This window comes from Panicum virgatum, chromosome 8N (genome assembly GCF_016808335.1).
Source record: "Panicum virgatum strain AP13 chromosome 8N, P.virgatum_v5, whole genome shotgun sequence".
NCBI lineage: Eukaryota > Viridiplantae > Streptophyta > Magnoliopsida > Poales > Poaceae > Panicum > Panicum virgatum.
The window spans coordinates 34,463,373-34,527,043 of record NC_053152.1 but is presented as its reverse complement, the minus strand read 5'-3'; the positions used below and the strand labels follow the sequence as shown (position 1 = coordinate 34,527,043).

At 47.4% G+C, this 63,671-nt stretch overlaps 1 protein-coding gene across 4 annotated transcripts; it reads left to right on the top strand.

Annotated features, from left to right (window-relative positions):
* The first annotated feature begins 35,418 nt into the window (after nucleotides 1–35,418).
* On the top strand, nucleotides 35,419–61,133 carry LOC120685312 (putative disease resistance protein RGA3). 4 transcript variants are annotated; one of them, XM_039967153.1, is made up of 7 exons: nucleotides 35,419–35,627; nucleotides 36,164–36,274; nucleotides 51,913–51,973; nucleotides 52,072–52,163; nucleotides 52,333–53,418; nucleotides 58,351–60,460; nucleotides 60,667–61,133. In XM_039967153.1, exons 5-6 carry the CDS (start codon nucleotides 52,354–52,356, stop codon nucleotides 60,439–60,441), a joined length of 3,156 nt encoding a protein of 1,051 aa, XP_039823087.1. In that variant the 5' UTR covers nucleotides 35,419–35,627; nucleotides 36,164–36,274; nucleotides 51,913–51,973; nucleotides 52,072–52,163; nucleotides 52,333–52,353; the 3' UTR covers nucleotides 60,442–60,460; nucleotides 60,667–61,133. The 4 variants fall into 4 exon arrangements, with proteins under 4 accessions (XP_039823087.1, XP_039823084.1, XP_039823086.1 ...); XM_039967150.1 differs by having other exon boundaries at nucleotides 58,351–60,466; nucleotides 60,597–61,133; XM_039967152.1 differs by lacking the exon at nucleotides 36,164–36,274 and having other exon boundaries at nucleotides 58,351–60,466; nucleotides 60,597–61,133.
* The last annotated feature ends 2,538 nt before the right edge of the window (nucleotides 61,134–63,671 follow it).

Here is a 63,671-nt window from a genome sequence, read left to right as displayed (position 1 = left end):
AGTGTTTCTGGTTACAAATACTATTTGGTTATTCTTGATGACTTCTCTCACTACTTATGGACGTTTCCCCTACGTCTCAAGTCCGACACGTATGACACTCTCGCTAATTTCTTCTCTTATGTGACAACACAGTTCGGTGCCACTGTCAAAGCTGTGCAGTGCGACAACGGGCGCAAGTTCGATAACTCCAATGCCCGAACCTTCTTTCTCACCCGCGGCACACACTTGCGCATGTCATGCCCCTACACTTTGCCTCAGAATATCCTGAACCTCCTGTTCCAGGCAAGTCTGCCGCCCTCCTACTGGGTCGAGGCCCTGTCCACCGCCACATATCTCCTAAACCTCCTACCAACCAAGATGCTGGGCATGACTACGCCCCACATGGCCCCGTATGGCTCGCACCTCCTATGACCATCTCCGCGTCTTCGGTTGCCGGTGCTACCCAAACATGACTGCCACTGCCACTGCCAGTCATAAGCTAGAGCCCGCTTTCTCCCTTGTGTCTTCCTTGGGTACTTAGCTCATCATAAAGGGTACCACTGCCTTGACACCTCGTCCAACCATGTCATCATATCAAGGCATGTTGTGTTCGACGAGTCCGTTTTCCCATTCGCTGAGCTGGCATCGCCCCCCCCCCCCCCCCCCCGCACACCTCTCAGGCACATGATTTTTTGGAGGATCCTACTGACTATGTGTCGGCTCCAATAGGACCGTCACAAACCCCTTTCTCTACAGGACCTCCACCTCAGGTGCCGACCTCCTTGGCACCAGGATCTATCGGGGCGCCGTCCTCCGCACTGCTATGTACGGCCCCCAGAGCGCCTGCCCCCGCACTGCCACGTGCGGCCCCCGGAGCGCCCGCCCCCGCACAGCCACGTGCGGCCCACGGAGCGCCCTCTCCCACACGGCCACGTGCGGCCCCGACGGTCCCGCCAGGCTTCTCCCCGCTGAGCCCGGCCACCCTAGCCCGTGCTTCGCCTGCACCGGGCTTGGACCCTGCCTCTCGCAAGGCAACGCGTCCCCTCCCGACGGTGCAGCCGTACCGAAGGGAGCCGTGCCGGTGGTCCCCGTCGTCAATGAGCACCGCATGGTCACACGTGCGAAGCTCAGCTTCAGGCAGCCTACTCTCTTCACCGCGGAGTCGCTGTCCCCGGTTCCGAAGACCTTCCGTAGCGCCTTCGCTGACCCCAATTGGCGGGCGTCTATGGAATAAGAGCATGCTGCCCTCCTGAGGAATCACACCTGAGTTCCTTGACCGCCGCGTGCTAATGTGGTCACCAGGAAGTGGATCTTCTAGCACAAACTCCATGCTGATGGTTCACTAGAACGGTACAAGGCTCGCTGGGTCCTGCGTCGGTTCACTCAGCGACTGGGTGTGGATTTTGATGAGACATTCAGCCCTGTGGTGAAGCCCGTGACCGTTTGCACTGTTCTATCTCTGACGCTCTCTCGACAGTGGCCTATTCACCAGCTTGATGTGAAGAAATCCTTCCTTCATGGCACGCTCTCGGAGACGGTCTACTGTGCTCAGCCATCTGGTTTTGAGGACCCTACTCATCCTGATTTTGTCTATTAGCTCAACAGATCTTGCTTGCATATGCATGACCCGCGCGAGCCACACCTTGCTGCTTTGAATTGTATCCTGCGCTACATCAGAGGGACACTTCACCTGGGACTTCTTCTTTGACCGTCTTCACAGAGTGAGCTGACTGTGTACTCCGATGCTGACTGGGCAGGCTGTCCGGATACCTGCAAATCCACATCGAGTTATGCGGTCTTTCTTGGGGACAACCTGGTTTCTTGGTCTTTGAAGTGGGCAGGCTGTCCGGATACCTGCAAATCCACATCGAGTTATGCGGTCTTTCTTGGGGACAACCTGGTTTCTTGGTCTTTGAAGTGGCAGAATACAGTCTCCAGGTCCAGTGCTAAAGCTGAGTACCGCGTAGTGGCCAATGGCGTTGCAGAGGCCGCTTGGCTGCGCCAGCTTCTCGTTGAACTCCACGCACCTCCTCGGCACGCTTCGTTGGTCTACTGCGACAACATCAGCGCCGTCTACATGTCCTCCAACCCGATTCAGCATCAACGCACCAAGCATATTGAGATCGATCTTCACTTCGTGCGGGAGCGTGTTGCTGTTGGTGATGTCCGCGTCATGCATGTTCCTACATCATCTCAGTACGCCGACATCTTCACCAAGGGACTTTCGTCATCGGTGTTCTCGGAGTTCAGGTCCAGTCTGAACATCCGGGCTACCGACGGTCAGACTGCGGGGGCGTGTTAGAGAGTTGTATAGGCTGGCCCATGGGCCCTGGTTGTGCCAGCCATATTGGCCTTTAGGGTTGGGGCGCCCACACTATCTTGGTGCGCCCCCCCTGGGATTTCCCTCTGTTGGTTAGGATAGGCAAGGATCCCCTGATAGGATATTTCCATATACCTCGGCATCCTTGCCTATATGTACATGTACTCGTGCTTTGCACCCTAACCAATCTAATCTAATTCCCAGCCATACCTTTCTTCATTGCCCCTCCCCCTCCCCCCCTATTTGATATCTCAAATCTTTGTTCATTTTCAGAAACAGCATTTTACAATATTTTGGGTTGTGGATAATAATACTAAATCAAATAGAACATTAAAAAATTTACAAACCTTTATTTATTTTGTTGATAATTTAAATAGAGAAAAATGTTTATCCTTTTTAAAAAGATAAATTTGATGGGATATGTAGCGTTCATGCTGCCTTGTATGGTATTGTATTTGAAAAGTAAGTTTCAAAATTCGAATAGATTTTGTTCTTTTTTAAAAAAAAAACAAATTTCAAGTAGTTTGCAAAAGAGTACATCAAATATGCAAAGGGATAAAATAATATATGATAATAATAACATATGTGCTATTCTAGGCCAGACTACTAATCGACCATCCCACCTGACTCCGCACGCCCATTTGACCAATCTTAGTTGGGAGTGTCATCACACACTTACCAAGACTGTAAACTAGGTAACTGAGCTGGAGGAGTGTCATGGTGATGACACTCCTCTCTCTTCTGCCATGTCAGCAAATTTAATACTCATAATACTTCTGAACTCCTGTTGAAGCCCCCCTCTCTACAGCACACTCCCCACTCCTCGATCTCTCTCAGTCAACCCTTGAAGTTGAAGCCCCCCCTCTCTACAGCACACTCCCCACTCCTCGATCTCTCTCAGTGTCAGGCGCAGGGCCGTCAAATGGGCAGTGCAGCCGGCGTAACAGCACCGGGCCGTCCATTTTGAGGGGCCACTAAAATTAAGCCCAGTAACTACTAATATACATGTTAATTTTATTAACCTAAAGCCCAAATGGCCAAGGCAAGTAATGTAAGATGCAAATCAACTAATCAAGGGACGCCGCGATGATTTGTCTTCCCTCGAACGCGATGCCGCTGCCTGCTGCCATGCCGCGATTTGTCTGCTGTTAACTTGGTCAGCAAACAATTACAAGCAAAGGATATACTTATTGATATTGCAACCTACCTGCCAACGGAGACCTTTAGTCTTTTCTCGATCAGTTTCACTCGCAAGCCTTAATTCTATATAGTTTCGGACCTTCAACTTACCATATAGTCTGTTCTTTTTTATTTAAGTTCGATCTTTTTTTAATACATGGATCACTACCGCCATGGGACCTAATACCAAGTAAACGGTCCTCTTTTTAAAACTAATTGTATTGCAAAATGCGCATACATTGCTACGTTAAAATGCTTACTACGATATATTATTTTGAATCTCACAATGTTTATTTTATTTTCCATTATATAATTCGTGGATCTCTATATGTTCTCCATATTTTCTTCTATCCATGTACTCCTTACAGCTCTAATATTTTTTTTATTTTGGTAAGAGACTACCTATATACAGAGACAAAAATACTTATAACCATCCACCATAGAACGCATCCTGAAATATCAGAACCAAGACCAAGACTACAAGAGGTCAAATATGATGCGCGCACATGCAAGTAGACATAAATGTAGAAGATGAATCATAAATAAAATTAAATGAAAAAAGATGTAAAGGTATACTGGGCTGCCATATGCAGAGCCCATCCAGCTCACTGTCCATTTCATCCTAGCTTGCCTTTTTTTTTTTGAGATTCATCCTAGCTTGCTTATCTTACGAGCCATGTCTAATTCACGCCACTATATTTCTTTCCTCCTCGCTATTCTATTCCAGGTAACTTTGCACTGTTGCTCACAAATCAATAGCGGTCACCTAATAGCTTGCGCACCATATGGTCTAGAAAAACTGAAATCCTACGTGTTGGGGTCTTAGCACCCGAAGGTTTCTAGGATCCCAAACAGACAAAGGAAACGAACAAGCAGAATACTCGAAGACCTTCGGATGACTCAAGGTGAGCTTTTCCAATGATCAAAAAGTTGTTGCAGTGTAGAAAACCGGGGGTATTTATACCCCCAACCTCCGCGGTACATTTACGTTTTTGCCCATTCGTTTGGACCTTATATCGGCACTTTCGAGGCCCTATTCTAGTCTTTTCATGCTCCGTGGTTGAAGAGTCGTTCACGTCACGCAAGTTTTCTCCGAGTCGTAATCGACACGCTTCTCCCGGTACTCCGAAGGTTCTCGAAGGCTTCGGGAATGCTCCGCCTTCCGAACCTCGACTCGGCAACCCGGGTCCAGAGATCTTTGGCGACCCCGACCCTCTCTTGCAGGTACTGCAGTATCCTCTGGGCGAACCCTTGCGGGGAGCGGCCTCCTTGGAAGGGATCTTTTGACCTGCACATCAGTGGAAAGAGCAGTGGACCACCCGATGGTTATGAAAGAGGGATAGTAGCAGCCGCCTTTGCATCGGTATCCTCCGAATACGTGTCCTCCAGAGATCCCCAATAGTAGCCCCTTGCCGGGAAGGTGCGGCCATCGGCCGCCCCGGCCGGCGACCAAGATTCGCGTAACACTCTCCGGAGAAAACGTCTCCCCCTCGCACGTCAATGCTTTGCTTAAGTTTCGGAGGTTATGAGTGTGGGGAGCATTGATGTATCGATGTTTAATTGGGTGGCGTTTCAACTTCTTCTTGAGTTCAGCGCCAAGTCACTGTGCAGTTTTACCGCGCCTATAAAAGGCGAAGGTGGGGGGGGGGGGGTGAAAGGGATGCGCCTTCCGACTTTTGCCAACCTTCGCTTGCTTTCCAGTCTGTGACACGTGTCATTGCTTTATTCATCTAGCTTTTCGCGTTCTTCGGCGAAGGTTTCCATTTGTTCGAGTGGAGGACTTGCTTTCTGATTTTATCTCGAAGGTTTGTCTTGTCGCAAGTATGGCTCGTATTAGGCAAACCGCAAGCCTTATTGAAGCTTCGCGCTTTCTTACTCTTTGATTTTGCTCTTCTTTCAGCCATGGTTAACATCATGCGGTCACTCGGAGTGCAGATCGCGAAGCTGACACTTCTGCAAGTCGGCTTGAGAGTGGAGTGCCTGAGACGGTGCAGGCTATCTCTGGGGCAACGAGTACGATGTCTCGACAAGCATTTCCGACATGGTTGCACCGGAGAAGAATAAGACTCTAGTCCTTGAACCCTCGGTAGTTTCGAAAAATACTATCGAGTTTTATATTTCAAAGGGGTTCTTTAAAGAAGGAGATTGCAGGCCCCCGGAAGGGGAGATCACACCTGCCCCGAAGGAAGGGGAGGTTGTTGTCTTTAGGGATTTTTTTACCGCTGGCTTGAGGCTGCTTGCGGACCCTGTTCTCCCCTCCCTCCCGGCGCCCTTCAACGTGAAACTTCACCACCTCACCCCTAACGCCATGGTACAGCTGTCAAAGTTCCTGTGGGCAGTTAGGACCTTCGGGGGAGAAGTGTCGGCGGATGGCTTTTGCAGGCTATTTGAACTCCATTGTCAAGGCCGCAAGATCCTCGAGGAGGGTGAGACCGAGCCCAGCGAGGCACAGAATGCTTGCTGAATGTTTGTGCCTCGGAAGAATAATAAGAAAGCTAAATTGATTCGAGTCGAGCTCTCTACTGCCCACAAGAACAAGTGGGAGGATGACTGGGTTAAGTATTGGTTTTATGCGAAGATCGAGTTTCCGAAGCCTGGTTCCCCCTTGGAGGTTTTTTATCCATTGGCTTCGGATATTGAAGTCTTTGAGCATACTTATCAGCCTGGGTTCAACAAGCTTGCTCCGGGGTTCAGTTCTTGTGTGGGGGCGTTTACTGCTGCCAGCCGGGTGTGCGGAGGTCAAGACATAGTGGAGGAGTTTGTTGCGGCCAAGGTCTGGCCACTGTCTCATGGCTGGTGCCCCTTGGAGCTGAGGAGGGTGCCCTTTGATATTTTGGCTTGTAAGATAGAATGCCCGGTGTTTGGGCTTATGAAGCCCGAGGGTCTTAGTGACCACACCATTGTTTCGGAGGTGGAGAGGGATGCTTGCAATTTGATTGGGCCCTGGAACCGAAAGGAATATGACTCTCTCATGGCCATCTGCAAGCATGGGAGGCGCCCAAACCGCTGCTTCGAAGAGATGAAGGTGACCAACGAGGCTCGAGCGGTACCTCCGCCCCCTATTCGCCGTGGGCAGGGTGCCGGAAATGTTGGTTCAGAGTTTCCCGCGAAGGGGAAAGGGAAAGGGAAAGCGAGGGGTGAGCACTCTAAGGCTGGCCCGACGAAGCCATTAGAGGGCAAAGGCACTTCGAAGCCGCCAGCGTCGACTTCCTCGAGCCATTCGTCTACAAAGGCTGTTGTGGCCCGGGATGAAAAGGGGAAGAGGGCTGAAGACGCGAGAGTTGATCTCGCCGGCGCCGATGACTCTGGTACGGTTTCTTTTATGATGGATTTGCGAAAAATCGAGGGCGGAGTAGGTTGTTGTGGCGAGGGTGCTGTGTGGTCAATCGACGATCTGTATCATGAATATGGTACTATGCGCGCAGGTTCGGGCACCGTCTTGGGCATCGCGAATGCTACTATGAGACTCCATCTGAAGGAGATGTCCAAGACGAAGCGGCGTCGTCTGGCGAACATCATGGGTGTCTAGTCCGAGGATGAGGACGAGGGGGAGAAGAGCCCTACCGCCAAGATTCTGAGTGTTGGCTCCCTGAAGGCGGTCCCTGTGGAAACTTCCCCGAAGGTTGTTGCTCCCGGGGTCAGGGTAAGCCGGAGGTCGGGGCTCCGAAGGACGTTGCAACTTTGGAGGACAACAGGGGTGCTGGGGCCGTGCATATCGTCGAGTTTGGTGAAGCTTTGGCCCCGGGCATGTCTAAAGAGCATCCCCCGGAGGAGACCCTCAACGAGAGAGGTGAGCTCGCTTATTGTATTCAATATCGAAAGTTTTATTTCTGATCCCTTTTGATCCTCTACAGCTATTGCAAATTCAATGCTAGAATTGAGCCGAATTGTGAGCGAGGTGGACTCTAAAGAGGTTTACCGAGGCCGTAGTGACACTTGAGGTTGATGATAAGAGTAAGTTGCTCTTCTTGGGTCGTTGTTTTGGCTTCGGATGGATGTCGGCTATCTTGTTAGCGGGGCACTGTGGGATGTGGTGCTTATGCCTTTCTCCTTTTAACAGGGATGGAGACTTCAGTTGCCGACTTCAGCCCCGCGGCGATTGCGGATATGGCTGCGACTCTTACCTAGAGTGTGGCGATGGTCACCCGCATCGCCGCGCGGAAGACCTCGATTCAGAGTTTCGACTGGGCTAACCGAGGTGGAGAGCTGGCCCGCTTGAAGAAGGAGAACTAGAGGATGACGGCTTTGGTCCATACTCTGGAAGATTTGAAAATCTCTCTTCAGAAGGAGAATCAAGCTCTTAAGGAAGGATATGCTGAGAAAAGCAAAATTGTTGAAAAGTTGGTGAAGAGTCATGAGGACAACGAGAAGGTTATTGAGAACCTTCGTAAGCTGGTGGAGGAGGATGAGGAACGAGTAACCAAATTGAAAAAAAGAAATTAAGACGAAAGATGAGATGTTAACGAAAGCGGCGGAGGAGGTTGAGAAAGTAGGGATCGTCTGCTAGGAAATGGTGGCCAAGAGCGAGGAGATTTTAAAAGCTTACAAGAGAGCCTTGGCTGCCTTCGGAGGCGAGCCCCTGCCTCTTCCTCCTACCGCTGAGGACGGAAGGGGTTTTAAGGTTGTTCTCATGGTTACAGTGCGAGTTCGAGGGTTTGGAAGAGATCGCGCAGACTGCCGGGGACAATGTGGCCGCAGTTGCTTCGGAAGGGCTGGTGGCCATCTTGAGGTGTGCGGGTTGCGTTGATCTGGACAAGCTTGTGGATCGGAGCTTCGAGTTCCCTTCACATGGCGAGCTGGCCTCTGAGATTGAAACCGTCCAAGGCGTGAAGAAGGGTTTCTTCCGAAGGTTTTGGCTGGTTTCGGGACGGGAGACTGTGCGAGCCATAGCCGCAGTGCAGCTAGAAGCTGTAAGTATTTTTGCATCGAAGGCTCCATAGGTTTGTGATTTGTGATTGTTTTGGTAATACTTTCATTTCTATAGGAAAAGGATGCTGTCGAAGCTATTGAAGGGCGAGGTGGCGACAGCGAACCTTCGATTGGTGCTGGCGCTGCGGCTCAGGGGACCATTGGGCAGATCGAAGCTGAGCGGCAGGAGCAGGTGTAGCCTTAGGGTATTTGTGGTAGCTAGGGAGGTTTTAAGAAACTAGCACTGATTTGTAATATTACTGGTGTTCAGGGGTTGGGGTCCATTGAACTGCCGAAAGGCTTGTCATGGGAGGGATTTTGCCAGGCTCGTCCTGGGGCGAGTGTCGTGGAATACTTGATGTTGACTGGGGCGCAAAGCATTTGAATTTCTTGATTTGGTGCTGTTGTTGGAAATATGCCCTAGAGGCAATCATATTTCCTTGTATTCATGATTAATAAAGTGTTCCTTGAATATCCATGGATGACAACTTGTATTGATTAATGCTTGCGTGAAGTATTTGTGAAACTCTTTACTTGTATGGATATTCTGAAATGTTGCTAGTCGGAGTTCATGTGAGGACACACATGAATATTAGACTAGCACATGTGTTAGTTGATTGACTACATTTCACAAGTCATGGACATGGGGATGTCAAACTAATAATGTGGGCACATGTGAGACATGAGACTGAACTGACCCAACACGAGATGATGACTTCTCATTACACAATATGTACGCTGTGTCCTAAGACCTGTGATTGTCGTATGTACTCAAGATGTGAACTGACTTACTTAGGAGCCAATAAACACTACACCATAACTGGGTAGTTATAAAGATAGCTTTCGGGTCTGTCAAGAAGCATGCTGTGAGACATAGTTGGTCAAGATGGGATTTGCCCCTCTCTGCTAGAGAGAGATATATCTGGGCCCCTCGAGTGATTCGGATCAGGAAATGCATGGCCATGCTGGGGTTAAGAGTTAACCAAGGATTCCGAATCACATGATCGAGAAAAAGTGGTCGGCTTGGAGCTAGACCAAATATCATGAGGCAAAGGGAACAACATGTATAAGATTGTGACGGCTTGTCAGATATGATTTGCGTGTGTATAGGAGTTGACATGTCTTGCTAGAGACCGCTATCAACTATTAGTGAGTAGGAGTGCTCGGGCCATGTCAATTCGCACGTGAGCCCATAGGGTCACACACTTAAGGGCCAGAAGCCTAATGAGTATGAGATCCAAATTAGACTGGGCTTAGATGCACTAATAGGCTTCATTTGGCCCATTAGGGGATGCCCAAGGTGGGGCCCATAGGGAGCCCACCTAAGGGCGCCACAAGGGGCTATAAATAGAGGGGTGGGGGTGTGGTACTGTTCACGTGCATCGGCCCTAGTTGTTCTCGCGGATCTAGCAATATGGGGTACGACGCTTCTTCCCGTACGTGTGGACTTTGTGGAGGTGCGGGGGTTGCTGCACAAGGACGAGCTGTTCGTGAGGTGGTTCATGCAACTGCACTGCCGGCTTCCATCTGCTCTACACTGACGCGCTACAGAAGTTCCGCAACTGCGCGTCTAGTGGTAATCCTGCGATCTATAACTGCAGTAATCCTGGTTTATGAGGTAGAATTGTTTTTGCTACCCTATATTCCTACAGCGGTATCAAGAGCCAGTGCTGTGTCGTTATAGTTTTGGATATGTGAATATGGAAATATGCGTAGCTGCAGATCGATCTATGACCTAGTTTTGTAAACTTGCTGTGAAGGTTGTGCAACGACATACTCCTACCGGTCGGTTTTCCGCCATCGGAGTTAAGTGATGCACATAAACCCGGTCGCTGCGGTTGGAGATCAATATGATTGGTCGAATCGAAACTTAGGGCATAAGCCAGATGCATGAGATGCATAGGGCAGTAGATTGGATCTACTGTGAATTCCGTTTTGTTGCAAAAGCATATTTTACTGTAAAACAGTCATAACTTTTGCATACGAACTTGGATTGAGGCGAATTTTATATCGATTTGTATCTATAGAAAAAGTTAGACTTGGTTTTGAACAGGACTTCTGTTTTCAGGAAATTTAGATTTGCGAAATTCGGCCTGGAAGATAGTGTTTTCGGTGTTTCGATTTCGGACATCGGAATCACATAACTCTGTTTTGCAGGTTTTGTGATCGGTATGGCTCCTATGTGTATGTGATGCATGTGTGTAATTATTTCATGACCGTGAAGTGAGTTGTCTCATGCTAGCTTGCATGGAACCCGAGCTGCAAATGCAGTTTGAGAATAACCATGCGGTGCACGATATGATCGTGGCGCTACGAGACATGTTCCAGACTCAGGCCAGGACTAAGCTAGCAGAAGGAGCATCAGTAGGGCCGCATGTAATCAAGATGGATGGTTACACACAGAGGTTGGAGAAGCTGGGCTTCCCACTTGGCCAAGCGTTGGCCACTGATTTCATTCTTGCATCTTTACCTCCGAGCTATGGAAACTTCATCTCGAACTACCACATGCACGGGGCTGAGAAGGGCTTGAATGAGCTGTGCGGCATGCTCAAGGCGGCAGAGAGTGACATCAAAAAAAGCACAGGTGGCGGCCATGTGATGGCTGTCCAGAATAAGCCTACTTTCAAGAAGAAAGGTTCTTCTTGGAAGAAGAAGAAGGGCAAGGCTAAGGTTGCAAACCCCAAGCCAAACCCTACACCCAAGACGAAAACTGGACCAGCCGCAGACAAGGAGTGATTTCATTGTCACCAGCCAGGACACTGGAAGAGGAACTGCAAGCTGTACCTAGCCACACAGAAGAATCGTTCTTCTACCTCGGGTACGCTTGTCGTTCATATTACAGAAATATTTCTTGCTGAATCTTATGTTAATTCTTGGGTATTTGATACCGGATCGGTTGCTCATACATGCAATTCGATGTAGAGAATGACAAAGAGTAGAAGCGTTGAAAGAGGAGAAGTTGACTTCCGCGTCGGCAATAATGCAAGAGTTGCTGCTTTGGCCGTCGGGACGATGCAACTACACCTACAGTCAAGATTTGTCTTGGACCTTAATAATTGTTATTTTGTTCCTAGTTTGAGTTGAAACATTGTGTCTCCTTCATATTTGATGAAGGATGGTTATTCTTTTGCGAGTGAAAACAATGGTTGTGTGATCTCTAAGAATAATATGGTTGTGGCTTTGGCGTCCATTAAGAATGGGCTATTTATTTTAAATCTTGATGATTCTCATGTCTGTAATATAAGTGCTAAAAGGCCTCGGCTAAATGATTTGAATCCTACCTACATGTGGCATTGTCGTCTCGGTCATATAAGCGAGAAACACATGAAGAAGCTCCATGAGGATGGACTTCTAAGTTTGTTTGATTTTAAATCATACGAGACATGCGAAGCTTGTTTGCTGGGCAAGATGACCAAGACGCCGTTCACAGGTTTTCCAGAGAGAGCATCGGATTTGCTTGAACTCATACATACGGATGTGTGTGGACCAACGAGTTCGACTGCTAGAGGAGGATTCCAATACTTCATAACTTTTACTAATAATTTGAGTAGATATGGTTATGTCTACTTGATGAAGCATAAGTCTGAAACCTTTGAAAAGTTCAAGAAATTTCAGAATGAAGTTGAAAATCAGCGTGGCAAGAAGATTAAAGCCACGCGATCTGATCGTGGGGGCGAATATCTGAGTCACGAATTTAGCGATCATTTGAAGAGTTGCGGAATTGTTCCACAACTTACGCCGCCTAGAACACCTCAAAGGAATGAGGTTTCCGAGCGACGTAATCGAACTCTGTTGGACATGGTTCGATCAATGATAAGGCAGTCGGACCTACCATTGTCATTTTGGGGTTATGCTCTAAAAACAGCAGCTTTCACATTTAACAGGGTGCCGTCAAAATCCGTAGATAAGACACCATATGAGATATGGACTGGCAAGACTCCCAGTTTGTCTTTTCTAAAAATTTGGGGTTGTGAAGCATTTGTCAAACGACTCTAGTCTGACAAATTTGCACCCAAATTGGATAACTGCATTTTCGTGGGATACCCAAAGGAGACCTTAGGGTATTACTTCTACAATCGATCTGAGGGCAAAGTGTTTGTAGCTCGGAACAGAGTTTTCCTAGAGAAAGAGTTTCTCAAAGGAGAGGAAAGTGGAAGAACGGTGCAACTTGAAGAAGTTTGAGATGAGCCAATAGGACAAGACTCTACAAGTGACGGTAATATAGCTGAACAAGTTGAGATGCCTATGGCAACAGAAGCACCTCCGCAACCACGAAGGTCAGCAAGGCTCCATGTAGCGTGGGAATTATTATTGTTAGACAATGATGAGCCTGCGACATATGCAGAGGCGATGGCAGACCCTGACTCCGAGAGATGGCAAGATGCCATGAAATCCAAAATAGAATCCATGAAGGAAAATCAAGTTTGGAACTTGATAGACCCGCCTGATGGTGGGAGAACCATAGAATGCAAATGGATCTATAAGAAGAAAAAAAGATATGGATGAAAATGTTCACATCTATAAAGCTCGACTTGTCGCAAAAGGTTTTCGACAAGTTCAAGGAGTTGACTACAACGAGACCTTCTCGCCCGTAGCGATGCTTAAATCTGTTCGGATTATTCTAGCTATTGCTGCATATTTCGATTATGAAATATGGCAGATGGGTGTCAAAACAGCTTTCCTTAATGGAAATCTGACCGAGGACGTGTATGTGATGCAGCCCGAGGGTTTTGTCGATCCGACAAATGCTGGAAAGATATGCAAGCTTCAAAAATCCATTTATGGATTAAAGCAAGCATCTCGGAGTTGGAATATTCATTTTGATGAAGTAGTCAAAGGGTTTGGCTTCATTAAGAACGAAGAAGAAGCTTGTGTTTACAAGAAGAAAAGTGGAAGCTCTGCTGCATTTCTAATCCTGTATGTAGATGACAAACAGCTGATTGGAAATGATATTCCTATGCTTGAGTCCGTAAAGACTTCACTGAAAAATAGTTTTTCAATGAAGGATTTAGGAGAAGCAGCATACATACTGGGCATCAAGATCTATAGAGATAGATCAAAGAGGCTTATAGGATTATGACAAGATACTTACATTGACAAAGTGTTGAAGCGGTTCAACATGAAAGAGGCAAACAAAGGGTTCTTGCCTATGTCACATGGCATACATCTTAGCAAGACTCAGTGTCCTGCGACGACTGATGAGCGAGAGCGCATGAGCAAAGTTCCATATGCCTCGGCAATTGGATCTATCATGTATGCAATGATAAATACACACCCAGATGTTTCTTATGCTCTAAGTGTTACAAGCAGGTACTAGTCTGATCCAAGTGAGAGTCACTGGACAGCTGTGAAAAACATCCTCAAGTACTTGAGAAGAACTAAGGATGTGTTCCTAATCTATGGAGGTGAGGAGGAGCTCTTTGTAACCGGTTACACTGATGCTAGCTTCCAAACTGACAAAGATGATTCAAAGTCTCAATCCGGTGTCATGTTCGAAGTAAATGGTGGTGCGGTTAGCTAGAAGAGTTCCAAGCAGGACATGGTGGCTGATTCTACAATAGAAGCCGAGTACATCGCAGCTTCGGAAGCTGTTAGAAATATGCCCTAGAGGCAATCATATTTCCTTGTATTCATAATTAATAAAGTGTTCCTTGAATATCCATGGATGACAACTTGTATTGATTAATGCTTATGTGAAATATTTGTGAAACTCTTTACTTGTATGAATATTCTGAAATGTTCCTAGTCGAAGTTCATGTAAGGACACACACATGAATATTAGACTAGCACATGTGTTAGTTGATTGACTACGTTTCACAAGTCATGGACATGAGGATGTCAAACTAATAATGTTGGCTCATGTGAGACATGAGACTGAACTGACCCAACACGAGATGATGACTTCTCATTACACAATATGTACGCTGTGTCCTAAGACCTGAGATCGTCGTATGTACTTAAGATGTGAATTGACTTACTTAGGACCCATCAAACGCTACACCGTAACTAGTTAGTTATAAAGGTGGCTTTTGGGTCTGTCAAGAAGCATGCTGTGAGACATAGTTGGTCAAGATGGGATTTGCCCCTCTCTACTAGAGAGAGATATCTCTGAGCCCCTCGAGTGATTCGGATCGAGAAATGCATGGCCATATTGGGGTTAAGAGTTAACCAAGGATTCCGAATCACATGATCGAGAAAAAGTGGTCGGCTTGGAGCTAGATCAAATATCGTGAGGCAAAGGGAACAACATGTATAAGATTGTGACGGCTCATCAGATATGATTTGTGTGTGTATAGGAGTTGACATGTTTTGCTAGAGACCGCTATCAACTATTGGCGAGTAGGAGTACTCGGGCCATGTCTATTCATGCGTGAGCCCATAGGGTCACACACTTAAGGGCCAGAAGCCTAATGAGGATGAGATCCAAATTAGACTGGGCTTAGATGCACTAATGGGCATCAGTTGGCCCATTAGGGGATGCCCAAGGTGGGGCCCATGGGGAGCCCACCTAGGGGCGCCACAAGGGGCTATAAATAGAGGTGTGGGTGGCGTGGTACTGTTCACCTGATTTATGCGGTAGAAAATTTTTGTTTTTGCTACCCCATATTCCTACAGCTGTATGGTTCGAGACTTTTTGTGTGATCTAGATTTCAGCTTCGGATGATGCAACTTGGAAAATGTGTCCCCCTCCTCTTGCGTCGTTTGGAGATGAAATCGTTGGGAGTTTGCAGATGCTTCGCTCTTGGTCTGTGTTGGTGCTATTGCGAATATTTTGTAATGGTGCCTTCGAGCTGTGTTTTTGTAATAATTTTGTGATCTGTTGTGATTTTGTAATGCCCTTTGCATTGTGTGTTTTGCTAGTCGAGGATTGCTTGGCTTCGGTCCCCAGCCGATAGCCCCTTGGTAATATTTTGGTTAGGCACGGGTGTTTTAGCTTCGAGTCCTGACTGGCAGCCCCTTTGGCATGTGTGCGTTGGGCACTTTTAGTTAGCTGAAGGTGTTTTTGCTTCGGGTCTTAACTTGACCGAGCCTCTTGGCGTATGTGCGTTAGGCACTTTTTTAGTTAGCCGAAGGTGTTTTGGCTTCGGTTGTAACTTGGCCAAGCCCCTTGGCGTATGTGCGTTAGGCACTTTTTTAGTTAGCCGAAGGTGTTTTGGCTTTGGGTCTTAACTTGACCGAGCCCCTTGGCGTATGTGCGTTAGGCACTTTTTTAGTTAGCCGAAGGTGTTTTGGCTTCGGGTCTTAACCTGACCAAGCCCCTTGGCGATATTAGATAAGTATGCAAAATTTGCTATGATTGTGAATTTTGCTAACTTACCGAAATGCAAGAAATACGATGATCGATGATTACAACTCTGTAGTTGCTTTGAGTCGGAGCATTTGAAGGGAAAATTTCATTTCTTTGTAAGAAATTTACATTGGGTGCGCCTCATTAAAAACCTCACCCACGGTGTGGGGTTCCCTTCTATGAGGAAAAGAGTACGCCCCGTGATAATGCAAAAAGGAAAGAGGTTCTACTTCGACATCGAGGGTCTAGAATTGCTTATAGTTGTGCAATCTAGCCCTTGTTTACATTTGATTTACACGTAGTATTTCTTCAGACTATCAGCATTCCATGGATGCTACAGCTCATTGCCCTCGAGATCTGCGAGGTGGAAAGAACTTGGCCTATTGGAGTACAGGACCAAGTACGGCCCGCCCCATTTGGATTGCAGCTTGCCGACGGTTTCTGTATTTGGTTTTCTTTTGAGCACCTAATCTCCTAAGGAGATTAATTTGTCAATGAACTTTTTGTCTCTCCACTTCCTTGTTTCCTCTTGGTATTTGGAAAGGTTCTGCGAAGCTTGCAAGGTGTCTAGTTACATTAGGTCTGCTTCCATCAAAGGTTCGATGTTGTTGCACTGCGACCTGAGACTTCGATGCTTGAGCTCTTCTGGGGTCATAGCTTCTGCTCCGTAGAGGAGTCTAAATGGTGTGAACTTGGTGGCCCTACACTCGGAGGTGTTGTGTGACCATATTACCTTCGGAAGCTCATCCGCCCACTTGCCTTTTTTCTGGTCAAATAGGCACTTCTTGATGGCGGTGAATATTATGCCGTTTGCTCTTTCCACTGCGCCATTAGACTGCGGGTGATAGACCGAAGCAAACATGAGCCTGGTGCCAACTGAGTGGCAGCATTCCCTAAAGTGTTGGGAGTCGAACTGTTTTCCGTTGTCCACAGTTAGCTCCCTTGGGACTCCAAATCTGCAGATGATGTTTTGCCAGAAAAATTTTCGAACGGACTCAGAGGTTATACTGATGAGTGGCTTAGCTTCGATCCACTTGGTCAAGTATTCCACTGCCACAACTGCATACTTCAAATTGCCCTGGGCCGTTGGAAGTGGTCCGACTAGATCTATTCCCCATCTTTAAAGTGGCCAGGATGGTGAGATGAGCTGACTTAGGCTCGAGGGTCTGCGATAGTTTGGGCCCATCATTTGGCAACCCTCGAAGGTTTTGACGATGTGCTCCGCATCCTTTAGGGCTGACGGCCAGAAGAAGCCTTGCCTAAATGCCTTGGACACCAGGGGTCTTACCCTGATGTATGAGCCGCAGGAACCAGAGTGAATCTCCTGTAGTAGCTCTTTGTCCTCTTCGATGGTGATGCACTTGTGCCAGGGAGCGACCACAACAGACTTGTACAAATGACCATCTAGTACCGTGTAGTTTCTTGCCCTTTGGGACATCGTTTTTTCATCCTTCTCATCCGAGGGTTCGAAGTGACCTTGGAGATAGGCTATTATGGGTGATCTCCAGTCTTCGCTGAGGATGGCATTGATTTGCTTTTCTTTGCCAGGCTTGGTCGAGGGATTTGTTATTTTTTCGTAGAATACATCTGGCGGTAGGAGTTCTTTGTGGGCTGCGGCCTTCGCAAGCTTGTCTGTATCTTGGTTCTCATCTCTTGGGATGTGAATTACCGTGAACCCCTTGAAATGTTTTTCCATGCATCTGACAGCTTCCAAATATAGCTTCATTTCTAGTTTCCGAGCCTCGGATTCTTTTTCTATGTGGTCTGTTTTAACCTTGGAATCTGATTTTATGATGAAATTGGGGTGCCCCAAAGCTTTCATCTTGCAAAGGCCGAGCAGCAGTGCTTCGTACTCGGTGGTGTTGTTTGTGCTTGGGTCTAGATCGCTGAACTCGAGGTGAGCAGCATATCTGAATTTGGTCCCCGAAGGTGACTGTATTATTGTGGAGATGCCCACTCTGTCATTGCACCATGCCCCATCACAGTATATCACCCATGGTTCTACGGGGGCCTCTTGCTAAAAGGTAGGGTTGGTCCATTCTGCAATGAAATCTGTTAGTACTTGCGATTTGATGGCGGTTCTTCTCTCGAAGTCTATATAGAATTCTGAGAGCTCCGCATCCCATTTGCTTATTCTTGCCGAGGCCTCTCTGTTATGGAACAGGTCATGAATGGGTTGGCTTGTCACCACTATCGTTCTGTGACCTTCGAAGTAGTGCCTTCGTTTCCTCAAAGCCATTACTACTGCATAAGCGATTTTTTCCAATTCTGAATAGAATAACTTGGAGTTTGAGAGGGCCTCTGAGACAAAGTAAACTGGTAGTTGCTTTAGGTGACCCTCGATCGGCCTTTCTACCACGAGCGCTGCGCTGACGGCCGAAGGGGAGGCGGAGACATAAAGCAGTAGGGGGTCTTTAGGGTTGGGTGAGGTCATCTTGGTCATATTTTCCAAATATTCTTTGAGGTCATGAAAGGCCTTCGATTGCTCTTCGCCCCACGTGAATTTGCTTGCGCTTCGGAGGACTTTGAAAAATGGTAGGCTTCGATCTGGTGACCGGGGTATGAATCTGCTTAGGGCTGCTATTCTCCCATAAGCTTTTGCACCTCTCTGATTGATTGTGGTTTTTCCATTTCTTTCAAGGCCTTGATTTTCTCTGGGTTTGCCTCGATACCCTTTGTTGACAATAGGCATCCTAGAACCTTTCCCTTGTGCACCCCGAAGACACATTTCTCGGGATTCAGGCTCAGGTTTGCCTTTCTGAGGTTAGCGAAGGTTTCGGCGAGGTCGGCCACATGGTTCTCTCTGTGGGTTCTGACAACAACAATGTTGTCCACATAAGCTAGTATGTTTCTTCGAAGCTGGGGAGCAAGTACAACTGATGACATTCTGGAGAATGTTTGTCTGGCGTTCTTCAGACCTTCAGGCATCCTTACGAAGCAGTAGGTGCCGAAGGGGGTGGTAAAGCTGATTTTCTCTTCATCTTCTTTTCTCATCCATATTTGGTGGTATCCCGAGAAGCAGTCAAGGAGGGACATCATTTGGCTGTTGGCGGCATCATCAACCACTTTATCGATACTTGGTAGCGGGAAGTCATCCTTCGCGCAAGCCTTGTTAAGATCTGTGAAGTTAATACACATTCGCCACTTCCCATTCTTTTTCTTGACAGGGACGGTGTTGGCCAGCCAAGTCGGGCACTTGACCTCTCAGATGACCTTCGCAACCAGGAGCCTCTGAACCTCCGAATTAACAGCTGCGACCTTGTCCTCAGCCATCTTCCGCAGCTTCTGCTTTTTGGGTCGGACCTTAGGGTCAATGTCCAGCTTGTGCTCAATTATGTCGCGGCGTGGTCACTAGCCGACTAGGCGAACATGTCTTGATTTTTGTTGAGAAATTCCAGAAAACTTTGTTCTTCTTCTGGTGCGAGGGTTGCACTTATGGTGACCTCCTTGTCAGGCAGATATTTGTCGAGGGGTACCCTTTTGGTTTCCGTTTCTTGGAAACTTTGATTCTCTTTGTCCCTCTTGGGCTCCTTGAATGGTGTAGGTTTCTTATCGGCCTCGAGGACATGTACGTTCCTCTATCTAGGTGCTACACCTCTTTCTATGTCTCTGGCCAGTTGCTGGTTGCCTCAGACGGTGATGATTCCTTTTGTAGCGGGTATCTTCATGCACAAGTAAAGCTGGTAGACCACTGCTTCAAACTTATTGATGAGTCCTCTACCAAAGATTGCGAGATAGGGGTAGTTCATTTCTACCACATCGAAGGTTACATGCTCCATTTTGGGGTTGGAAGTGTCCCCGAACAGGCAATGCAATCTTGCCCAGGGCGTTCACCCTCTTGCTTCTGAAGCCTATGAGCGGGATATCAGATGGCTGCAGGAGGTTGCAATCGATGTTCATTCGATTAAAGGTACTGGAGAAGATGATGTCTACTGAGCTTCCGGTATCCACTAAGATTTTCCCTATCGTCCAGCCTTGTATGTTGGCCTCGATGACCAGGGCATCAGTGCGAGGGTAACTGATTAGCTGCACGTCCTCTTCTGAGAACGTGATTGGGGTTTGGGACCACTGCGTTCTCTTGAAGGTGCCTTCGGGGATGATGGAGTGGACTTGCCTGAAGTAGTTTCTGTTCTCAAAGTCAAGGGAGGAGCCCCCAGATATGGGAATGATCATGCCGAAGGTTGGCAACGGACTCGGCTGGCTCTAGACAGGGTTTGAATTTTCCTCCTTGAGCGGAGGTCCTGGCGGTGGTGGCTGGAGGCTTTCTTGGGGGTTGGAGCTCGAGGGTTGCGGCTGTATTACTTGAGGGGTTGGCTGCGAAGGTTGCCAGTTAGCTGGGTATGGATTATAGCTAAAGGCTGGCAACAGCTGGAAAGGGTTGAAAGGCGGTGCTGATGGTAAAGTTTGTGGGGTGGGATTGTATGCATGGCTCGGCGGTATGAGGTTGTAATGCTGGGGTTGCTGAGGGTTATGTGTTTGCCTTGATCCAGTCCAGCTCATGTGACCGACCAGCTTTGCTTTCTTCTCTGCTTCTATTCTATCGAGGGTTTTTTTTCTCTAGGCAGTGGTCGTGGTATGGTCAGACGCTGCACCATGGAAGTGGCAGAAGAATTTCTTTGGTTGATCCAGACATCCCTGGCTCGGCCTCTTCCACGTCCTCGACCGCGGGTGGATCTGCCTCCTCTGTTGGAGTCGTGGCGATGGTTGTTTGGTTGTGGGTTGAATGGTTGAGCCGGGGGTGTCATAATTGACTCAGTGTTGGAGTTTGAAGCTATTCTCTGCGAGGGTTTGACCGAAAATATGTATTGAGGATTGTGCCTTGGGTTGTTTTGGTTGCCCTGTGGCCAGCCTTGCTACTGTCTCATCAGCTTCCTTTGCTCAACCCTTCTGCGATGATCTGCATCGGACCTCGCGTACTTCTCCACCTCTGTGTACAGTTCTGCCAACATCTTCGGTGGTTCTCTGGAGAGATGTGAGGCTAGATGACTCGGTAGTAACCCGGCAATGCACTACTCTATTGCCGCTTTCTCAGAGAAATTTGGCGTCTGTGCTTTTTTTCGAACAAACCTTCGAAGGTAGTCCGGCAGTTGCTCCCGGTCCATCTAGAAACACTGAAATTCTTCCACGGAGATGGTGGCTGCTTTCTTGAAAACTTGGAAGTCTTGCCTCAGCCTCTCCCTGAGGTTGAACCAGCTTGTGACTGACAGTGGGGGGATGTAAGAGTACCATGTCACGATAGGACCTTCGCAAGCAATGATGAATGATTTAGCCATGATGGGGTCGTCTCCTCCGGCCGAGGTTATTGTTGCCTCGTAGGCCATGTGGAACTGGATTGGGTCCACAGAGCCGTTGTACCTTGGCAGCTGTGTGGGCTTGTAGTTGAAGGGCCAGGGGGTGAGCTGAAGTTGTGGGGATAGTGGGGAGATTGGATTGAAGGGGGAGATTACTTGGTAATGCTGCTCTTGATGTGGGCTTGGCTCATGGCGAAGGTTATAGATTTGGGGTTGGCGGGAAGCTTCTATCTGACCCGTATCCTGTGCCTCGCATGCCTTCTGGAGCTGCTCAATCTCAGATTGCATCCTGGCGAGCTTGCGCTTGGCTTCGGCCAGCTTCTTTGCCTGGGTTATCGCTTGTTGCTGTGTGGCCAGCTGGGCGGTGAGGTTGGCTTTTTCCCTCTCGAGGGCTTTGCGTTTGAGGGCTGTTTGTGAGTATTCATCTTCCTCCTCGTGTTGTGCCTCTTCATTTTCAATGAACTCTGTATCTTGGTTGGTCAATGCAGCCTTGTTCTTCTCTTGGGCGAGAGGCTGCCCCTGGGCTTGTGTGCCTGCTCCGGTGGTTGGTGCGGTGGTTTGCTCCGGGGCGACAGCAGCTAGGATTGGGTCGGTGTGGAGGTTGGAATTTTCCGCTTCGGTGGTGGGAGCAGCCTTCTTCTTTGTGGGAGCCATTGAGATTTTTTCTCAAGCTGGGACATGGTGGGCACCGCTGTTGGGGTCTTAGCACCCGAAGGGTTCTAGGATCCCAAACAGACAAAGGAAACGGACAAGCAGAGTACTCGAAGACCTTCGGATGACTCAAGGTGAGCTTTTCCAATGATCAAAAAGTTGTGGCGGTGTAGAAAACCGTGGGTATTTATACCCCCAACCTCCGCGGTATATTTACATTTTTGCCCATTTGTCCGGACCTTATATCAGCACTTTCGAGGCCCTATTCCAGTCTTTTCATGCTCCGTGGTTGAAGAGTCGTTCACGTCACGCAAGTTTTCTTTGAGTCGTAATCGACACACTTCTCCCGGTACTCCGAAGGTTCTCGAAGGCTTCGGGAATGCTCCGCCTTCCGAGCCTCGACTCGGCAACCCGGGTCCGGAGGTCTTTGGCGACCCTGACCCTCTCTTGCAGGTACTGCGGTATCCTCCGGGCGAACCCTTGCGGGGAGCGGCATCCTCAGAAGGGATCTTTTGACCTGCGCATCAGCGGAAAGAGCAGCGGACCACCCGATGGTTATGAAAGAGAGTTAGTAGCAGCCGCCGTTGCATCTGTAACCTCCGAATACGTGTCCTCTGGAGGTGGCGATCCCCAACACTACGGCGTCGTCATATGTTTTCATAGTGATTTTGGTAGCTTTGGTTGTTGATCACTACTACAAAAACAGCCTTTTGTCCCGGTTTTGGAACCGGGATTCGCCTTCTGGGACAAAAGGCTGGAGGCTTTTGTCCCTGGTGGCAGAACCGGGACAAAATGTCCCACACGCTAAAAATTTTTTTGCACCCCGCGGGATTCGATCCCAAGACCTCTTGTCTAGTGCATGGTTTCCTTGCCAACTCACCTAAGTAGTACATATGACTCAGTATAGAATAATTTCCTTTTGAACTGTCACGTGGAGGGGCTTTTTGTCCGGATTGGTAACACCAACCCGGACAAAAGGGTCCTTTTGTCCGGATTGGTGCCACCAACTGGGATACAAGGGTCAACCTTTTGTCCGGGTTGGTGTTACCAATCGGGATAAAAGAGTTGGGCCTTTTGTCCCGGGTGAAGCCACCAACCGGGACAAAGGGGGACCTTTTGTCCGGGTTGGTGCCTCCAACCGGGACAAAAGACCCCTGTCCCCCCTGGCCCGGCTAACCGTTGGACCCGGGACAAAAGCCACCTATTGTCCCGTGCTCAAAGACAACCGGGACAAATGGCCTGGAACAAAGACTTGTTCTGTAGTAGTGGATATTGGACGTTGGTGACGTAGAACAGCCTCCGGAAGAGGCATGAGCAATAAGCAGGGTCACCCACGAACTCGGGGATGTTGGAACAATTGCGGACGATGGAGAGCGAATCGAACTGGGAGTCTGGGACCGTCACTGGTACATAACCGTTCATAGTAAATATCTCATCACCGTATTTTTGAACCGTGATAGACTTTCACTGTTGTTCCGAAATAGGTGGCCGCTGGAATAAATGGTGAAAGTCCATCTAGCTGCCACGTGAGCATGTGATAGTTGGAATCGGTACGGATCCGATTATCATTGCCGGTTTCAACAAGGACCCATACGTATGTGTTGATCATGTGGCGGGATTAACAAGTTTTATAAAATTACAGTACCTTAGCTCATTATTTTATTATAGATGAAAGATTGTGATCGAATAATCAAATATAAAGAGTATCTTATATCTGCATAAAGTGGTTGTGAACTTGTGATCGATGCTACCAATTGTGACGTGTCGTCCATTCACTGTAGCGGATCGGATGTCTTGGAAAGACCTCTGGCTATTCCCCGTCACCACCATGCTACCAAACTAACGCTATGTCACACCCTCTCAAAAAAAAAAAAACGCTATGTCACTTGTAGCAACCCCGGCCCCCCAGAACTGCAGTTGTCACCGTATCATTTATGATTGTCGCCATTATCATTTCTGTCCCGGCCACTGTAACAGCAGCAGCAGCAGCGTGAAGCACCCTCTTCCCTGGTAGGTAGCACAGGGACACGTCACTAGGTAGAGCTCGGGTCATTTTAATTTTGATCCAGTGTGAAGCACCCTCTTATCTGGTACCCAGCCAACTTTTTCCTCATTCTCCCAATTATCCTAGCGAGCCACGTGCATACAAGTTCAATTTTTTTTTTACTCGTAGCACCCGGTGCAAACTGAAGCACTGCTGCTAGGGAGGTGCTTCCCAGCACCCTTCGGTCCAGCGTGAAGCACCCTGGGAATCTTGCTCCCTCTCCTCTCAAGCACCCTCTAAAACTCAACGCCGGAGCTGCTCAAGGCAGCTCCCGCGTGTGTTTTTATGTGGTGCTAGTAAGAGAGAGAAATGGATGAGAAAAGTGCAATACATTGGAGGAAAAAATTTCATGGGTGCTCCGCAAGCACCTGAAGCCAAGTTGAGCACCCAGTGCAAAACGAGAAAAAGGTAAGGATATAACCGTTTGTTAGAGAACCTAGGGGAAGAAAGCAGGGTAGGAGAAAATAAATTCTTGATTGGCAGTATTTTATTTTCTAACAGGTCCCGCATAGCAGAGGAGAAGAAGCTAAACGCTGGAGTATTTTTTGTTAGACCGGCTATGTATGACATGGATTCCATGGCACCCTGCTGGTGAAAAATTATACGTTGGATCGGAGTTGCTGTAGGTTAGGCATCCTGAAACAGCAGTCTATCCAGCAGCGCCCTCACCGTTCTGCCCAGTGCCCACCAACCACCATCACTTTCACTGCTAGGCTTCCCATTTGCCATCACCACCAGCTTCCCCAGATGCTTATTGGACTCTGGTGAGCCCCAAGTCTCAAACCCAGATCCTAACCAGAATCGAGATGGCACCCAAACACATTTTCCCAAGGCATCAAGACATTTTTAATTTGGGGTAAAAAAAAATATTGTTCCCACGAGTTCCACGAGTTCCACACAGACATGGACACACACTATCTTACAAAGGAACCAATAATGCACAAACTAACGCTGGCACGCTGCAGTATATATGTGATGCCAGACAGTGAGTAATCGTCTAGTTGGCAGCTACTACACCAGCACACACACACACACCAATAATGCGAGATGCCACCCAAGGCAAGTCTCGCGACGGACCTCGTCTCCACGACCCCTAGCTTCTCCGGCTTCGTCGTCACCCTGCTGTGCCTCTACGTCGCGACGGCCTTCCTCCTCGCCATGCCGGTCGTGGCCATCATGGCCGGGGAGAGAGGCACCGACGCGCGGCGGCGGCGGCGCGGCCGGTCCATCCAACTGACCGACGACCGCGCCCTGGCCCCCCGCCGCGTCCTGGTTCAGCAGAGCGCGGCGGCGTCCTGGCTCCAGCACCCGCTGCCGACACCCACGGCTCCGGGCACCGCTGGTGTAGCTGCCACGGCGTAGCAGGTGCCCAAAGTGAGCCATCCGAAATGACTCCATGCAGGTAGGGGATTTGCAGGCGGCCGAGTCATCAGTAAACTTTTGTGACTAAATAAATGTGCAGTGTTTTCAGTGTTTTTCGATGCTCTGTTGGGATTTGCAGTTCCCTCACTTTGAAAGCTCTTTTAGTTCACTTGTGTTTGGATGAGTTTGGGTCCAAGTTGAAAGGCCTGTAAATGAATGCAGGGATTATTGTGGCGACAGCAGCCTGCCCCACATACGCCAACAATCTGCAGGAGCAAATGTAACTCGAGGGGAAAATTTCTGTAGCCAAGCCAAGCATACCCTAGGCATGGTGGCAGGGCGAACATAAGAGCAGCCACAGTTTGGTGTGAGACTAATGCTCGAATAGGAGAGCCTATCCGAGCATCGTTTTTTCCAACTGTAGCAGCGGATGTTTAGTCGAAAAGTACGGGCACATGTACTTTCTTATGTGCCCATCATTCCCAGATGAATATGATATTATTTCACCACAAGTTCAGTGACGCAGAAACATAGAAACTAAGACAGAAATCTGGACGAAATTTTTGTGACATCGTGTTCGGAGAAGTCAATTGAGAGGCTTTTGCCATCCTTGAATGTGTAGGGTGTGTTTGGTTGGACTGCGGCTTTTGGAAAAACTGTTGTGGGCTTTGAGATGTGGAAAAGCAGCTGTAGAAAAAGCAGAAGACCATTTGATTAGCTGGCTGTGACTTTTAAGAAAAGTGTTAGAGAACCCACATGTCATCGATAGTCATCCCCACTCAACTCTCTCCCTCTCTCACTAACGAGCGGACTCCACTTGCCAGCCCATTCTTCTTCCTCCGTGAGCAGATCACCAGCCATGGCGAGCCTCCGGCCCGCTCTCCTTTGACGGCGGTGGAGCTAGCACTCCTGCTCCCGACCGCGCCACCCCCCTCCTCCTCCCGCGCACGGGTTGTGCCCCCCTCCCCTCATCTTCTCGCGTGCTGGCAGCAGTGGAGGTCGCGATGCGGCGGCGGCGGCTGTAGCCAGAGGGTGGCGGCGCCTGGGAGGCCTTGCGGCTGGTGTTGTACGCCAGGTCCGTGCGAGAAGGACTCGTGGAGGGGCTGGGTCCGCCGGAGGGGAGGCGGACAGCTGACGAAGGGGCGTCGGTGAGGAGGTGGAGGTCCGCCATAGGGGAACCGGCGAGGAGGCGGAGGGGCATTGACGAGGAGGAAGCATGTCGCGAGAGAGAGGAATAGAACGAGAAAAACGAAAGGCAAGTGGGTAATTTTTGTGCCCAAAAGCCAATAAAAGCAGGGGGAGAAGGTGCTTTTGGATTTGTACTAGGCAAAAGTTGGCTTTGAGTAAAAGTAGTTGTGGCTTTTGAGCCCTTTGGTTAGACTTTTGGTTTTTGCAAAAGCAAAAGTAGATTGGAAGGCTAACCAAAGGCACCCTTAATTTCCTATGGGAGGACGCCCTTACATTCCAAAATACTCCATCCATTCCAAATTGTAGGTCATTTTAGTCAATTCAGACTTTCAGAGGCTTTTGCCATCCTTGAATGTTTAATTTCTTATGGGAGGACGCCCCTACAATCCAAAATACTGCTTCTGTTCCAAATTGCAGGTTATTTCGGCAAATCTAGATACATAGTTTTTGCTATGCAAACAAGTGAGAGAAAAGGTATTCAAATTTCAGACAAAACTAAAAAACTATGGCGCAGCAGTTCCGTGCCACCTTGAGCTGACTACAGAACTTTCAGGCTAAACTACAAATCTCGACTTGTTGACACCACTGTTGATGTTGTGCCGAGTTCATGAACTTTACAACTGTGACGCCAGCCCTTACCCGAATCAGATATCAAGCAGAGTGACAAAATAATGCTCTTTGGAGAAAATTACACAGAAAGCACCACACAGAAAAGCAGATGTAATAATTCTGATTACTAAAGTATTTAATTCAAGGCATTGTTTTGTAAATATGTGTGTATAACAAATTTGCAGCATGTAGTTTTTTTTGAAAGATTAAATTTGAAGCATGTAACAGAATAAAGGTTGAGAAGACATCTGCCAGGTACTTTTCAATCGTTTTTCTCTGAGGATGCAAACGACTAAAGTTGTACCATAATTAAATACCTGTATCTGCAACAACTGATTGCCATATTGATTGCCATCCAAATTGCAGTGCCTTCCCAGCAACTTAAATTAAACATTCCAAAAAAGAGATTTGGTTTTGACAATTCAACATTAATATTCCAAAGAAAATGATGCAGTACAGAAACAAGAGACACTTCAACTCCATCATAACTGCGATAATTTTTGTATTTAGGTTTGCATAATAAACTGATTTTGATCAGCAGTCATAGAGATTTATGAGGGGGATAAGCAAAAGCACCGTCAGAGAAACTGAGAGTGAGCAAGCTCACAATGCAAAAACTCTAAATAAAATTCGTAACTTATATGAATGAATCTCGATGTGGAGTTGAGCATAGTAATTGATCTTTTAGAGAATTCTGATCACCATAGATATACACCCAACTGCCCAGGTATTCAGACACACCCGTAGTGCCCGGTTCAAAATTACATAAGATTAGAGCCCGGTCTTTTTAGAGTCCGGTCCTTAAATTTTCTAGTTCAAAATGTTGGGCCCTTTACCACCCGTAGTGCCACGAGGACGGGAACGGAAGAGCTCACCGTCATGGGCTGGCCGCCGTACGTCGCGCGGGAGGCTCGACCTCCGGGCGCGCTATGTCAGCGACAGCTATGCTCGGCCGGCGGAGGGGGAGGTGCTCCCATGCTCTGCTCACGGCCTGCCTGATGTTCCTCGGCTGCGACAACCTACCTACCGCACGCGGCACGCACTGTGCTTGCCACCATGAGAAGTAGTTTCGGAATATTTAATCACCTAGCCATAATGATCTTATTCATGGCAATTATGGATAAACTATGCACTAGATCTTTTCAGGTGAGCATAAATAGTACAACTTTTATTTACAGAATGACATATATTATACAAAATCGACAGATGTCATGAGTTCCACACCTCGCAATTTCAAGAGCAACTCATATTGATTTGTGAGACTTCAGGAAACGGCAACCTTTCACCTTAAGATAATTGGCCAATGCGAATTACCGTAATCAGTTATCAGTGACAAAATGGTCTCCATTGACAAAATGCCTATATCTAGTTTTAATTATTTGCATAGCCAATCCCATTAAAACAGGATATAGGCATTTGTAGCTTCGCAAATAATCAAAACGTACTGCGATTGAGGAGACGGGACTAACACACATGATAGTCAGCGGGGTGGGGGTGCAGCGGGGTCCAGGTCCAGTGTGCTGCTGGCAGAGAGTTCCTTCTCCCCCGGCACTGGTGGAGAGATGCCACAATTCAATGATCCATGTCCCTGCCCTCCAATATGAGCTATGCATCTTAATTTCCTTTCTTTCTTTTGGAGCCCTCTCCCCAGTGAAGCTAAGGCTTCAGGGAACCAGCCTAGAGTGATAGAACTTAATTAACATCGTAGGTTTGTCAGCCATTCTTATACCGATAGGTGTGCATCTTATCTTGCTCTTTCCTAGACATTGGAGATGGTTTGACAGGAAATGTAGAGTAAGAATGAAATCCAAATGCCAGATGACACCAACAAACTATTCATAATGTTGTGCTCATTACCTAATATGACTAGAATAGCGATAGACCCAGAACACACGACACGAGCATCAAAATGATACAGAAACAGAGATGAGTCATGAGTGTTGTTTCGAGAAGAAATTATTTGTTTCATAGGCTAGCTTTTGATCTTTCAACCTATCTCACGTATTTGGTCCCTGTATGTGAGATGGGAGTTGTCTGGGACTTTTATCCTCTCTCTAATGCAATGAAGCGCAGCTCTCCTAAGTTTTCGAAAAAAAATGAATTTGCATCATTGTTTCCGTCTTTTCATTTCATTTCCTCTCTCGGTAATATATACTTGGCAGATCCGAAGGAATGCTCATCAATAATATAGCACAGAGACACCGTTACCGTGTCTTTCTTTGTGGGAAACATTCACTTACTCTCGGGGTGCCGCCGACTCAAAGCTGATGGTGTACTCTGGGTCCAGTCATCCAAATACTAATCTGTTGTTCCCCTCGATCTCTTAATGATGATGAGCTAGCACCTTGCTCTGCCTGATTAATCGATGATGACTGTTTTGTTCTGCAACCCTGCATGAATCCATCGAAGCAAATACAGATAGCTGTCAGTTAATCTGTTAGGCAATGTACTAGCATGCCATGCACTAAAAATAACAAGCAAAAGCTGGGCAAAGCGCTTCAGTAAAGAAAACATAGGTAGTTTTTCTGAATGTCCAATGTGAAAATTATGTCTGATACTAACAGATCTGTGCAACATGTGTAATATGTTCCTCATTTGTCAGCTGATGCTGACACAAAATGCTTGCAACGTTAGCATAGATTCTTCAGTTCCCAGTTTGATCATGCCTTTGATGGGATTGGATCAGATTGGTCTGTAACAAATTAATGAAACCGAGATACATCACTATATATGTGAAGCTTTGCTTGAATTTACGGGGCTACATTTTAGGTGCTTGTAGCGTTGGGATTTTGTGCCGTAGAATGGTGTTCGACAATGCACAGCCCACCTTTGATGAATGAGTTTGAAGCTTGAAGAAATTTTCCATGAGCCTTGGTCATTCACCGAGCAAAAGTTAGCATTTCTTTTTTTTTTTTTGAAAAAATAGCAGGAGCACTGCTCAATCATATAAGGAGAAAATACGTAACCATACATCACGCACCGAAGCGTACACCAACACCATACAAAGAAACGCACACAACGCAACGCTAAACCACCACCACCTGGGAGAGGAGCTGAAAGTAAGCCGACGAAGACTGCGCCGTTGTCACCAACGCTGTGCCATACCAAAAGGCACAGCCCGCTGCAAGCCCGAGCGGCTACCAGAACTCCACCACGGGGCCAACATCAACAGGCCGCACACATAGGGCCGTCGTTCCTCGTGATCCAGCCTTACTTCAGTAGAACACTCCCATCGCAGCACCATTGGAAAAACACGGATCCTGGCCACTCTGCGTGGGGCCTCACCTCTCCCACCGCGTCACACTCCTCCGAGCAACCACCTTAAAGTGCACGGGGACCTCGCCGCCCGCCACACTGGACACTGCTCTGCCAAGCACCCGAACATCCGAAACCGCTTTGAGAGCATCGCCTCCGCCAAGCAGTCGCCGAGGCCACCACTGCACCAAGCGCGCCAGCCCGAGGCATGCAGCACCCATAGGCCCTCCGCACCTCGCCGCCAGCACAACGACCCTGCGCACCTCCTCCGCCACTGCACACAGGCCATCCAGACCACTACCAACACTGCCACAAGCCGTGATGGGTCTCCATAAGCAGCGCCTCCAGGAAGGACGTGACGCCAATGGCGCCGCCGTCGCTCGTCCAAAACACTGGACCGGGTTTTTACCCCGAGAACCCATCCATCAGGACACAGCGCCCCGTAGTGATGCCCCAACGGGAAGAACGATGCCCCAAGGGCGCCACCACCACTACCACCGGCACGAGCGACGGTGAAGGCTTTCGCCCGGATCAACGCCGTGCCTGTCGCACACTCACGGACAAGCAGCAGCCTCCCCATCGCCTCCGCAACGCCTCTGCCGGCGAGATGACTCGGCACACCCTGAAATGTCACCACGGCACCACGAGAGCACAGCTGTGCTGGGAGCACCCCAGCGCAAGCCACCCGGCCCCACCACCGAAGCAGCATCTCACCTCCATCGAGGAGGAAAGACAGGGAACACCAGCCATCTCACCTCCATTCCCAATGCCCGCACACAGATGTCTGCCGGCAGCACCTCCAGGCCACCATGGCCCAGAGCTTCCAGCCACACTGGCGGCCCCCGGGCAGAGCCTCCCACGGCATCAAGCCTCCGTGCCCTGCACCTCGCAGGTTGCCGCTGCCGCTGCCGTCCTTGTATGGGGCAGCGCATGTGCACCTCCGGCCCCTGCGCCGACAGCCGTCTCCGCCGCACGCCGGCCACAAGCACCGTCTAGGCCACTGCGACAGCCGCCGCCAGCGCCAGCGCCACGCGCCGGCCGAGTCCGCCACCGCCGCCGCCTACCAGCACCCGCCGCCGGACCCCCGCAACGTGCCCCCCACACAAACGCGCGCCCCCGCCGCGCGGCCGCCGGATCCGGCCGGGGCAATGCCGGATCCGTGGCCCCCAAATACCGCCGCCGCCAACGGGCGCCCCCAAAGGGCCGTATGGCCCGCCCGTCCCAACACCCCTGAGGTAGGGGAAATGGCCGCGCCACCGCCGTCCTGCGTCCTCGACGCCTCACAGGCTTCCGGAGGCCCCTCGGGAAGCGGCGCGATAGAGGGAGCGGAGGGGAGGAAGGTGGCGGCTGGGGTTAAGGTTTTGGCCCTCGGTCGCCCGACGCGAAGGCGACGCAGGAGCGGGAGCTTTGCCGTCCTCACGTTAGTGACTGCTCAAAAGTTAGAGTAGCAAAGTTAGCATTTCTCCTTACATGCAACATGGCTACACACATTTGTGATCCTTGTGCTTCTATTTGACTTGTGTAAAAAATTTCTTATACAAACAGTAGACGTACAGTTGGATCCTTTCCTCTAGCTTTAATTCAGTACAAGATCCTTCCCTTCTGTTTTTAATTCAGGACTAGTTAATTACCTGCGGCATAAATAATGATATGGCACATTACGAATGCCCACGAATGCCCCCTAGGATCAAGAATCTGGTCGGTCTATTTACTTTAACAATTTAACCGATTGTTGCTACACTTTTGGCTGGCTGGATGAACTGCAAAGCACTTTCTCCTCCGTTACCACCGGTACTTTATTAAGCACCCGATGAAAACTAATGTCCTCCAGAAAATTCTGAAATCCTGTTACCACAGTATCTTGAACTAGACTAGATTGCAGGGAACCAACTTTGAGCAATGGAGACAGGGGAGCATCAGTAGGGGATAGATGCCTTAGCAAGCTCAGACGGAGACAGCTTCAGAAGCATGGGTTGGAAACAAAGCGCCTGTTCTGCTCCAGCGGCCTCCAGCCAACCAGCAGTGTTTTCCTCTCACACCACTCCAGCAGCAGCCTCCAACACCAGCCAGTCAACAGTGTTTTCCTCTCACACCACTCCAGCAGCAGCCTCCAGCACCAGCCAAGCGAGCAGGGCCAAATCTGCAAAGCCGCCGTCTTTGCCTGCCTCCCCTCCGGCGCAGGCGCGCAGCCAAGGCCACCACCCGTCTTCACCAGCGGGATGCGGCGGGGAGAACCTGCTGACGAGCTGCCTTTCCAGATGGCCACTCAACTCCAACCGAACGGAGCCGCGGGCACTGAGGAAGGGGAGGTGGAGCCGCAGCTGCGACGAATGGAGGCGGCGGCGCAAGGGCGGAGGCCGCAGGGAGGGAGGGAGACTAGGCCCATGGGCTTGCACCATATATACTAGCATGGGCCAGTAATGGGCTGGGGTTGGCGAGGCCTTGTGCAGTGCAAGTGCAAGATCTTGCACACCCAAAATCCATCACTGTGAATTGCTGGATCAGGGCCTCGTTTGGTTCTCTTTCTAGGGATCCTAGCTCTTCTAGTCTCCGCATGAAGGATCAAATGAAGTCTATTTACAAATTTTTTTAGGGATGGGTGTAACTTTTCACGACAAATCTAATGACAGTAATTAATCGATGATTAGCTACAGTGATGCTATAATAATCATCCTCAAATCACGCGGTCAAAGGCCTCATTAGAATCTTAAGGGTTCCTAGCGCGGGGAGTCTGAAGTTGGTTTTGTAAACTGACTTTGTTTGACACCATAATTAGCGATCAAAGTGTTATTATTTTCTAGAATGGCATAAACCAAACAAGCCCCAGATCTTCTAAGTTGTAGCCTCGAAATGTATACATGGTGAATCAGACCTTTGTTTAGATCATTTTGCCAAAAAATTTTAAAAGAGAATCTTGCTAATTTGGAGTATTAAATAAAATCTATTTATAAAACCTTTTGCACGAATGAGTTGTAAATTGCGAGACGAATCTAGTAAGACTAATTAATCCATAATTACTAGATAATTACTATAGCATCACTGTTGCAAATCATGAATTAAGTAGGTTCATTAGATTCATCTCTCGATTTATAATCCATCTGCGCAAAAGGTTTTGTAAATAGATTTTATTTAATACTTCATGCATGTATCAAACATTCGATGTGATGTTTTTAGATGTAAAATTTTTGCATCTAAACACATCCAAAATCCCTATTTTTTTAATGGATAGGTGCAGGTATGTATGTCCACAACACTCTACTGCTTTTACATCTTCATCGACCCGTTTGGATACTTCGGGCTAAACTTTAACCCAATCATTACAAATGTGAATCTTGCCATTTAGAAGTATTTCGATTAGTCTGTTTACAAAACTTTTTGCACAGTTGGATGCTAATTCGCGAGACAAATCTAATGAGCCTAATTAATATATAAGTTGCTACAGTGATAGTATGGTAACCATTCTCTAAATATGGTTTAATTACTCTCATTAGATTCGCCTCGCGAATTAGGCCTGGGGTTCTAATGAGGTATATTAATGTATGATTAGTAGATGGTTACTGTAGTATCACTGTAGCAAATCATGGATTAATTAGATTTATTAGATTCATCTCGCGAATTAGCACCCATCTGTGAAAAAAGTTTTGTAAACAGACTGATTGAAATGCTTCTAAATGGTAAGTTTCTTGTTTGTAATAATTGGGCTAAAGTTTAGTCAGCGAGAACCAAACGGGGGAAGTCAGAGCGTGTGTGTGGATGATTGCAGAGTCCATCTACGACTGATGAACAAACATGGTGCAACCAAAGGCTGCAAATTGGCAACCAATGTAATCGTAATTGCATTCTCATGGACCGATCTGACGCACCTGCAGCCACATCACACGTAGCATTCACTTGGATTCATGGGCCTGTTTGGATCCAGCGATTATTTTTTATCCTTCCCTCAAATAGCCCAAATAACCTATAAGGAGTCAAACATGTAGATTATTTTAGGGCTATTTGAAAATAACACACCCCAAAAACTATCTCTAAGAGGTGATATTTGGGTTATTTTAAATGGGGTCCACTACAGCAAGAGAGAGATAATGAGGCTCCAATGATTGAGAAAGTGCATTAAATATCAAATAACTCTTAGATCCAAATAACTCATTAAATATCAAATAACCCTTAGATCCAAACAACTCAAAAATTATTTTGATGGAGGCTATTTCTATGGGCTAAGAAATAACCTAAAAAATAACCATGGGATACTTCTCCAAATAGGACTATGGCATGGATTATGATGAGTTTTTTTTATATCGATTATGATAAGGTTCAGGGCAGGAGTAAATTAGAGCAAGAACATCAACAAGTGAATTCAGAGCTTGAATGACCTAGGAGAAAAGGGTGGAGAGAGAATGAAGCTTGTCGTAATACGTGTCGACCTGCGCAACACATTCTGGGACCCACAAATGCTTGCGGGTGGGCTGGTTGGATGCACCTGTGAGGAATGTAGAGTCAGCCGGACCAATAAACAAAGAGATCCAAATCTACCAAAAGCCAAGGTCATTTTATATTTAATTTATCATGGTAATATCTTATTTGACGCATGTTTCATAGCAAAATTCATTGTTTCTTCGTAAGGGTCAAGTTAACACAAAAATTGATAATTTTAAAAATAAATCCAAAATTTGCACATCAAACGCATAAATGCTGGAATGATAATATGCATAATGTAATTGAGGAAAATTTCGTGGAAAATTCAAATCCTGTTGGTGCAAATTTGACCTTTACGAAGAAACTTAGAAATTTCTCAGGAACATATGTTAAATAAATTACCACGATAAAAAAAATAAAATTGTCCTTGGATATAAATTGGTAAATTTTGGACCTCGTTTTGATGATCTACCCACACCCTTTGATGACCCCTGATATTCTTGCTGCTCGATGATGAGCAGCTACTGTGTGAGTAGCCTGTGCATCTCGTGTTTTGCGCATGAAAATGCTTGGGGAAACAAGTTAACTACTTAAAAAACTTGTGGTTAACCCACGGGGCCAACGTGATTACCACCACGGCACAATCGGCATGCATGATACAAATGAAAGGAGCCCAGGCGAAGTACCTCTCCGAGCCGACCGGCAACGAATCTTAAGCCTCTAGGCTTCTTTCCTTTGTGACTCAAAAGAGCGCAAAGTAATGTCAGTTGCTTCATCCAAGCAAGGCATCACGACGGCGTGTGAGCAGTGTAGCTTTATCAGCCAACGCTTGCTTGCTACACACTCCAGGGATCGGATTAATCCTCTAAACACAAAAGCGTCCTCTGCGTTCAATGGTTATGCATACAATCAATCCCTCATTATTTTTTCCAGAAGCGCTCTCTGTTTCCATGCCAAGCACTCAAGTATTCCATCCTTGGATAGTAGTGTGTAGCAAGCATTGGATCTTCACCTTTCCAGCCTCCATGCATCTATAAACACAGCCCATACCTGTAAGCTTTCCTTTACCTGTTCTATTGCCTTCTACCGGTAGCTGATTACCCGAGAGCGCAGGAGCCCAAGCATCCCCTGCAACCTGAGGTAACGATCCTCTCTCTGGGCTTTTGATGCAATAATTTCACACTTGACACATGTGTGCTTCTTTTGTCCTGCATTTTTTTCTTAGCTATCTAGCTACTATGTTTTAATCTGCATGAATCTTCATGTTCATTTGTTTCCATAAGAGAGCGAAATAGTTGAAGCCTCCATTGCGGCATCCATATGTGTTGGACTGTAAATTTCACATGTCAATAAGTTAATCACGCAAAGTTAATCAATATATAAGCATTATTAAGCCATGATGTATGTAACCAGACAATGTTACAGTATGACTATATATATGATTAACTTGGAAACAATAAAAATTTGGTAGAAATGCAGGGCTATATATATATGATTAAGTCCTACGTAGTTGTTAAACAATACTAACAACACCTTGCTACTGCAGTAGTGGTATAAAAGGGGTGGCTGCTTCACTTGCCGACAGCAAGTACTGCAGTACCACTCAAAGCAGCAGCGCTATTACGTATCTTTGCAGTGGTAATAACCTCATGTGTACGCGATTTATTTGCTTGTAGCTCGATCACAACATTCAAGCTTCTTGATATCTTCTCGTCAAGCCCCTCACCATTCACTACATATCCAGAGCAGAGAGCCCGGCAAACAGAGCGCCCTGCACATATACTGGGGTGAGCAGTTAATTCCGTGTGCCGCTTTCATACATATTTTTACGCTAGAGTTTCCATGCGTGGTAATTGCTTACATATTTTTACGCTAGAGTTTCCATGCGTGGTAATTGCTTAGTGGTACGTAGTAAAACAAAACAATAGCAGTATGTTTATTTCACTACTACAGGTACACTCTATAGAGGCGGCTACCCCAGCCGCCAAAGGTTAGTAAAAATGGAGCATTTTCAGAGGTGGCTGATTTGTAAATTCATTTCCAGAGGCGGCTGAGGCATTTCCAGAGGCGGCTGGGTAGCCGCTTTTGAAAACGTGGATTTCCAGCGGTTTAAGTTTTGGCGCCAGAAATTTAGAAATTTTAGAAAATAGTCGGAAAATTTCAAATAATTCAGAAAATTATTATGGAATTATTTTTGGTTTAAGCCATGTTAATGACCACACATAATGTGCATTCATAGTTATACGCTCACAGAGAAAACTTATATTATATATACACATATAGTACACATGAATTACACCAAATTAGTAGTACCATTGTCACAAAATTATGTATACATGTAAACTAACGACATTTTAGATTTTCCCATTCCCGAAGAAGCCTACAGTTGGGCTGACGTCCTATCGCTGAACTCCTATCATGGAACCGGCCACTTTTTTGGATGACTTCGAATAGGATGAATCTGCAAATGTCACCCACTGTCTCTAGTAGATAGTCGTCGTCGAGCTCCTTTTGATGAACTATCCAGATTGTCTTCGGCCACTGCACAACGGCATTTTGTGGAATGAATTGTTGTGACATACACATATACATTATGAGTCATGCGGGGTGAAGTAAAATAGAGCAAGTACATACAAGATGGGGATGCGGGAAATCTCTTGTAGTGGCCATCAACCTTCATGTACTTATAGACGTAGTATCCGCAGTGTCTAGTTCCACTACGCTGGAGAATGGTTAGGAAATCAAAGTATGTTTCCTTTTCTTTGTCCATTGGATCAAGGACCCAAGCCATTGCATGATCCAGATCGATGTAGACGCATATCCAGTGGTTGGTGCATTGAACATGTGTTACCGTTTTCGAAGCTGGAAAAGTGTTAAGTATTGAATGTGTGGTAGATTGCAGAACGGAACTTACTCGAAGTGGTAGGGGCAAATAACGAGGTCTCCTTTATCCTCAAAGACCTGGAACACCTGTGCGATGTATGCCGACACCTCCATCATCTTCTTTCTCAAGGAAGTGTTCCGGAGTTTCTCCTTATCAGCTTTTGTCTTCCCGGTGGCTAGCTGCGGGGAATTAAGTGCCCACTTTGATGAGTAGTCCCACGTTGATTTCGTGGTTCTTTGGGGGTCCAAGTACCCATGTTGCCTCTTCGTATTGCGCCCTGCCATCATTTGAGCACTGCCATAGCAAGTCTATCAATCAGGATATGTACAACAGAATAAATTAGAATGTTTAGGAATAGATCAAGATATACTTACAAGAACCACGTGCGAATGATGTGCTCATTTCTAGATATCCGAGCCGGAACATCATCTGCATGTCATCAAAGACAAATGCGATTGTTCCGGCCGGGCCTCCAAAGGTGTGCTCGGGAAATCTTGTGCTTATCATGTTCACATCCGTGAAGCAAGCATGCAAGTACTAGTCATGGAACATCCTCATTCGACATGGTAAGCGCTCTAAGATCCGATTGGGAACAAATGGCTTGCCCATCACATACATTCTAGGGCACTCAGGGGTATTTGGGATGCCTTCCATGTCATACTGCTTCTTCAAAGGTGGGTCCTGTTTGTTGGTGATGGTCCTCTCGTCCTGTGGGGCTTTTCCCTTCATCATCTTCTCCTTGGTAACAGTGAGCCACATACAAACTCCTAGGGCTTCTACCTTCTAGAAGTGCCTGACCATATGTGGCACTTTCTGGCGTGCTTCGGTCTCCTTCTATGTCTGCTTTTGCGGCTGCTATGGGGAGGCGGCCTCCTAGTGTTGGCCTTGAGACGGGGGTTGGGATGACATGGCTTGATGTGCATGAGACCCTGGAGATTGTGGCCGCGCATTCTTCGGGTGGTGGCCCTGAAGATTGTTGCCACGCTGCATGGTCCAGTGTGGCATCTTCTTCTATCAGTGTATCCAACAGATCTTGTATGCCCTGACTCGCCAGAGAGGGAGTGTTCAGTACGATGTCCTTCTTGTGCCACAATATAAAATTCCCATCGCACTCCCCAAGTTCAGTCAGGCCACCATCATCTATTGGGTAGTCGATCTCGTACCCCTTGTGTGCCTCCTTGACACTGACCACCTCGACCCTTGGGTAGTCTGGATGGATGGGTTGGCAATGGACAGTGCCGCTGGGTTGGTGTGCGATGGCTGTTGCCAGTCGGGGTGGGCAAATTTAACCGAGAACCGAGAACTGTACTGAAAGACCTGAGAACCGGAATCGAAAGAACCAGAACCGAGAATTTCTATTCCTAGTTCGGTTCCTAATTCTGCGGAACCAAAATAGACCGGTTAATTCGGTTCTGGATCTCGGTTAATCGAACTAACCGAAGCCCAACAGCAGCCCAAGACATACAATGGCCCATCTTAAACCCTAGCTGACCACCTCCCCTCTCCCACCAGCCCCGCTGCCTCTACTTCCGTGTCCCCCCCTGCCCCAAGCCGCATCCCCATTCCCCTAGCCCCGCCGCCTCCACTCCCTCCGACCCCGACCACGGGGTGGCGGCGCACCAAACTCCGGCCCCCCGCCCAGTCATTGCCACCGCGGCTGGCCCGTCACCGCCACCCAGCACCCACCGCTGCCGCCCTCGGAGCTGGGCTTCGACGCCGGTGATGCGTCCTTGGGCTTCTTCCGCCCCGTTGCCGACGGTGGCGCCACGCCCATGGCTCACCGCCGGAGGCTCACCAAGGTCTCCGTCATCGGCGCCGGCAGCATGCAGTGGCGGTGGCGGTGGCGCCCATGCGGCAGCTTCTCGTTGAGGCTCTGCGGCCGTGGCACAGCTCGAGCGAGGTGGATGCGGCGGCGAGTTGGCGCGCAGGGTTCGAGGAGCTGGAGCAGCATGAGCCGCGAGGGCCCCATAGTGGCGGGGGTTCGGATGCGCGGAGTGAGGAGCCAGAGGCCTGCGCGACGGCTACGACGCACCCGAGACACCTTCTTTTTGCTTTCTGAAAAAATCGGTTCCTTCGGTTAGAATCAGAACCAAACTGAAAGAACCGAAACCAAAATTTATCAGTTCCTACATTCAAAAAGAACCGATCGGTTCCAGTTTTCTAAGAACTGAAGTTTTAAAAGAACCGAAGAACAGAACCAATCGGTTCAGTACTAACTGAATGCCCAGGGCTAGTTGCCAGTCCTGTACCTTGCCAGCCCTCCCCACCATCACGAGCATTGTGCATGGTGTGGGATCCTATATGAGGTCTACAGGAGTGTTTCCTACCGTGAATGCTGCTTGGCAATTGTCCCCCCAGCGATTGCAGTGCTTCGTCCTGTGCTGGCCTGGGATGGAAGCCTCGCTCGGCTAGGGCTTTGTCGACCAGTGCCTGGACCTTCGCGTCGATGTCTTCATTTTTCTTGGCATGCTTCTTGTACTTCTCCTTTTCCTCATCCTATCCCTCCTTCCAGATGACCATCTTCCCCTTTCCTCGTATTTGGCCCGTGTGCTCCTTGTTGCCCAAGGCAACATTTAACTCACAATTCTCCCTTGAGGGAGTGAATAGAACCTTCTTCTTATCTTCTGCCAGCTTAATTATTTTCTTGGCAGCTTCTGCTGTCTATGTAGAGAAAGAGTCTAATGAAGAAGCGGCCTCTGCCGAGACTCCAATTCCTGCCATGGACCGGGACTCCAAACATCGGGTACATCCCAGCAACCTTGGCTTCTTCCTCACGATTCCGGAAGTGCGAATCCTTTTCTGCGTAGCCTCGGTGCCTAAGTAATGAGGATGGATGTTCCTCTTCGCCAGTTCTATCATCTTTGCACTTTTGTCCTGAGCCGCTTCCGTTGTCTTCTGGACCACGAAGTCTGCCCACTGAGATTCAGTGATCTTCCCATACTCCTTGAAAGGGGTCAAACCCTTTTTGACATACATTGTGTTCAGTTTGCTTCGCAAGAGTTTGAATGCCTCATTGTACACCTTCAACGTGAGCACCTCGACCTTCGCTTCACTCCCTTTGGGGAACTTGAGGTCAACAAGGGTGAAACAATCTTCCCATACTCCTTGGAAGGGGTCAAACACTTTTTGATGTACATAATGTTCAATTTGCTTCGCAAGAGTTTGAATTCCTCTTTGAACGCCTTCAACGTGTGCGCCTCGACCTTCGCTTCACTCCCTTTGGGGAGCTTGAGGTCAACAAGGGTGAACCCATAGTTGTCCACTTCGACACCTTGAGGGTACTTGACCCATTGTGACCCATTGGCAACAGAATACGAGGAACTATATACCCAATCCGTTGGCTAGCTCCCATATGTCTTCAATGAAGCTAAAGAATGTTGTAGTTACATCCGAGACGTTCACAACATCAATGCGAACACCACTGTTCTAGTTCACTGACTTCTTGTCCTTTGCATTCAAGTAAAAAGTGTATCCATTGATGTCGTAGCCTTTCCATAATGTAACCTGGCTCGAAGGGCCCTGCAACAACCTGTGAAGTATCCTCTCATCATTGCTATCTCAATCTGGTAGGTTCATGTCCTTGAACCAAGCTATGAATCGATGCCTGTGTGCCTCATGATCCAGTCATCTGTGCGATCATTACTCTCAGCTCGAATCACATCCAAGTGCTCCTTGATGTACGGCACAACCAACTGTAATTGCTGTAGCATGCTGTAATACGCGTGTTCCACGGCGATGAAGTCCTTGTCCATGAATACTTTTTTCCCCGACGTGCCTTTCCCTGCAAACCTACCCTTATGTCGTGAATTAGCAAGGACAATACCTCTCTTGTCTTGTAGGTACTGTTGGCAGCACTTGATAACCTCTTTGGTATGGTAGCCCTGAACCATGGAACTCTCTGGATACGCTTGATTTAGTACGTAGCAGCTGAGGATGGACATGAGTCGTTTGATGGTCCACATCTCGTGTAAGTAGCATGGGACCATGGCCTGGATCTGATCGATCATGTGGACCATGAGATGTGGCATGGTGTCGAAGAAGGCTGGTGGAAAGCACATCTCGAGCTGGTTTTGGGTCTCCACCGCGAATTCCGGTAGAGAGCCAAGCTCCTTTTCGTCGATCGACTTCTGCGAGATTTTGTTGAAAAAGTAACACATCCGAGTGATGACCATCTTCAAATATTTTAGGTTTATTGCCCTAATTGCAATTGGCAATAGGACAGTCAGCATCACATGGCAATTGTGGGCCTCCCGTTTATGGGAAGGTCTTTCATGGAAACAAGTCTCTTCATGTTGCCCGAGAAACCTGTCGGAACTTTGAGCCCCGCAAAAATTTGCACACCGCCCTCCTTTCATCAAGAGTCAGGTTGAAGCTAGCTGGAGGAAGAAGATACTTGCTGTTGCCTTGAGGTTTCGGGTGAAGCTGCAGCTTCACATTGAGCTAGACCATGTCCTTTCGAGATTTCAAGCCATCCTTAGGCTTGTCCGATGTGTCCATCAAGAGGCCAATCACGCTCTCAAACACATTCTTCTTCAGGTGCATTCCGTCGATAGCATGGGGGACCTCAAAATCTGGCTAATAAGGCAAGTACTTGAAGAAGATGGATGCTTCTGGAAAGGCACACTAGAAACTGGGGGTGTACTTCTATCCCTTGTCTTCCCTTCCAACGTCTTCTTGTCGAAGACGACCTGGATGTTTTTCACCATCTCAAACACTCGGTGCCCATTCTTTTGTCTATCTGGTGCGGATTAAGTCTCGGGCTTGTTGTCATACATCTTGTAGAACAACTTGCCACGGTATTTGTGTGATGGCTTTAAGAATCTTTTGTACCTCATGTAAACTATCTTCTTCAACGCATCAAGGTACACCTATCTAGTGTCTCCCAAGCATACTACACATCCTATCTTGCCTTTGATCTACCCTATTTGCACGAACATCACGGGATAATAATTAATAGTGACAAAGATAATGGCTCAACATATGAAGTCCTCCTTTCTGAAAGCATCATACATCGGCACCCCTTGTCTCCATAACATTTCCATTTCTTGCATCAGTGGCTCTAGAAACACATCTATATCATTGCCATGTTGTCTGGGACCTTGATTGAGAATAGTGAGTATAAGGTACCTTCACTTCATACAACGCCACGTGGGGATGTTGTATACTGATAAGATTACTGGCCATGTGCTATGGTTGCTGGTCCTCTCATTGAAGGGATCCATCCCATCCGTGCTCAAGCCGAACCATACATTATTCCTAGGGTCACTACTGAAGTCTTTGTACTTCTTGTCAAATCGTTGCAACTACGTAGCATCTGCAGGATGTTGAATCCTTCCGTCCTCCTTTTTGTGCTCATCATCCCACCAAGTCATCATTTCTGCTTCCTTGGTTTTTAAGAACATCCGCCTCAAGCGATCCATGACTGGTAGATACCACATTACCAGAGCGGAAATTTTCCTCTGCTTCGCTTCATATCTTAGAGGAGTGTCCTCCTGCAGTGCGGTATTATGGGCTTCCTTTTTGCCCTCCCTTCTTCCTTTTATTCTTCTTCCCTCGATCGTGGGATTCATCGCCAACGTAACAATCATTAGTCTTGTATCGACTGGCTCCACACCTTGGGCATTTTTCTTGTGATTGAAAGGTATCACCACGGTAAAGGATACAGTGGTTTGGGTGTGCTGTATTTTTCAACCCCCATTGTCAACGGACTAATGAGCTTCTTTGCGGCGTATGTGTTGGTGGGGATTTAGTTTGGGTTCGGGAGCATCAACCCCATGAGATGCAGTAGATCATTGGAACCGCAGTCCGAGCAACCATACTTTGCCTCCAATATAAGGAGCTCTAGCACAAAATGTAGTGTCGTCCAATGAGTGGGACAACCATTCTCAACACTGTACAAGTTTGCCTTGCTTGCTCTTTTAACCCTCTCTAGATTTTCTGCAACTCTCACGCCCTGGATTAACATCTCCCTTCCAATGTTCCGAAGCAAATCCAGGGTTGAAATTCCCCACCACCCGACCCGCGACCCGTCTCGGGTCTTAATTTCTCCCCATACCCGTCACCCGCATGTGTAACAGGTACCCATTGGGTGACCCACCCTTGCATAACAAACGCGAGACGAAGTCCCTAGCTTGGATTTACAGGGGTACCGGCGGCGAGCTGGAGCTCGATGCCCCTTCTTTTGGCGGCGGGCTCAAGCTGCTAGCTCCAACCACCAACGCCACCAGCAGCAAGGGGGCGGGATTCATGGGCACGGGCTCGAGCCTCGAGCGTCGAGCAGTCGAGCTGGAATAGGGAGGTCCGAAAGGGGGTGGGGCTTTGAGTGCCAGTGGCGTGCGTCACGCGCCCGGCGAGCAGCCGCACTAGCAGTGAGCTGGAGCCCGGTGCCCCTTCTTTTGCCGATGGCAGGCTCGAGCTCCCAGCTCCAATCAGCGATGCAATTAAAGGCAGCAGGAACGGGAAGGGCTGAAGGGGGCCAGGACTTCATGTGCGGGGTGGTGGTGGGGCGCATGCGGGAGGTTGAGGGTCGGTGTCGAAGGGAGGCTGGGAGCAAAGCACCAGATCCAGAGGCTAGAGCCCCTAGCGGCGGTGGCTGGGTGGAGGGGGGATTTGGATTGGGGTGGTTGGTGGGGAATTTAGGTTAGGGTTTTAGGTATATACATACACAGGGTTTGGAAGCTGGGTCCACATGTCATACTAAAAATGGGTGCCTCATCGGGTAATGGGTCCGGGGTATGAAAGAACGTACCCGCACCCGCTTCACCCGAAGGGTGAGGAAAATACCCGTTAGCAGACCAGTGGGAAGATCCTGCTTGTCCGTGGCCACCAATTGAACTATCAAGTTCGTGTACGCATGCGTCCATGTATCTGATGTCCACGTCGTCATTGATCAAGTCATCACCGACTGCTTCACCGTGATGGATCCATACAATATAGTCCTTCACAAATCCACGCGTGATCAAGTGCACCCTTATTGTACACATATCACCCAACTGGAGGTTGTTATTGCAGTCCTTACAAGGATAGGGTATTTCAGTTTCGTTTTTGCTCGTTGCATTGTTCTTCACAGCTTCTATGATACCATTTACGCCATCACGAAACCCTTGCTCATACCTAGGTGTATCATACATCCACGAACTCTTATCCATCTGTAATATGACAAAAAATATATATAATGTGCCAATTAGTTCAAATAAAATTGACCATGACCAATATGTATCATTACGTGCATTGTGGACTTCATAACATTGTCTTCTGGACCGTATCTCTAAGTAATTTTAGAAATAATTTACTAAATACATGGATAATATAATAACTACTACAAGAACATACATATCAAAATGTCTTATGGCCCATCAAGCCTGAACTAGGTCAAATGTATACATCACGTCCTCCACATACGGAGCACTATCAATATTACTGTCCACATAATTGTCATATTCTCCACCACTTAAATTAAGCTTCAATTCAATTGTTTATTGACACTCATGTGCCGCATCAAAATTCAAAATTTGTAAAAGAATTAACATTATTTATGACTATGTACAATGGGTAATATGCAAAATAATTCTAACAATTCTATCAATATTACATGCATAAATAAAACATAAACTAACATTATAACTAGATCTAGATCTGTGCCCTATTCAAATTAAACTAAGCAATCCATGGTGAAATTGATTACAAGGGTACTAAACGAGCACGCAATCATGTTCCCCTACCAAATCCTATCAATTTTGGGCTCAATTTCATCCAATTTCTCCTCAATGCCATGTAGGAGAGAGAAAACCAAAAGCTTAAGAGCCAAATAGCTCCTCACTAAAACAAGGAAAAAAATGAGAGGAGGAACTTGCTCTCACCTTGATCCACCTTCTCCTCCAAAGAAATGAAAGTGAAACCTTCGCCCCTCAAATTTGCAATTTTTGGATGTTTGCCCAAGCTCTTGGGTTGGAGAAAGTGACCCGAGGAGGAAGAAAGGGGCTGCAATATGTACCTGGGCCATTAACAGAGGCCGCTGGGAATGCCAGCTAAAACGAATCGGATTTTCGGAAGGAGAATCCGACTCCTCGTATCGTCGTGATAGTCACTGGACCAGTAGCTATCACATAAAGAACTCATTTCAATTACATATCACAGACATACATCGCGTTAAATCATTACTCGAATTTATTATATAAATAATCCAGAGGATTGTAATATTAATTTCTGGGTACAAGCCAACTTGGGCCAAAGGAATCAAAAAGAAGTCGGAAGCGGTAGCTAATCGTCTGGGCATTCTTCATCTTCACACACTTCTCCACAGGCAGCGCAGAGTGTAGCACGGGCCGTCCTTAACTTCTTTTTTCGTCATCCTGGTTGATCCTGCTGATCGGATCCTACATTCATCAGACTATCCCCAAGGATGGGATAGGATCACATCACCATCCGGATGAAAGGTTTAAGTGGATACAATAAGGTATAAAGTAGAAGCCAAAGGATAAGGCTGGGGTTTTCTATGCAAGCAGCAAGCAAGTATATAAACATATACTACATCCAAAACACCTCAACATGGGCCATTCCGGCATTCCGGACTACCGGTCACCCACAACTTCCAAAACCCACCAAGTCGGTGCGAGAACTCCCACTCCTCGCACATCAACTGCACTCTAGGCAGAAAAAGTCAACTAGAGGGAGGTAGAAATCAAGTAACCCTACTCTATGAATGTGAAGCCAGATCAAGAGTTGTACATGACCGAGTACGCGGCTATACATATAGTTTTCACCCTACAGGGGTTGTACACATATACCCACTCGCCCCGAGGCCAGCCAAGGATTAGCCGACTAACTCCGAGTCACCGGTCTACTGTAACAAAACTAGTGGCTACAGACACCATTGTGCTCTCCCGGATTTGGGATGCGTCCTCCCGCGAGAGGTCGGGCGAGACTATGAAGCCTTCTACACATAGATCTGACAAAATCCTGCTACTCGGGGGCCATAGGGTCGGGCCTTCTCCCCCTACACTAATACTCTATCCTCCTACAGGCTTGGTAACGCGCGTAGCTAGCTCGGACCGGATCCACACCCATAATGGAGAAGTGGCGTGCACATTTGACATAGTTCCTTCTCTAGGTCCACTATCTCGATCTATGTTGCCGAGGCGAGTATCTTCGTTACTGGTTTGCGTATCCGCCGCAATGGTTCGTGATTGGCACTCATCAAAGGTATAACCCACCAACTCCTTAAATCCTGCCATCTTCCCGAAGGAAGCGTTTTCCGAAGGAAACAGGCACCCCCGACAGGTGCTCCGCTGGATGTGCGCGTGCACATCCCCGGACCATAAGTTGTGCCCAACATACAGCCCCAACACCTGATCCAAGGATCAGGTTAGTTCACTCGCCCCCGATAGAAATCCTAGCCACCAACTACTCATATGTGGATCTCCACTCACGACAAGAATATCATCACATATGCCACACATACACATACACATACACATAGTAGCCAAAGCATCTCATAAATCCAATCAAGGTAAAATAGGACTATAAGGAGTTGAGATAAATCAATGGGTTATGCAGGTTCATCTCATCTCAACATAATAGTAAAGCGGTAGCATAACTTGCAAGCAATGCCTAATAGGTATCCAATTCATACATGGGCTTGAACCTAGTGGTTCTTCATAATCTTTCTGGGTCTTTAGGGTCTTCTGGTGCTCCGAGACGTCCTCCTGGATCTTCTGGGCATCCAGAGTGTCGGTCAGCTCCTCCACGTGGGGACCTATTCATAATTACGCATAAACATAGGGACCGAAGTGCAAACATGCACAAAACTGCTCAAATAAGATCGAAAAAACAATAAAATCTCCTCTAATGGGTAGATCATGATTTTAGAAAAATTATGAAACTAGTTTCAAAATTTTCGGAGGTCCTGTTAATTTATTATGAATTTTCTAAGGTTAAATTATTTTCTAAAAATAATGAATGATTATTGGAAAAATAAAATCACAGGGGGACACGTGACGGCCTCTTTGCATGACGTGTCATGTTGACGTCACCAGGTGGGTCAAGTCTGCTGACGTTAGCAGTGGACCCTACTAACATCAGCGTTGACCTAGTCAACTATGGTCACCGGGTCATCTGTGGGGTCCACGGGTCAGCGGGTCCCACCGGTCAGCCGCACTGTGAGGCTAACAGGTGGGCCCATGTGTCAGGTCAGTTTAAAGAAAAAGAAAAAAAGAGAAGGTTACAGTGTACCTAGGTTAAATGGGCCGAAAGGGGAACAAGGTCGGACTTTGATTTTAGCTTCTTGGACCGAATTTGGCCCAATCCGCTCGGCTCTCTTTTCTCTTTCTCTCTCACTCACTCGTCGGCTGACAAGGCGGGCCTACGAGTTGGCGCTGCCGCCCCGGCGTTGACAGGTGGGACCCGCATGTCGATCTCTCCAAGGGATCCGGTATGGCCGACTCGATCCCAAGCGACTTGGTTTCGTGTGGCTATGCGTGTGTGTGCCCCGCGCTTGGGCAGCGTGGGCGGCGGCGATGGCAAGGGTTCTCCTGGTGGCAATGATGACATCGGCCGATGGAGGAGGAGTGACGGCGAGGCAAAGCGTGGGCACAGACGGTGGTCCAGCGGCAAGGTCGGGCTTGGCGCAGAAGGAACAACGCGGAGCGGCTCGGCGAATTCTAGTAGGGCCAAGGGCGAGGACACGCCAGAGGCATCATCGGCGAGGTGAGGTGTGGCGGCGAAGGTTCGGTTTGAGTGCGCACACGCTTGAACTCACGGCATCCCGAGATTGAGCGTGGCTAGGCCGTGCATGAAGAGCACCTGTATCCTAGGCTTGCGCGGAGCGATGACGAAGAAAATAGAGGCGACTGCAAGGCTTCGACAAGGCCAAGGAGGGGTCAGGGTCGGTGGCGAATGGGATGGTGGCGAGGTCAGCGAGCATGGGCATAGAATGGCACGAGGTTAGATGTGGTCGGGCCGCAATTTGGCACGAGCGTGCGTCCAAGAATAGGGTAGGCGGACATGATGGCGGTAGAGTGGAGGCGAGGTCGTGGTTACACCAGCGGCAAGAAGAAGGCAAGGTCGAAGCTTGGCATTGTGGCTAGCCAAAAATGTGGGCGCGTGCGCGGCCCCCAGCATGGCCGAGGCCATGACACGGCCACAGCGCGCGGTGCAGGTGAGCCCGGACCGTGGTAGAGATGGGCTGCAGAGGCAAGGCATGGGTGGAGCCGAGGTGAGGCAATGGCTAGGGAACACTCGCGGATGGGCGCTCACCACTTGCCGAGTTCGCAGTGCGGTGAGATGGAACAGATGCAAGGCGGCAGCGTGGCAAGGGCCATAACATGGCATGGGCAACGAGGGGAAAGCGAAACACAACGGCGGTGTGATGAGCAAGTCATAGGTGGCGTGACGGGTCCGTGTGACCGTGGTCTGGCGGCCGCTGACAAGTGCTTGGCACAATACCATAGAGGCACTCACAGGTGCCCGACCATGACGATGGCGATGTGTGCGTGCAATGGGGCAAAAGCGGTTTACAAGGTGTCGGTACACAGCAAAGGAAAGGTCGTGTGCTTGGTTGTGGTGTGCGCAGGGTGTAAACCCGCGTGGGCACTTGGGCTTCAAGGCCGCAGCGGCGATAGCACAGCGACAACGGGCTACGGAGGTTACTCGCGGTGCGATGGCGTCGGGTCCCTGAAGAGAAAACAGCACAACAGGTGGGTGACAGGAATAGGGTTCCTACAGCTATGCTATTGGTGGGTTCGTCGACGGCGCATGGCTTTTGCCGAAAACACAAGGGAGCTCGAGGGTGATACGAATGTGGCATTCCTTGAGGCTCGAGGATGAAGAGCATAGTGCCATATCGGATTGGTGCAGCGATGGACCGATGTCGTGCCGTGCCGCGCGGCTATGCCGATGTAGTTGTGCGGGCGGCGGCTCAGCGATGAGGTCTGGCATGGCAGCATCGGGCAACTTCTCCTTCTGGTGCTGCGACGATGTTGCCTCTCCTCCTTGGCTTGATGAAGGTGCTCCGGCAACGCAGGATCGTCCTCCTCCTCAACTTCCCTTTCCTCTTCTTCTCTTCTCCCTCCTCCCTTGCTTCTTCAGGTGTGGCAGCTGTGACATAGGGGAAAGGGAAACCCCCTAGGGTTTGCTAGAGCTGCAGAGGTATGGCGATGTACGGTGCTAGGCGGACTAGGCGGAGCACGGCGATGGTGGGCTACAGGCTACGGCGGCATGATGTGTCCCTGCAGTGAGGTAGGGTAGAGGTAGTCCTGCGGTCTTGGCTACGAAAGGCTCATCGGTGCTTCGGCCGGTAGTAGAGTTTGGAAGGTTAGGTGCAGCGGCGGCCAACCCGATGGGTCGATGAAGACATGTGGTGGTGCAATAGTGAATCGAGGCCGAGCAGATTCGTGCGGTGTCGTGCCGAGGTGTGACATTAGGGTGTTCCTCCTCCTCGTGCTCAGCGGCGGCGCCGAGCTCCTACTCCTCCTTCCTTTTCTTCTTCTCCACCTCCTCCTCTTGTTCTCCTCCTCTGCTCCCTTCTCTGGTGTGGCTGCGGCGGCAAGGGCAAGAGCCCGAGGGGTGCTAGGGTTTGTGGCGGTGGTCGAGGGGGTATTATAGGTGAGGCACTAGGGTTCAAGGGCTCGGGCGCAGCTTGGATGACGGAGATTCTAGGCATCCGTGCCTAGGATGCATGGCACACATCGAGCCTCATGCTTCGAGGGCACTAGGGTTTTGGAGGGCACGCGTTGCTCTATTTTGGCATGGATCGAGAGCGCATCGCGCGGCGCGTGTGCGAGGGAAAAGTAGAGCGGGCGGTGAGCAGCGTCGGCGTGAGGGAGAAAGGGATATAGGGGGTGCTAGAAGGTGGGACCCGCCGGTCAGCGATTGCGGGCGGAGGCCTGCTAACACGCGCGGTGTTGGGCTAGCAGGGGCGTGCGCGCTAGCGAGCCGGGCTAGCAGACTGGCGGGATAGGCCGCATGTTTAGTAGGCCAAAAGGCCGACTGGGTTGGCCGGGCTAGGCTGAAAACAAGGTAGTGTCTGGTCTGGGCTGGATTCGTTGGCGGATTTGGCTTCGGGTTAGGGATTGGAGTTGGAGCTGGATAGGCTTAGGGCTTAGGTGGGGGCCACGCTGGGTAGTTAGGTTTTGAACTAAATTGAATGGCACACTTCAATTTAAATTCCACACAATTTCAAACTAGAAATTAAATCTAGATCAAATTCAATTAAACAAGGTAGAGCCAAATAAAATCCATGTAAGTCCAAATATTCTCACACTAACATTTAATTTCCTTATTTCAAATCACAAATTTTAATTACTAGGAATTTAGAATGGTAAAATTATGGCTGGGCATATTACCCGAAACCCGAACCCCAAACCCGAAAAACCCGAACCCGAAAAACCTGATCACTACTTCGGGTAACAAGTTCCGGTACCCGAAATTATTACAGGAAATTAGGGTTTTAACATCCGGTACCCAAATAACCCCAAAAACCCAAAATTATAAAAAGCCTAACTGCTCCAAGCCACCACCTACTGTGCTGCTGCGCTCCCGCCGGCGCCCCTACATGCACTCCTCGCTACTGCGTTGCGCCCCGTCTTCACACCCATCGCCGGCTCCTACTGCGCCCCCCATTACTTCGTCCCTGCAGATCCCACTGCTATGCGCCTGTGCCACACGCTGTGCCCATGCCGGACATCCTGAGCCTCGGCGACAGTGTAGTGTCATGCCCTCACGCCGAACATCCGTAGCCTTGGCGATAGTACAAGAGCTCGATGCGATGCAGATCAAGATGTTTCTCGGGTATCTTAGGAATACCCAAATCCGAACCCGAAATATCAGGTACCCGAATTGTCAGGTATCATTTTTTCAGAGAAAATTTTGGGTTTGATTTTTGAAAACCCGAATTTTTGAAAACCCGAAAAACCCAACTCGAAATTTTTGGGTAACCCTAACACCCACCCCTTGGTAAAATACACACTTAAGTGGACTAAATTACAGCATTACTATAAAAATTTTAAAATTCATATTTTTCTGACTTTCTAATATTCTGGAAAAATCCGGGATGTTACACCAGCCGTTTCTGAAAATAGATTTGCAGAGACGGCTGCGAACCCCAACCACCTCTGGAAATGGATGGGCTCCACCCTTTTGTAGAGGCGGCTGGCTACATAGCCACCTCTACAAATCCATTTGTAGAGGCGGCTGGCTTCATTAGCCACCTCTACAAATGGATCTCCAGAGGCGGCCATAGTTGCTAGCCGCCTCTACTGAAAAGGGGGTGGGGAGGGCGGGGCTCAGGAAATGAGTTTTGTAGCAGTGTTTGACCCATCCTCCTGGGGCCACCAAGTAGCTTATAAATATTGATTAATCTCCTCTAGCTTGCAATGTTCGCTTCCTTCATGGATGATTAACTTGGGCCATTGAGATTTCCTCGATATAGAATCCAGTTTGCAAACTTGTAGTACTATATATATACTGTACTGTAAGGATATATAGTGGCACCTACAGTTAGCATGTATGCTAATTGACGCATGATTTATTTGACCTATACTCTAGTGGGCTCAGAGCAAAGAGCTGCCAGGTATGGAGTGCCCTGCTGATAGCCAATACAATTGAGGTGACCACTTCTGTTCCACTTCCACACAACACAACGTTAATAGCAGTAGTTCTATATATGTAATCGTCATTCTGATGCATGATTTATTTGCTTTGTAGCTTCTCTTCCTTGCGCAAAATAAGGGCCACAGGACAGCCAATTACATTACATACGTGCTTCAGTGCAAAGAGCCCACCCTTGAGAGTCTGTGGTGAGCAACTTTCATACTGCCTTCGTATATATGTGCAAGTATTTTGTCATACTCTACAAGTTTCTGTTCATTGTGTCGCATTCATGCTTTTTAGCCATTAGCTGAATAGGACTAGTAACTACTTCAGCTAGCTCATCCTGTCATTAATACGTGCTTTTGTATGATTTAGGAACTTGCGTTCCCTCGAGCCATGGCGGCCGTCCTGGATGCTTTGGCATCCTATGTGAAGGAGCTGATCATAGACATGGTAAAAGAAGACCTGGACACGTTGCTGGGCGTCTCCAGCGAGATCAACAAGCTTGGGCACAATGTGGGCAACGTGGAGGCCTACGTTGCCGATGCTGAAAGGAGGCGCATCGATGACCCTAGGGTGCAAGGGTGGGTGAACAGGCTCAAAGGTGCCATGTATGATGCCACTGACATCCTGGAGCTATGCCAGCTGGACGCCGAGAAGCGGCGGCGCAGTCGCATGGGGACCTGTATGGAGGAGAAGGTGCCGGGTTGCCTAATGCCGCTGCTCTTCTGCATGTGTAATCCTGCCTTTGCCTATCAGATGGGCAAACGCATCAAGGAACTCAACGCGAGGCTCGACGAGATTCGTAAGGACATGGTCGACTTCAAGTTTGTAAAGCTCGATCAATACCAGCTGCGGATAGCGCCAAGTGATGCCACTCTGCCCAGCCGCACGACAACATCACAGATCGATGTGTCAGCTATCGTCGGCGACGCAATCGAGAGGGATACAAATGCCTTGGTGCAAGTGCTGCTGGCTAACGAGCCGGCAATCAAGGTGGTTTCAATCACGGGCACCGGGGGTGTGGGCACGACCACCCTTGCCAAGAAGATCTTCAACGATAGAGCCATCCAAGTTGAGTTCAAGAGCAAGGTCTGGTTGAGCATCACGGAGAGCTATAATACGGAGAAACTCCTAAGCTCTGCCATCACCCAGGCTGGGGAAGGGAGAGAAGTCCATGGGGATAGGGAGGTCCTCACGCAGGCCCTCACTAAAACTCTGTCGTCAGGCAAGTTTCTAATGGTGTTGGATGATGTTTGGAGTACTGGGCTATGGACTGACGTCCTCGAGAGCCCAGTCATCATTGCATGCCGTAACCAGCCAGGAAGTAGGGTCATTATCACCACTAGGGACGAGGACCTCGTCAAAAAAATGGGGACCACCGACTACCTGCTGCACCATGTCAAACCGTTGTGTGACGAAGATGCTTGGTCCTTGCTCAAGAAACAGCTACCACCACAGGTACCCATCGGCCTCCCATTATATATTGTAGTTGTTTTAGTAGCACATGATGGGTCGTACTTAAAGAATGATGATCTATGCGATTATATGAGCAAATGCCTGAACCGAAATACGTCATTGCTATGGAGCTAAGGCCCTATTTTGGAATGAAAGAATTTTGTAGGAATTTTTTTCTAGGAATGTGAGTGCTCAAGTGGATGATCAAGGACGAGGCGTACTCATACCTATTGACGACATAAGCGGAGCGAACACATTAGCATGAGATTAACCTAGCACATGATCATATAAGGTACAACAAGAACAAACACTTAACAATGGTACCAAGATAAAACACACTAAGAGCAATCACCCTTGATATATAGAAAGGAGAACATAAGCAAAAGATGATATAAGATTCACTCTATGATCAAAACATCCTAAGCAAGATATAAAGAGCTACTACACATGCAAAGAGTATAACAAATGTAAGGCAAGTAAAGTAAGGAGAAGGATATAGAAATGCTTAGTGGAATTGTCGAGTTTTTCCCATGGTGTCGAGAGGTTGTCATCTCCCCCTAGTCCACATTGAGGTGAAACCTTATCTCCCGTGACGCCAAGCCAACACCCCCTTCTAGAGTGCGCTCCGTGAGGAGTTGGGTGCTCTCTGAATGGTGTCACTTTGAAAAGAAGCCCCCAACCTTTTACAGACTTGTGATGGCCGTAACAACACATAATCAATCGGCTCACCACCAATGTTTAACCGGTTAGGTGTCGGCAAGCACCAAGAGTAACAAGTGCGGCAACGACCCCCCCCCCCCCGAACACCTAGTAAGCGAACACCGGATGCACACAAGCTCACTCTTCTTCTACCTAGCATAGAACTAGGAATTTGCGCCGGAGAGAATAAAGCTCCTCCTTGATCACTTGGTGGCACTAAGCCTATCGACTTGCCAGTGGCATCCTGCTCATAAGCACCTAGTCTGACACTAAGTCTATCGATATCTCCGGTGGCGCCTAGCCTAAAGATCCACCTCTTTCTTAGCACCTAGCTAAGCTCCTCTTCTTGGCGCAAAGATCTTCTCCTTCTCTTCTTGGCACAAAGCTCTTCTCCTTCTCATGACATCAAGCCTTTCAAGCACTATAACAAAAGCCACATCCTAGTGCTTCTTCTCTTAGCACATAGCAACTCTCAAGCACTAATCTTCTTAATTATGCTCATGTGCTTCCCTAGTCTCCGGTGGGTTCCTTCTAGGTTCGACACCTTCAACACACTAAGAAGGTCCACCTCCAAGGGGTGGGAGCTCAGCTATATATTGGAAAAAGTCTAAACTAGCTGTTACCCAATGGTCTGTAGCATAAAGGCGCCGGACAGTCCGGCCCTCTAGCTGTCGGACCGTCTGGTGGCTATGCTTCGAATATCTGTCAACTTCAAGGGGCTTCTTGTAAACTGACCGATCTCGGGAGGGCTACAGGATGATCCGGCGGCTCTCGCTCCTCTGTCCGGCTTCCTCTCTACTCTCTCTTGTTCTCCTCTCTTCTCTTCACCTTGGATCATATGGTTATTGGTTAATAAGGTCCAAAACCTTCTCCACACACCATTGATCCCCCGGGAGTGCATCCGTGTCCTCTGGCACTTGTACACAACACTCCTACTCCCGGTTTCTCGCCTCCCGACACTTCTCCAAAACTTCTCTAGCCTATACTCCTCTCATTCTCTTCCCTAGAGACAAAGTCGTGTGCATTCAACACTTCTCTAACTAGAGACACGTGAAAACTACTCCCGACCCCCCTTGATAGTCCGGTTTTCCTATTGACTCATCCTGCTAAACACAACACGGGCATCCATCACATGCGATGACACCCGATTCTATTGTGTCCTTAGCATTTTGCTCCATGCATCTTTCCATTGCCACGACTCCATCTCCATGCAATCATCGGGGTCAGAGAACACCAACCCCGAGAAAGCTTACCATGTGATGACAGAAGTACTGTTTGTGACCTACATCCACAAGTGTTAGATCACGTGATGACAACCTGATCAAGGCAATATATATCAAAGATATTAATGAATGCGTAAGATATGAATATGACATAAAATATGAAGGCATGGTGTCATATTCAACATGTGCATAAAATACTAAACTTCAACTAAGCACCTGTATATCATAATGGTAAAGGATATAATTGAAGCATAGCAACACATGATGATATAGAGAAACAAGAACATGTAATGATATGGTATAGGTTACAAGAAATGCAAGACACGTGCTATAGCAACATCACACACACACACACACACACACACACACACACACACACACACACACACACACACACACACACACACACACACACACACATATATATATATATATATATATATATATATAGGATATGAAATAAGCTCAACAAAATGCATGTCATGGTGAAAGATACATAAGTAATATTGCATAACATGACATAGCAACATGATGACCAGATAAAGAATACATGTGCAAAAGCACCATAAGCAAACACAAGTCATCATCAACACCTGCAATGCAAGAGATCATGTCCTGGCATAAGCTAAGCATATGAAATGGAACATGACAAGCAAGCTAAGGCATGGCATATGAAGATATATATGAGCACATGATCTTAGACATGATATGAACATATGATAGCATGGTAACAAGATAGACATGATATAGAAAGCACATCCTCATCATGGTATATTTGCTCAAGGTACCAAGGTATGTGTAACTTAGTGCTTTTCTACTTACCTTGGTGTAGATTTGATGTGTGTCATGTGGATACTTGTGGTAGACTTGATGTAGGTGCATGTGGTGGTCAACTAACATGTCTCATTGCTTCCCACCACCATCCTTACTCACATCACCCATTAATCATATGACACTACATCCATGAGACTAAACATTTTGCACAAAGCAAACATTGTTAGACCTATTGACCGTGTTGTCGTTAATCACCAAAACATATGAACCTTGTCATAGGTAAATTGGTCTTACGTACAAGCATATAACCTAAGACTAAAATATGAAATTGGCATTGCATGGTATATTGTATAGTTTTGACCTGATATGCACCATCTAAACAGGTTGTGTGATCAGTGTTGCAGGAATCTGAGAAAAATGCAACTTAAAAGTAAAATATGAAATTGGCATTACATGGTATATTGTATAGTTTTGACCTGATATGCATCATCTAAACAGGTTGTGTGACCTATTCGAGCAATTTTCAAGTTGTGTGACTTTTTTTTTTGCGAGGAAAGTTGTGTGAAGTTGTGGGACTTAACTGCACTCACCTTATAAGTCGTTGTACCTACCATGCAATTCACTCATTAAAATTTTCTATTATCATCTATTATGTCAGTTAGAAAAAAATATCTAGGTATTTTGGATAAGTTTTTGTTTAAGAAATGGTTAGTTCTCTAATAGTGACATGAGTAGGTAATTTACAACAAATTATAGGGATATTTTGAGATAATTCTTGCGTAATGGCAAAGGTGGATAATTAATTTTGAAGTGTTTTATATCTAATCGCTAAATGATTAGAACATATCAAAACTATGGTCGGACGTTTTTCTATTTTTTTCTAGAATTTCTAGGCTATTTATTTTTTCAATGCACCGTGGTGTGAGGGTCATCTGGTTTTATTAATAATAAATAGATACGTGGATATTACAGTGTGTTGCACGTTGTGGTTTGGTAGGGTGTTGCTTTGGCCCAAGAATCGCATTGATGGTTTAGAATCAATGTTAAACCAGTTTACTTTTAGATAGTTCAATCGAACTTGAGAATTTTTCTACTTGTCTAGAAAATTCTGTAGAAGTAGTGGAAATATATCTGGTATTAGGCTTTTTGACACATTTAAAGAAATTTTAACTTTTGTTATTTGGACAATGGATGAGATTCAACTCACTCAATAATGCTTAAAGCTGGCAAAATATGAGTGGTGATTCATGATGGGAAAATGGAAAGATCTTCGACAGACACAACCAGATTAATTATGTATATATGTATATATATATATATTAGGTACAATGGTAAATAAATATAAAAGTAAAATTATAAAGTTAACCTAGCGACATACTCCCTCTGGTCTCAAAAAGGAAGTCATTTTGGACAAGGTCACAGTCATAGTTTTTAAAGTTTGACTATTAATAACTTTTAAAATATTCAGTTTGTGGATATATAGAGCATATGTGTAGATTTGTCTTGAAGTGTACTATTTCTTAATATCATATATGTCTTGGTTTGTATACATATATTTTACTGGAAAATAGTGGTCAAAGCTCTATCTTGAAGAACTTGTCCTTGTCCAATCTTTTCTGAGACTGGAGGTAGTAATTTAATAAAAAGGTTCACTAATAAAATTAACAAGGTCGTTTGATAGAAGATTCTGCGTAGAACTCACAAATTGATATCTATTTGCAAGCAAAACCTAATTTATTGGAACTACTATTATGTCTAGAGAGGTACAATGGACTGAACCAGCTAATAGCTAGTGAATCCATTAGAGCATGCGGTCTCAACTCTCCACCTCAGCTAGTGTCTATGCAATTTATTAGTCTGCCACATCAATAATTTGCTGATGTGGCAAGGGAATTAATTAAATAGGAAATAGAAGAACGTACATAGTTTGTAATGCAAGAAACAGGGTCGACTCGTAGACCAAGACCGAAGACATCACCGAGAAATCCAATGGAAGATAGGTGGTTTCTTCGATCCTTCACCATTGATAGTACATTTATATAACTAATAATTTTCTTCTCTATCTTAACCACCATGGAAACTATACATTGGGGAGGTAGTGTTTATAAATAGTATCTATAGCACTCTATCTCCTCTAAATACTATCCATAGATACTTTGGGTTGGGATTGCCATTAGATATTAGATGTTACCATCACCACTGCCGCACATGTACTAATAACGTTCGAATTTGTTGTCAGGTTGCCGGAAGTGAAAATGATCTTGATGATCGGCTTAAAGATCCCATTGGGATGGGGATTGTTAGGAACTGTGATGGTTTACCGCTTGCCATTAAGGTCGTAGGAGGGCTACTGAGGACAAAGAGAGTAAATAAGCGTGAGTGGACAAGTATTTTGGAAAACCCTGCATGGTCAAGAGAGAAAATACATGATGAACTAAACTCTGCAGTGCGCTTAAGCTACGAGGATTTATCTCCTCCCCTAAAGCAATGCTTTTTGTACTACTCGGTAATCCCAAAAGGAGTAATAAGTCAGCTGACAAATGATATAATCATCGGGATGTGGATGAGCGAAGGGTTCATTCAAGTACCTGCTGGTGATGAGCAAAGATCGAAAGAAGAGATAGGAATTTGTTACTATTGGGATCTAATTAGAAGGAATCTAATAGAACCACAATTGGATAAAGCTTTAGATGGATCGATCTCGAGGATGCATGATGTCATCCGCTCTTTTGCTCAACACATGTCTAAAGAAGAAGCGTTGGTTCAGTCCGGCCAGATATGTTCCCATGCTTTATCAACAAAATTCCGACGTCTGTCTATAGAGTCCACTGAGTCAGAGTCAGGGTTAGAGTCAATGGTATTACCAAAGTGGAGTAGTATTTCACATAAACAAGAGTTACTAAGGAGTTTGATTATCCATGGAAAGATGAAATTTGAGCCTACTGATTCTTGCTTGAGTATGTTTCCTAGTCTACGAGCACTATATGTCAGCCAAGCGGAGTTCGATAGGTTTGTTGAGTCCCTATCCAAACTGAGGCACCTAAGGTTTCTCTATTTGGAAGACACGGATATATCTAAGCTACCAGATGACATAGATAAGTTGAAGTTTCTAGAGTTCATTCATCTCAAAGGTTGTGAAAACTTGACTAGCCAGATTCCTCGCAGCATCCTAACTCTAGAACATCTGAGGTTCCTTTGGATTATTGGCACACAATTTGATGTACCTAAGAGGTTCGGTCAGTTAACAAATCTGAGGACACTTGGTCTGTTCCCAGTACAAATCGATGGGGACTGGTGCAGTTTGCAAGAGCTAGGACCTCTTTCTCAGCTTAGAGCACTTTATATTGGGGGGCTGGAAAAGGTGCCTTCCGGCTCATTTGCTGCAAAGGCCAAGATTGCCGACAAGCAGCGGCTTAGCAGACTGGGCTTGTGGTGTAGCGACTGCAACTTGGATGAGGTGACGGAGGAGGACTGCCAACGGGTTGACGAGGTATTCGATCAACTCTGCCCACCGTCCAACCTGGAGCAGCTGTCTATTATTCACTACCTTGGGCGCCGCGTGCCAAGCTGGAAGTGTATGAACCAGGATGCATCGGTGGACTTCAACAGCCTGAGAACCCTGGATATGGCTGGCTTGCCTTTCTGCACCCAACTCCCTGATGGTTTGTGCCAGCTGCCCAACTTGGAGGGCATCTTGATCAAATCCGCTCCAGCTATCGAGCGTGTTGGTCCAGAATTTCAGCAGACCGGCGGCAGCAGCCGCAGCCTGGTAAGGTCGTCTTTTCCTAAGCTGCAGCACCTACAGCTGATTGAGCTGCCCCAATGGGAGGAGTGGGAGTGGGAGGAGGAAGCCGAGGCTACGATCGCCATGCCCAATCTGCACACTCTCAGGATTGGCTTTTGCAAGCTGGGCTGTCTCCCTGCGGGGCTTGCCAGCAGCAGGAGGCTCGCTCTGAAAGACCTCGGGCTGTGGGATCTCACCAGGATAACAGCTGTGGAGAACTTCCCTTCAGTGGTGGAGCTCAAAGTGAGTCAATGCCCGAGTCTCAAGACCATCCGCGGCTTCGGCAAGCTGCAGACCGTCCGCATCAAGTTCTGCCCGGCACTGGAAGTGCTGGAAGCCGGCCCGGCGCTCCACACCGTGGTGCTGGAGGACCCAGACATGGAGACGTTGCCGGAATACCTCAGAGGCCTGAAACCACAGGTCCTGCGGTTGTTGGACTGCCATCAGAAGCTGCGCAGCCTGTTGTCTGGCTCTGACGAGACCTCAGCCGACTACATGGCTGAGAAGGAGAAGGTCAAGCATTGTGGGAAGCTGGTCGTGCTGTAAATGAAATAATGAATTGCATGTATCGGTATAATATCTATCGCCCCATTCAATCCAGTTTATAATTATTACTTGCACATATCTTCTGACTCCTGTCCTGTTGTTTTCGATCGATATATACTAGCTGACAACTTGCGGTTTGATCCAACTTGTGCAAGGTCGTCTATTCAATCAACACAGTGTATGCATGGATGAATGAATCTCAACTTCCAAGTCCAGAAAGTGCAGGGCGCCATCGGCCAACAGCAGGTGTTCAGGAAAGCTGAAGCAAAGCTCCAGGTGGCCCCGTGTGCTCTGCCTCTGCTCGCTCGACAGGATGGTGAAATTATGTGGTCTCTGTCTCTCGTACAAGTTGTTCCAATTGATGCAGCTCTGTGTGTGACAGGATTAAAAAATAGTAATACTACATATAAGTGTATAATGGATGGATGTGTAATAAAGCTTTTAGGGCATATACACGTACATCAATTGTAACATATGCTAGTATTAATTTGAGTACGCCAGTCAGTCAGATGTAAATACGTACAAAAACATGTCAGTTCGGTGTACATTCTTCTCCTGCTTTGCTTAGGTGCAGCTCCATTGAAACAGGCAGCGTGCAACAGATGAAGCTTACAATTAGTACATCCATCAGTCTTTCAAGGTTTCAATCTTTGGAATAAAAAGGTTCCAATTTTCACCTGTGCAGGCACAAACGAGACATGTTCTACTCGGAACAGAGCATACCTCAACAAGCTAAACACGCCTTTATCAAGCACCAGAAAACGTGCGCTGGCTGGCATGAGTAGCAGAAGAAATGCTCCAGATCTATCTGGACTCCTCCAACTGCAAGCCGGGGGAGGAGCAGACGGGAAAAGGAACAGAACAAAACAAATTTTGTGCCGGCGCCCCGTCTCTTGGTCAATTTGTGGAGCCTGTTCTATGTGGGCATTGCGCAACACAAGCTTTTGTCTTCTGGGATGAAGCACTCGCTTAATAGTTGTTTTACCTGCTACGCAGGGAATATATATACATGTGGAATCCGTGGGAGCAAAGAAATTGAGGGACCCAATAGGTGACCAGAGGGGGTGAATGGGAGCCTCAAATCCGATTCAAAAAAAACGGAGAGAAAAAGTTCCTATACACTCGACGCACCTCAAATGGTGAGTATCAGTACCGCATAGCTCAGGATGGCTATCGGCACTAGGAATACCCCGCAGCGAATTCGAACAACGCACGCGGAAGCACGACAGAGATAAGCTCAAACAAAAACTCAGTTGCACAAACTCGCGAACGAAACTGAGAGAAACACCGTCGGGAAGCAAAGCACCTCAAGAACTCGAGAAAAGTGATTAGTGCACAGGTGAAACACAAACTAGAGAGACTGGAATTAAAACTAGCTAACACATGCACAACTAAACTAATTTTTGTTCTAGTTATCTTTAAACAGTGGAAGCAAAAGCTAACTAGAACAAGCGCCGCTAAAAATGCTAGGACGAACAACAAATAAAAACATCTAGCCTAATACAGAGGGAAACTAAGCCAGACATTAAACAGGGACAAGAGCTAGCAAAAGCTCCACGGAGCTGATGAAAACCGTGGCAAATCAGCAGCGTCTCATCACGGACTTTCCACACACGCACGTACTCCACGGAGACCTGCAAAGCAAACAAGAACACCCACAAATGCAACTAAAAGTTCTAGCAGAATATTTCCTCGAACACCTTGCGAGCGTGCTGAAATTTCGTCGCCGTGCCATGAACTGTGCCTTTGCTGCCGCTGCGCAGGCTTGCGTTGGCGCCAAAAACCTGCAGCGTGTTCACCTGTCTTGCCTAGCTCGCAGCCAAGCCGAACCCCCTGCAGTCTAGCGACAAGAACAAAAACCAGCCATCGGAATCCTTCCTTACCTGCGCACGTACCTCACTTCCTGCTTGCCTTGTGCCTTGTGTGCTGCTGCTTCGCACTGGCCGAACTGCAGGCTTGCTGCGCGTGCCCTGCTCCCTCGCTGCTGCCCAGAGACGCCTGCCCTGCTGGGTGCGTGACCTCCTTTGAAATAAAAGAACCTTTATCTGTTGTTAAAGTTTGAGGAATGCCGAATCTATAAATAATATGATAATAAACTAAATTATCTCTCGATGTGTCATATTCTTCAAAGGAACCGCTTCGGTCCACTTAGTAAAGTAATCCATAGCAACCAACACGAAGCGATGACCCTTTGAAAAAAAGAGATTAATCTGACCAATGAAATCCAACCCCCATCCTCTGAATGGCCATAGCTTGATAATAAAATGTAATAACGCAGCAGACACCAACTAAACATTATCAAATAGCTGACATTCTTCACACTCTTTATAATATCTGAAACAATCCGGCATCATAGTTGGCCAATAGAAACCGGCTCTCCTAAGCAACCACTTCATTTTAGAAGCCGATTGATATGTACCACAGATGCCTTCATGAACTTCTCCCATAGCAATACGGGCCTGATCAGAATCTAAACACTTGAGAAGTACATCTTCGGCGGTCCGACGATAAAGCTCATCGTCGATCAAAATATATTTAAATACCAAACGCCGAATATTTCTTTTTGTACCATGACCAGGGCCCTTTAAATATGTCACAATAGGCACCCTCCAATCAGCAACCTCGGTCTTCCCTTTGTAATTAGAAAAATCGGCCGAATTGCTGTTTTCAGCAGTCAGACCGGTTAGACCGGTCTCTGGACCGGTCAGACCGGTCGGAGCATCCGGTCTGACCGGTTCGTCCAGAACTAGCAACTCGGCTGTTGCTCGCATCGGCTTTCTCATGTTAAAATATTTCTTAGTAACATTGTAGCCAGATACTTGCTGAGCCAGAGCATTTGCCTTCTTATTACTATCTCTCGAAATATGTCGAATTACAAATTCATCAAACCAAGAGATAATATAAAGGCATCTATCAAAATATGCATTTAATGATCCATTGTAACATTGGCATACCTTAGATACTTACTGCACCACCAGAAGTTAACTGCATAAGCTTCCACATGTTTGACAACCATTGATTCCAAGAACTCCATGCCAAATAGAAGTGCTTCTTACTCAACCTGGTTATTCGTGTGTTCTTCTTCCAATCGGTTTGAGAACTCAAAAATAGTGACACTCGGAGAAATTAGAACGGCATCAATCCCTTGACCATCATCACAAGCTGATCCATCAAAGAACAACTTCTATGGTGTGCAAGTAACATAGCCGACTTCTAAATCATGCTCATCA

Excerpts from the sequence above, each read along its gene's own strand:
- LOC120685312 (XM_039967152.1), top strand. The coding sequence starts at position 52,354 with ATGGCGGCCGTCCTGGATGCTTTGGCATCCTATGTGAAGGAGCTGATC. Across the intron at positions 53,419-58,350 it reads AGAAACAGCTACCACCACAG|GTTGCCGGAAGTGAAAATGA; the intron begins GTACCCATCGGC and ends ATTTGTTGTCAG.